This window comes from Pelecanus crispus, chromosome 21 (genome assembly GCF_030463565.1).
Source record: "Pelecanus crispus isolate bPelCri1 chromosome 21, bPelCri1.pri, whole genome shotgun sequence".
Classification (NCBI taxonomy): domain Eukaryota; kingdom Metazoa; phylum Chordata; class Aves; order Pelecaniformes; family Pelecanidae; genus Pelecanus; species Pelecanus crispus.
This window is the reverse complement of record NC_134663.1, coordinates 6,495,954-6,564,322: the sequence shown is the minus strand read 5'-3', so window position 1 is coordinate 6,564,322 and position 68,369 is coordinate 6,495,954. Positions and strand designations below refer to the sequence as shown.

The 68,369-nt window shown below is 57.5% G+C and overlaps 4 protein-coding genes across 6 annotated transcripts; 1 reads left to right on the top strand and 3 right to left on the bottom strand.

Annotated features, from left to right (window-relative positions):
- Window positions 1–14,960: 14,960 nt before the first annotated feature.
- Window positions 14,961–17,642, top strand: LOC104025212 (E3 ubiquitin-protein ligase PHF7). The gene is given in 5 exon segments (XM_075724219.1): window positions 14,961–15,060; window positions 16,166–16,313; window positions 16,545–16,811; window positions 17,031–17,144; window positions 17,285–17,642. Coding segments are annotated over 5 exon segments (987 nt in total).
- Window positions 17,643–21,563: 3,921 nt separating this feature from the next.
- On the bottom strand, window positions 21,564–23,691 carry PPIA (peptidylprolyl isomerase A). The gene is made up of 5 exons (XM_075723911.1): window positions 23,622–23,691; window positions 22,445–22,475; window positions 22,250–22,338; window positions 21,886–22,058; window positions 21,564–21,749 (listed from the first exon to the last, which is right to left on the bottom strand). Exons 1-5 carry the CDS (start codon window positions 23,688–23,690, stop codon window positions 21,614–21,616), a joined length of 498 nt encoding a protein of 165 aa, XP_075580026.1. The 5' UTR covers window position 23,691; the 3' UTR covers window positions 21,564–21,613.
- Window positions 23,692–25,026: 1,335 nt separating this feature from the next.
- Window positions 25,027–30,437, bottom strand: ZMIZ2 (zinc finger MIZ-type containing 2). Its single transcript, XM_075723910.1, is given in 19 exon segments — window positions 25,027–25,134; window positions 25,253–25,471; window positions 25,572–25,655; window positions 25,657–25,748; window positions 25,827–26,071; window positions 26,181–26,249; window positions 26,339–26,406; window positions 26,497–26,654; window positions 26,832–26,937; window positions 27,014–27,224; window positions 27,794–27,938; window positions 28,595–28,766; window positions 28,843–28,908; window positions 29,001–29,174; window positions 29,254–29,508; window positions 29,590–29,782; window positions 29,869–30,071; window positions 30,175–30,289; window positions 30,388–30,437. Coding segments are annotated over 19 exon segments (2,733 nt in total).
- Window positions 30,438–32,783: 2,346 nt separating this feature from the next.
- Window positions 32,784–67,691, bottom strand: OGDH (oxoglutarate dehydrogenase). 3 transcript variants are annotated; one of them, XM_075724035.1, is made up of 24 exons: window positions 67,652–67,691; window positions 64,162–64,410; window positions 57,104–57,292; window positions 51,112–51,214; window positions 46,925–46,969; window positions 44,480–44,595; window positions 43,119–43,273; window positions 42,546–42,692; window positions 41,973–42,063; window positions 40,807–40,986; window positions 39,573–39,701; window positions 38,879–39,058; window positions 38,373–38,525; window positions 37,568–37,670; window positions 37,221–37,349; window positions 36,155–36,305; window positions 35,932–36,059; window positions 35,668–35,846; window positions 35,412–35,483; window positions 34,739–34,861; window positions 34,094–34,166; window positions 33,312–33,475; window positions 33,066–33,220; window positions 32,784–32,977 (listed from the first exon to the last, which is right to left on the bottom strand). In XM_075724035.1, exons 2-24 carry the CDS (start codon window positions 64,381–64,383, stop codon window positions 32,857–32,859), a joined length of 3,108 nt encoding a protein of 1,035 aa, XP_075580150.1. In that variant the 5' UTR covers window positions 64,384–64,410; window positions 67,652–67,691; the 3' UTR covers window positions 32,784–32,856. The 3 variants fall into 3 exon arrangements, with proteins under 3 accessions (XP_075580150.1, XP_075580152.1, XP_075580151.1); XM_075724037.1 differs by lacking the exons at window positions 46,925–46,969; window positions 51,112–51,214 and adding an exon at window positions 51,342–51,432; XM_075724036.1 differs by lacking the exon at window positions 46,925–46,969.
- Window positions 67,692–68,369: the final 678 nt, after the last annotated feature.

The window sequence follows — 68,369 nt, the reverse complement described above, 5'->3', positions numbered from 1 at the left end:
GCCCCAGCTTGTTCTTTTTTTCCCCCACAGTGCAGACCCAGAATCAGGGGGTTTGGGGTATTTTTGTGCGGTGGCGGCAGCTCCTGCTCCATGTGTGTGGCCCCACAGGGGAAAGTCCCCACTTGGGAGAATCAGTTTACACTTAGATATCTACACACATTCATATATTCAGGGAATATATATGTTTTTTATATATCTTTTCTATTTACACTTATGTAAATCTAAACAAATATATTATGTTTACACTTTTATATATTTACACATACATCTATTGTCTTGTTGCTGATGAAAATTACAGCCACGAAAGAGGAGGGAAACAGAAGAGAAGAAAAAGGAGATGTCAGGCAGCAACAGAGGTCTACAGGTTACTGTCAGTCAACACTGGACTCTAAAAAAAACAAACAAGCCACAACACCACACAAAACACAAAACAACCCAAACAAACAAACAAAAATAAAAACGAAACCCTGAAACCCCCCAAACATCAAAACCCAACACACAAAAACCAAGCAACAAACCAAAACCATGACGACGTATCTTTTTTTCTTTCGGAGCTCCTCCCTGTCTCACCGTGCTGTCTTGTCAGAGCACAAAGCGCAGGCGATCTGTATCCCAATGACATCTGCACGTGACAAATACATGTTCTGAAGTAGCCCAGATCTCTACAACTGCTATCATCATTGTGGTTTTAATAACCATAATTCAGTTTTATTGACTGATGCGTTTGTGAGGACGCTAATTAACTTTTAAACATAGCCTCTCCTGGGGCGGGGGGAACCCAAATGTCTTGGAGACTGAAAAAAAAAATGACAGTTCAGAGCTCCCAACCACGAGGGAGCAGCGAGGAAATTCATGAAAGTGAAGACAAACAGCAGCAACATTAAGCAAAATTTGGCTTCAATTCTGATCATGTACTTAAGAGACTCTCCAAGTCTACACCTCAATCCTATGAATGACCAGTCCTTTTTTGGAAGGGCAAACTTTTTTTACTTCAAAGTCCTAGATCGAAGGTTCCATAGAACAGAATGCGGATTGAGCCACAGGACAACATGCCACCAACATTCTAATGAAAGCAAACAAAGAAACAAAAAAAAAATCACACCAAAATCAAGTTTAAGCATCGGTTTCCATCACGTGACATTCGTTACACTTCTACTGGCATCTAGCTGCTCAAAAATTAACTACACCGACACCACATGCTACTAAAGATTTAGCGATGCACAGAAAAATAAAAGGCTATTTCCAACTTGCCCATAAAACTAGTATGAACAAACAGAAGAGAAACACTTGACCCTAACAAAAGTTACAGGCAGCTCTCAACTAATCCCAGATGAAAGTTTGTTCTTTTACCTGAAAGGAAAACATTCGTGACTCCCAAGGGACTGATGCAGGAACGAGGCATGCTCCAGTAACTGCAATTTTTCATCAGCTTTTCGGCACTGGCAGCGGATTTGCCTTTTCTCTCGGTTTGACGTGGAGTATCTGTAGCATCCTCGAGCTCACAAAGGTTTCTCAGCCCGACTCGTGCCGAGAGCGGCAGAGGCTGCCCAGCCCCAGCGAGGAGCAGCCAGGATGGGATGGGGCTGCCTCTGCTCACCCAGGCCGGGCAGGAGCTTGGCCCCAAAACCCCTCAACGACCCCGCTGCAACATTTGTCCCAGGGCCGCTTCCGCCCCCGCCAGCCCTGCAGAGAGATGGAGCAAGAAACAGTTGCGTCTGTGAGCAGGACAGAGGGGGAGAGAGAGACATGGGAGGGAGTGGAGGAGAGGAAGAAGAAAGGAAGGACAAAGACAGTGACAGAGAGAAAGAAACATTGGGGCAGAAGGAGAGACAAAGAAAAAAAGGCAGACAGGAAGAAAGTAGGAGATGGGGAGGGTGGGGAAGAAGGACAAGGAGCAGGACACAGCTTGTCAGAGAAAGACAGGGAGCAAGACAAGGTGATCCAGAGAGAAAAAAAGGGAGGCAAAAGAAGAAAGAGGAGAAAGTGAAAGACAGGCAAAAATTAGAACCAGGAAGAAGGACAGAGACAAAGGGAAAAAGGCCTAGGATGGGTAGGGGGGCGGGGGGCAGGGAACCGGCACTGGGCTGCAGGACAGAGATGGAAAAATTAAACACAGAGACACAGGGAGCACGACAGAATGACAGAGAGAGAAAAAAAGGGACGGAGAGCAGGACAGCATTGGAGGGAAAAACACAACTGTGATGAGCAGTGGGACATAGAGAGATGGGGATGCAAAAAGAGAGAAAGGAAAGAAGGGACAGCCAGCTGGACAGGGGGACACAGTTAGAAAGAATGGAAGAGGGAATGGGGCAGAGGGAAAGAAAGACAGAAAAGACAGTGAAAGGAAGCAGGGCAGAGGGACAGCAAGAGGAAAAAAAGAAAGGGACAGAGCGCTGGACAGAGATGGAGAAAAAAGCAGCAGGGACAGAGGACAAGGCGCAGAAAGAGTGACAGGGAGCAGGGCAGACGGGAGGGGGAAAATAAAACAGGGCAGCAGCAGGATGGAGATGGAGGAAAAAAACACTGGGACAGTCAACAGGACAGAGACGAATGTGAATACGGGCAGGGAGTGGGACAAAGGAAGACAGCGAGAAACGACAGGATAGGAAGCGAGACAGAGCGGCAGACAAGAATAATGACAATAAGAGAGAGAGAAAGACAAAGACCTTGAGAAGCACAGGGGGTTGGAGAAAGAAAGAGAGGTATTAGGAGCCCTGCAGAGAGACAGAGGACAACAAAAACTAGGGCAGGAAGTAGACTGTGAGCTACAGAATGAAAAAAAACAGTGACAGTGAGCAAGACAAAGGGATAGAGGGAGAAAGAAGGAAGGAGGGAGATAGGAAGGCAGGGACACAGAGCAGCACTGTCCTGGTTTTGGCTGGGATAGAGTTAATTTTCTTCCTAGCAGCAGGCATAGTGCTGTGTTTTGGATTTCGTAGGAGAAGAATGTTGATAACACGCTGATGGTTTAGTTGTTGCTAAGTACTGCTTATGCCAGTCAAGGACTTTTTCAGCTTCCCATGCTCTGCCAGGCGCACAAGAAACTGGGAGGGGGCACAGCCAGAATAGTTGATCCAAACTGACCAAGGGGCTATTCCATACCATGTGACGTCATGCTCAGTATAGAAACTGGGGGGGTTGGCCAGGGAGCAGCGATTGCTGCTCGGGAACCGTCGGGGTATCGGTCAGCGGGTGGTGAGCAATTGCATTGTGCATCACTTGCTTTGTATATCATTATCATACTGTTACTATTAGCATTACTATTTTACTTTATTTCAACTATTAAACTGTTCTTATCTCACCCCAGGAGTGCTTCTCACTCTTACTCCTCCGATTCTCTCCCCCATCCCATCAGGGTAGGGGCAGTGAGCGAGCAGCTGTGTGGTGCTGAGCTGCTGACTGGGGCTGAACCCCGACAAGCACGTACAGGCACAGAGGAAAAGGACGCTAGGGAACAGGTCAGAGCAATTGTAGGGAAAAGGGATAGATGCAGATCAGGACAAAGAGATGGAAAAGGAAAAAACCACAATGGTTGCTGGACAGAGAATGAAGAAAACCAGGGAGAGGGAGCAGGAGAGAAGAACAGAGAGGCAAGGAGAGGTAAAGGGACTGGGATGCACAAAAGGGGAGACAGGGCCCAGGACCCACCGCAGCTCTCGCGCTCAACGCTGCCAGGAGAATTTGCCAGTTCAGATGCTTCCTTCTCCTTCTCTCCTCCCTTCCTCTTCTGTAACTCCGGTGGCTCGGCTGTGCTCCACCTAAGAGGATACACAGGTCTCTTACAGCTCTCACGAGACACGGCTGCCCAGACACATTGCCTCACTCGCTCGTGTGCTCTGCAACTACAAAGAAGGATCCTTCCTCACCCAGAGGCACAGGCGCTCTCTTGCCTGCAGCAGGAGGCAGCTGCCGGCTGCACCCTCTTTCTTTTATTCTTCAGCTGCTTTACCTTTCTCTGCCCTCGCCAGCTTCAGCTGCAGCAGCTCTCCTCCACAGCCAGCAAGCACTCCACCATCTCCTTTTGCCCCCACACCACTAGGAGAGCGAGGCCAGGCACAGACAACCCCCACCAGCCTGAAGCTGGGGCAGTCAACGGCATCTCCAGGGGAGGAACGGGCAACCGTGTCCTCAGCGCAGCCACTGGGAGGGGGAAAGAGCAACCAGTGGCCATTATTACCACAGCCTGCCCCCCGCCACAGCCCCTCCTTATGCAGGGGCTTCTGCAGACACTGCTCCTTCCCTGCACTGCTGCTATCGGTACCGCATTAAGGGAGAATCCAGCGCGTTCGAGGGCCAGCTTCCAGCCTTCACGACAGGGCTTGGGGGTGATCTAGGGCTACAGGACAGGCTTCGGGGCAGGTGCTGGAGCTGGGGGCAGCTGCATGGGCTCAGCGGGCCCGGGGGGGGCTCAGGGGGAGCCCTGGCGAGTTGGGGACGTGCCCGCCGTCTGCGCCAGCGGCATGTCCTCCTCCTTCCCTCCTACCGCCGCTCTCTCTCGGGGAACTCCCCGGGGCTGCCCCGACCCCGCTCGCCCCCAGCTGCCCGGCAGCCTGCCGCAGCGGCAGCTTTGAAGCTTCCCCTCCCGCCACCCCCGGGTGCCCGGCGGGCAGCAGACACCCCTGCACCCACCAAAGGGGCTCGCTCACATCACATCATCGCCGCTGCTCCTGGCCCTCACCCGCCACCGGCAATCGCGCCCGCCGCGCCGCCATGCCGCTCCCGACCACCGCGCATGCGCCGGACACCGACGGCGCGCCGGAGGGGCCAGACCCGGCGCGCGAACGCCGGGACGCAGCACCGCGATTGGGCCGTCAGGCTGCCGCGTGACTGGGCCGTGCCGCGAAAACTACAGCTCCCGGCATGCCCCGCGCAGGCAACATGGCCGACCGCAAGCCCCTTTCCCAGCACCGCAGCTGCCGGCACGCCGCGAGAGGCAGCCGGCCCCGCTCTCTCCCTTGCGGGGACGCCGCCGTTCCCCCCGCCGAGCCCTCGGCGCAGCCCGCGCTCCTCAGGCAGCGCCCTTCCCCTCTGTCCCGCTCCCTTTAGGTAGCTCCGGGGACCCTCGGGGCCCAGCCTCCCCTCTTGCGCGTCCCGGTCCCTTTACCTCTCCTCGCCTCTGCTCTTCTCTCCTGCTCCCTCTGTTTTTTTTTCATCCTCTTTCTCTGTCCTGCAACCATCGTGGTTTTTCCCTTTTCAATCTCTTTGTCCTGATCTGCATCTATCCCTTTTTCCCCACAATTGCTCTGACCTGTTCCCTAGCGTTTTTTTTTTTTTTTTCCCCCTTCTTTCCAGAGAAGAAAAGGAGAGGTCAGGCAGCAACAGAGCCCTGCAGGCTGCCACCAGTCAACATCGCACTCTAAAACAAACTAAACCAACCCCCCCCCAAACAGGGCTCCGGCTTTGCCTTGCTGCCATACAGCCCCAACATCTATCGCACACTCAGTTGCATTTCTCATCCAAGCCCACCTACAAAATTACAAACATCTGGGGACTTCTCCCACACCAAAGACACCAGCACTAAAACCTCTTGCTGGCCCTCACCATCCCTTGGCAGTGCTTTCACAGCACCACAAGTACTGTGTTTTTTATCCAGCACCCAGTCTTCAACTTAGCTTTCAGAGGGCCTGGAGTCTGAATCCATCCTTGAGAAGAAAAGCCACACTCAGCTCACAGGATTGATCCTGTAGTCGCCAGGGCCCTCTTCATCATCTGCAAAGAAAAAAAAAACCACCACACACCAAAAGAGAACAAACCCAAACCAAAAACCCATCCATAGACAAGTCCACCAGCAGTCAGCATTGCATCTCTCAATACTGACCTTGCCCGCAACATCCCCCACCTCGGGCACGCCAGGACAGTCCCGCTCGCCTGCTCCGTGCCGGTTCCACACTCGGACACTGTTGCTGTCATCGCTTGAGGCACCTAGGATACCAAGAGAGACAAAATTACCGTTCTGCTTGTGAGAAAGAAAAAAGATCACTGGCCACATGCTCTTCCTCTCTGCTACTCAGCTCACCTCAAACGCTCATCCAGTTCCAAACACAGCTCCCACACGATCTGCAAATTCAGAGGCAAACACTTCAACTGACTTGCAACGTAACGCTTCGCTATAGACCCCAGCCAGGCTCACCTGCTCAAACCGCTCGTCAGCGTGCGGTGTCCCACCTCCCAGCCTGTGCAGCACCTGCAAAAGCCCAAGCGAAGCAGCACACGCTGAGGTAATGCCCAAAACGGGAGCCTGCCCGCACCGATTCCCACCCCACGCCGCCTCACCTTTGCCGTTTGCCTGCGCTCCCTCTGCTGTTGTCAGGGTGCCGCGTTCACGCTTGCGCACCACCTGTAAGGCCCAAACAACACGGGCGGATTGTAACGCCAACCAGCAATACAGCCCCTCAGAAAGAGCCACCGCTTCAGCCCGCCCATCACCGCTCACCTTGCCCGAGACAGCCCCGGCGCCCGTATCCCACGTCACTCCTCCCTTTGGGCCTTCAAATAAAAACCAAACCACACACACCACTAATCAAGCAACACGGAGAGTGCAGCCAGAGAGCCGCCAGCCAGGCATCCCCCAGCGCCATGCACCAACCCGCCCTCCCGCAGCGCTCCGCTCTCCTGCGTCTCCCTTCGGAGCGCCACGCCTCACCCTGCGGGAGCGCGGCCCAACGCATCATCCGCATCCAGAGCCATGCCCGGCCGCCCCGGCGCCCGCGAGGCCGCCCCGGCGCCCGCGAGGGCCCATTTAGGAACAGCGCGAGGCCGAGCAGGGCCTGCCATTACAGCAGGGAACTTGAGGAGAGGGGTTCTTGGGGGTCTCGGTGGCACTTTGGGGTGGGGTTTTTTGATTGGGTTTTTTTTTCTTTTCTTCCCTTTCTTTCTGGCTTGAAAATGGGGGGTTAGGGAAATAAAGAGAAAAATTGAAAAATAGGGAGAGTGAGGTAAAACAGATAAAGAAAGAAATTTAAAAAAAACAAAAGGCGCTAAAGGCAGGCAAGAAGTAATTAAAAGAAACGACAACATAATAAAGACTGGGAAGGGGATAAAAGTAGAAAATGTCAAAAAGTAACAGGGATTAGGGAAATAAATGTCAAAAATTAAAAAGAAGCGATGGCAAACTAAAAAGGGAGACCTAGAAAGAAAATCTAAAAGGTGATGGCACAGAAGAAAGAAGAAATAGCTAAAAAATAAAGACAGTGAACAGGATAACAGTACGCATAGGAAAAAAAAACTTAAAAAGCAACGATCATTAGGGAACTAAAGGAAAAAATTCTGAAATAGAGAAAGCAAACTAAACCAGAAGTAGAAAGTAAATTTAAAAAGCAATGGGACTAAGGAAAGACAAGAAGTAAATTTAAAAAAAATAAAGACAGCCACAAAAAGACAGCAAATGAGGGGAAAAAGGTGAGAGAAAATTTTAAGAGCAGCAGTGATTAAGGAAACAAGGAAAAAATGTTTTAAAAGCATCAGTGAACTAAAACAGAGATGTAGAAAGACAATTTAAAAAGCGAAGGCACTAAGCAAAGAGAATAAATAATTAAAAAATAAAGACAGGGAATGGGATAAATGTAGAAAACTTAAATAGTCATGGGGAGTAGGACAATAAAGAAAAAAATTTCAAAACAGGGACAGCAAACTAAAAACATGTAGGAAGAAAATTGAAAAAACAATGTAGTAATGTAGACAAGAAATAATAAAAAACTAAAGTCAGTGAACAGAATAAAAGTAGACAGAAAACTTTAAAAGCAATGGTGATTAAAGAAATAAGGAAAAATAAATAGTGATGGTGAAATAAAACGACATAGAAATAAAATTTAAGAAGTGAGGGCACTAAAGAAGGACAAGGAATAATTAAAACAAATACAGCAAAATAAAGACAGCAAATGGGATAAAAGGGGACAGGAAACTTTAAAAACACTAGTGATTAAGGAAATAAGGAAACAATTTAAAAATAGAAACAGCAGACTAGAACAGAGATGTAGAAACAGAACTTTAAAAGCAAGGGCACTGAGGAAAAGCAAAGATATAATTAAAAAATAAAGACAGGGAACAGGGTAAAAGTAAAAAACCTTAAGTAGCAACGGGGAGTAGGGCAATAGAGAGAAAAAAATTAAAACCGGGACAGTGAACTAAAACAGAGACATAGAAGGAAAATTTAAAGAGCAAAGGCACTAGTAAAGACAAGAAATGATGAAAAAAATAAAGACAGTGAACAAAAGTAGACAGAAAGTTTTAGGAGCAAATAGGATTAAGGAAATAAGGAAAAAATTAATAAATAGCAACAGCAAACTAAGACAAATAAAATTTAAGAAGTGAGGACACTAAGGAAAGACAAGTAAGAATTAAAAATAAAGACAAAGGGAAAAAAGTAGACATAGAAAGAAAATTTAAAAAGCGATGGGGTATTAGGGAAATAAAAGGGAAAATTAAAAATAGGGACAGCAAACTAAAAGAGGTCAAGAAAGAAAATTAGAAATTTTTTAAAATGTAAACCACATGGAAATATAATCTAAAAAGTGACAGGGTACACAACACACAGGAATTAAAATATGGATAGGGAGCTTGATAAAAGTAGACACAGAATGAAAATTGAAAAAGCAACAGGGTTCAGGACAGACAGGAAAAAACTTTAAAAATAAAGACAGTGAATTGGTTAAAGTAGACAGAAAGTTTTAAAGGCAACTGGGTAAAGGACAAGCAGGAAAAAAATTTAATGGGGACAGAAAACTGGATAAAAGTTGACTTAGAAAATGTAAAAAGCAAAGGCATTAAAGAAAGACAAGAAAAAAATTTAAAAATAAGCATAGGGCGATAGAGACATAGGAAGAAAATTATAAAAGCAGAGGCATTAAGGAAAGACAAGAGGAAGTTACAAAATAGGAATAGGGAGAAAAAGAGACAGGAAGAAAATGTCAGAAGCAACAGACAAGAAACAAAAGAGAGTGAATTGGTTAAATAGACATGGAAAGAAAATTTTTAAAGCAATGGGGTACAGGATAGACAGGAACACAAAAAAATAGGGACAGCAAAGTAGATAAACTTTGACATAGAAAATTTAAAATGCAATGGCTTTAAGGAAAGACAAGAATAAACCAAAAAATAGGAATGGTAGAAAAATAGACACACACATAAAAGTAAATTTAAAAGGCAACAGGGTACACAACACAGGAAAGAATTAAAAAAATACAGATAGGGAGCTTGGTAAAAGTAGACATGGAAAGAAAATTGAAGATGTGACAGGGCACAGGACAGATGGGAGAGAATTAGAAAATAAAGTCAGTGAATGGATAAAAGTAGCCATAGAAACAAAAATTTAAATTGACAGAGTATAGTACAGACAGGAAAAAGTTAAAGAAGGACAGGAAACCAAATAAATGGAGACATAGAAAGAAAATTTTTAAAGCAACTGGGTACAGGACAGAAAGGGAGGAATTAAAAAATAGGGACAGGGAATTGGATAGAGGGAGACATAGAAAGAAATTTTTAAAAGCAACAGGCTACAAGAAACACAGGCAAGAATTTAAAAAAATCAAAACAGGAATGAGAATAGAAGGAAACATTAAAAGAAAATGTAAAAAGTGTGAGAGGGTATACAGAAGAAAGAGGAATTAAAATTTAGGAAAAGGGAGCCAGATAAAAGGAATTATTGGAAGATAAATTTAACAGCAATGGTGTACAAGAAATATAGGGAAGAATTAAAAAAAAAAAATCAAGAAAGGGAGCTGGATGGAGGGATACATAGAAGGAATTTTGAAAAGCAACTGAGTACAAGAAACATAGGCAAGAATTAAAGCATGGGACAGGGAGATGGATAGAGGACAACGTAGACAGGAAATTTAAGCTACGATCAGGTACAAGAAACACAGGAATATTTAAAAAAACAGGGACGGGGAGATGGATAGAAGGAACCATAGAAAGAAAACGTGTAAAGCAATGGGGTGCAGGACAGAGGGAGGAAGTGAAAAATAGGGGCAGGGCACCAGAGAAAGGGAAACGTAGAAATTCAAATGTGACGGGGTACAGAAAGCACAGGAAAGCGTTAAAAAACAGGGATTGGGAGCCACAAAGAGGGAAACATAGGGGAAGAAATGAACAGGTGAAGCGGTGCAGGGCAGAGCTGGCAGAAGCGTCACAAGTTTTTGGGAGCCAGACCAGTAGGTGGGCTGGCAGAGAGGGAGACAGAGGCGGGTACGGGCAGGGAGGCGTGCAGAGATCTGGGGAAGGGGGCACAGACAGACCGGGACGCACACGAGAGAACACGCGACTCGCCGTGGCTCCTGGCACCGGCAGGAGGCTTTCGTGGCCCCAAAGCTCTTCTCTCCACCTCAGGGGCGGATGCTGCCGCCTCCACCACGAGGCTTCCCGGCGGCTCGCACGTGCGGCCGATGGAGGCACCGAGCTCCCGGCAGCGCATGCTGGCGGTGCGCTCCAGCGGGGATGGCTCGGACGGACCCTTCCTTGCTGCGGGCACTGGCTGTGCCTTGCTGCAGGCACCTAGCCCGCAGGGCCCCCTTGGATTGCCTCCTTGGACGGTTCCCCTTCATCAACTGCCTCGGGCAGGTGCGCCTGGACAGACCCTGCCCTGGCCAAGGGGAAGCATTAAAAAATAGGGACAGCGAGACGGATAGAGGGAGACAGAAAACTTAAAAAGCAACAGGGTACAGGATGGATAGGAAAATACTAAGAAATAATGACAGGGAGACGGATAGGGGGATACATAGAAAGACAAAGTAGAAAGCAGAGGGTACAGGAAACACAGGAAAGACTTAAAATAGGGACAGGTGGAACAGAGGGAGAAATAGAAAATTCAAGAAGTGACAGGGTACAACTCACACAGGCGAGAATTAAAACATAAGGCCAGGGAGCTGGCAAGAGAGAGATATGTATAAAGAAAATTTTAAAACCTACAGGCTAAAGGGAAGAGTGAGAAGAAATACAAAAATAGGAAAAGGGAGCCAAATAGAGGGAGGCATAGAAAGAAAGTTTGAAAAGCAGTGCGGTACAGAGCAAAGGGAGGTGCTAAAGAATAGGCTCAGGGAGCCAGATAGGGGGAGATACAGAAATGAAATTTTATAAGTAATAGAGTGCAAGGCAGTGCAGAAAAACTAAAAAATAGGGAGAAGGAGCCAGTTAGAGACACACATAGAAAAAGTTTAAGAGCCAATGGGGTACTGGGCAGAGCTGGCAGAGGAATAACAAGTTTTGGGGAGCCATACCGGTAGGTAGATGGGCAGCGAGGGAGACGGAGGCAGGCAGGCAGGCATCTGGAGAAGAGCGGCAGAAATGGGCCAGGATGCAGAGGAGAGGACGTGTGACTCGCCACAGCTCCTGGTGCCGGCAGGAGACCTTCTTCGGTCTCCAAGACCCAGAGAGAAGTCCCGATGCTTCTCTCTCTGCCTCTGCCCTTTCCTCCTCTGCAGGACCGCCTGCCTGACCCTCACCCATCCAGTAGCACGCAGCGAACACCTCGATGCTCCTCATCCGCAAGACTTGCTCAATATGTGGCAGCTTAGATCAACGGAGGCACCAAGCTCCCCGCACTGCATGCTGGCATCTGCTCTGTTGGGAATGGTTCAGAGGGATCCTTCCTCACCGCAGGGACTGGCTGTTCCTTGCTGGAGGCACCTACCTGTGGGATTCCCTCCTCAGCCCCTTCCCCTTCATCAGCTTCCTCCAGCAGGTGTGCCCAGGCAGCCCCCGTTGTAGCCAGAGCCCCGTCGCACAGAGGGGTGGGCCGCATCCTCAGCCTCACTGGCTGCACCTGGGGCAGCCCCAGGTACGGCCCCACCGGAGGCCATTGGAAACAGGTGCTGTTGCCAAAGCCTGTGGCACTCCAGCCCCTCCCCTGCACCTGGCCCCAGCTCCCTGCCCAGGGGCTGCACACACATCCGGGGGCACAGAGAACGCAGGAAAAGTTTATTAATGCACGTAAGAAATCCCAGAAGTGAGTTGGCTGCAATGCTCAGTGCCCAAACGCAGCAAGAAAGAGGCATAAAGGACAGAGGGACATAGAGATGTGGGATGCCACGAATAAGGGGGCAGGGGGGACGGACAGGACAACCGCATAGCCGAAGGAGACCGGAGAGATTGCACAAAAAAATCAGGGACAGAGAGATGGAGAAAGACGTAAGATGGGTGGGGGACATGAGAGAGGCAGAAGGGACAAGCAAGACAAGACAGAGACCAGACAAAAGACATGAAACAATTTTAGCATGATAGGGGAAAAGAAACATAGGCAAGAACTACAAAAATAGGAACAGGGAGCCAGATAAAGGTACACGTAGAAATAAAACTGCAAAAAAGCGACAGGGTAGAGGACAGAGGGAAGAAATCAGAACAAGAGACAGGGAGATGGATAGACATAGACAAAAATTTTTCAAAGCAATAGGATACAAAAATCATACACAAGAATTAAAAAAACCCAAAAGATACGCAGAGCCCCATAGAGGGAGATGTAGGAAGAAAACCTGAAAAGGGACAGGGTACAACAAACACTGGCAAGAAGTTAAAATCAGGTCAGGGAGACAGAGAGGGGAAGGTAGCAAAAAAGTTTAAAAAGCGACTGGGCTTAAGAAATATATGCAAGAATTTAAAAAGATAGGGACAGGGAGCTAAAAAGGAAGTTTCAAAAGCCATGGGGTACAAGAAACGTAGGCAAGAATTAAAAAATAGGGACAGGGAGCCTGATAAAAAAGCTGAGGTGGGTTGGCCTCGAACGGCTGCCAGGTGCCCACCGAGCCGCTCTATCGCTCCCTCTCCTCGACAAGACGGAGACAGAAAATAGAACAAAAAAGCTTGTAGGTCGAGATAAGAACAGAGAGATCGCTCACAGATTACTACCACAGGCAAAACAAATTCAACTCAGGGATATTAATTTAATTTATTGTCAATCAAAATCGGACTAGGTTAGTTACAAATAAGAACAAATCTAAGTGTTCAAAAAATGGGTAGATGTGGCACTTGGGGACATGGTTCAGTCTAGTCTACCCTTGACTGGTTTAGAGTAGAATTGGTGGTGTAGGCTAATGGTTGGACTGGGTGATCTTAACGGTCTTTTCCAACCTAAACGATTCTATGATTCTATGATTCTATAAAGAAATACCTTCCACCCACCCCGCTCTTTTGTCCTTGTCTTCACTCGCGACTTCTCTACATCCTACCCCCGAGCAATGAGGGGGACAGGGAGTGGGGGCTGCGGTCAGTTGCAGCTCCGGGCGTGCTCCGGGGAACCAGCATCAAAGACCGGAAGCCCCGTGCCAGAGGACAGGGTGTTACATGCTGATTGGCATTCCTGTGAGTAAAAAACTTGGGATTCGGAGTAGTAAGACTTCAATGGCTTCATGAGCTAATGGGTATTGCTTGAGTGAAGGTGGGGGACCCTCTTCAGTTTGTAGGATAATCAGTTTTGCGGATTTTAGGAGTCCTACTTCAGCCATTAAAGACAAAAGTAGATATACTATTGCATCTGTTCCTTTCTCTTGCCATCCTGGAGCATGTTTGGAAAAATATTTGCAAATGTCAGGAGCGGCTTGGTCAACAAAAAGTGAAGTAATAATGATCCATTTTCAAGATTGTCCCCTCCCATACACTCTCACTTGTTTAGCTAATTGAGCTTAGAAATTTTAGTTTGTTGTTTTTCATCCTGCTCACTCCAGGGATTCTAGAAGTCCGTCTCTACAGTGTCTCAAGGTGTTCCTCCCTGCTTCTGTGCTATGATCCCATCTGGGCTCGGCTCTTGGCCCATGGTCTTCTCCCAGCAGCTTCTGCAGCCCATCTTTGATTGTGCTCCTGGATTCATATATGCGCATCCAGGGCAGACACCGATTCAAATAATTGTTGGACGTCTGCCCAAGTTGGATCGTATGTTCTGAGGATACTCCAAATGGTCTAGATGACCTTTTCTGGGTCATCTCTGAGCCTGGGCATCTGTTGTTGCTATAACACTAAATGGTTAGGGCTAAAAGGAACACGAACTGTTCCAAGAGCCAGCTGTCTGGGAACCTGCCAGGGTCCTATTGCAGCTTGTTTCAGAGGAGCCCTTCAGTGCTCAGCGCTGCACCGACCCCCATGCTCGGCCCTGGCTTTGTCCCCACGCTCAGAGCCGTACCCCTCCACCACACTTGGCACCCTTCCCATGCCATTGCCAGTGCTGTCCCCATCCCTGTGCTCAGCGGTGGCCCTGGCCCCATGCTTGGCCCCAGCGTCCACACTCTGTGCAAGCCCTGACCCTCAGCTTGGGCCTGGATGCCCATTCGGTGAGGTCCCCAGCCCCATGCTCAGCACCACCCCTGTCCCATGCCGGCATGGTTTAACCCCGGCAGGCAGCTAAGCCCCACACAGCTGCTCGCTCACTCTCCCCTGCAGTGGGATAGGGTAGAGAATTGGGTAAAAATGCAAAACCTCATGGGTGGAGATAAAGGCAGTTTGCTAAGGACAACAAAACAAAACAACGAAAATAAGTGATGCAAAAAACCAGAGTTGCTCACCACCAGCTGACCGATGCTAGCCACCCGGGAGTGACAACAGCTTGCAATTTTAATGCTGCACTGACATCACGGGGTATGGGATATCCCTTTGGTCTGCATCCCCACACAGCTGGCCCCGTTCCCTTTGCTGTGCTCGCCACTTTAGGCGTGCCTGCAATCGACACAGCCCCTGCCAACACACGGAAGGCTGCCTTTCACAGAATCCCAGAACGGTTTTGGTTGGAGGGCACCTCTGGAGACCGCCCAGTCCAAGCGCCTGCTCAAGCAGGGTCCCTCGGAGCAGGCTGCCCAGGCCCTTACCCAGCCAGGCTGCGCCCGTCCCCCAGCCTGGACACTCCGCAGCCTCTCTGGGCGACCGGCGCCAGCACTGCGGCCCCGTGCGGGTGCAAGAGCAGCTGCCCCCCCGACTCGGTGACGAGACGGCCGTGCCACAATGGGGTGGCAGGCAGCCGAAGGCGCCCCTGCCCATATTGGGGGCACATGCAGACGGGCGGTGGCGATGTCACAGTGGCCACTGTGACCCATCACCACGGCCCGGATAAAGGGCTGCTGAGCTCCAGCCGTGCATCAGTGCGACCTGGTGAGGTGAGGGGAAGGCTGGGGAGGAAGGGGCTTGCCCAGGGCTGCCGAGGGAGGAGGGGAGCCTCACACCTTGGGGCTCTGGGGCCTGAGCTGCAAGTTCACCGTGTCCCACGACTCCCTCAGTGTTGGCAGAGGAGCGTACGGAGGAGAAACCCCGGCACTGCTGGGGCAGAGGCTCTCCAAGCGCTTGCTGTCGACGTGCACCATATTCGCAATGAAGCAGCAGGATCCCGACTCAAGGGAGCAAGGTGAGAGCAAAGTGTCCCTCCCCACAGCTCCCCGCGGCTGGCAGAGCGGTTGTCGGGGCCGTCTACGTGCAGCCAAGACCGGTGGCAGGGGAAGGCGGGGGCTCCCCAGCCGCCCCGGGGCAGGCTCCCTCCTCCCCTCAGCAAGCAGGGCCCAGGCTGCGCTGCGGGCGCCTGTTGGGGCACCTGTGCCTGCCATGCCCCCCTCTTGTCCACAGGCGCCAGCCCTGCCCTTCAGCCAGCTAGGCAGGGACAGAGCAGGGCCTTGGGGGCCATCCCGTAGGGCCACTTCCCCCAGCCCCGCAGAGGTGCCCGTTCCCAGCAGCATGTGCTCTGTCCCCTCCAGCATGCATGCTGTGTCGCCGGGCAGAGGCTGACCCGGGTATCTGTGGGTGCAAAAGAGAGAAGAAAGGGCTCTGTGCCCACACGTATTGCCTGGTAAGTTCTCCTGGGGCTCCCTCCGGCTTTCTGCCAGGCACAGTCCCTTCCTTGCAGATCTGAAAAGCTCCCGGCCTTCTCTGCTCTGCAGTTTCTTGCCAGCGGGCTTTTTCCACAAGAGAGCAGGAATGGGTTTCTCATTGCGGACACCAAGCGCGCAATCCAGGAGGCAGCCCGGAGGGTGAGGACCTGGCAAGAGCCGGGAGGTTTGCACCAGGAGGGGCTTGCGGGAGCTCCGCCTGGACCCCGGGAAAGAAATCCCAGCCCTTCCACCAGCTCTGGGACAAACGCCTGCTCCCAGCAGCTCCACAGAGGCTCCGGCACAGGCAAAAGCCTCGTGCGCCAGGCAGATCCGCGGGCTGTGAGCCAGCTGTGCCCGCAGCCTGCGCCCTGCCTGGAGGCCCTGAGCCTGCCGCTGAGCGGGGCTGCTGCGCTCTTTCCAGCGCTGCTTCATTTGCGGCGAGACGGGTGCCACCATCACCTGCCAGGAGAAGGGGTGCGACCGCAGCTTCCATCTCCCCTGCGCCTCAGAGGGTGAATGTGTCACCCAGTTCTTCGGGCTGTACAGGTAAGGGCTGCCAGGCCTCGTGCAGGAGCCTCCCTGTCTTCAAGCCGCCTCCTGCCAGCAAGTGAAGAATACTTCCACAGAGATAGTTCCCAGCAGCCTGCCACAGCCAGAGCCAGAGTCCTGGTAGGGTCTGGGGCTCCTTCACAGCTGCTCTGCCCTCCTCGCCATTGACGGCGAAGGACTCGGCTCTTCTCACCTCACCTCGCCCCACGCCTTCCATCTACCCCCCAGGTCCTTTTGCTGGGAGCACCGCCCCGAGCAGGCAGTGCAGGCCAGTCCAGAGCAGAACAGCACCTGCATCATCTGCCTGGACCCCGTGGAGGACAAAAAGTCCTACCGCACCATGGTGTGCCCCGCATGCCAACACGCCTGGTTCCACCGGAGCTGCATCCAGAAACAGGCTATCCACGCTGGCGTCTGCTTCCGCTGCTTGCATTGCCAAAACAAACATCAGTTTGTGATGGAAATGCTCACCATGGGGATTCGAGTCTCCAAGAGGTTGGTTTTTCTCTTCCCAACTCACAAAATGTCAGGCGCAAGCGCAGTGCCCATCCAGGGACTGCCCTGACAGGCCTGGCCTTCTCCTGTCCCCTGACTCCTGTCCTCTGCTTCATGGAGGAGCTGGGAACAGGGTGGAGGCGGAAGAGCAGGGATGGCCTGGATCTGCCTGATGCTGGGGCAGCAGGGGCTCAACACTTTCCCTTCCTTCTCCGGCAGACAACCATCATGGGAGAGTGACCAAGCCTTCGGACTGATATATCAGCGGCACGTCCACTGCAATGCCAGCAGGTGCCTTTGTCTGAGAGGCAGGGAGCAGGCAGAGCAAGAGGGGTAAGTTGCCAGAGCAGCAATCTAGGGCTCTGCATGGGATCTCTGTCTCCCCAAGTGCTCAGGGAGGAAGGACAAAGAACAAGGGTTCCCTTGTTTGCGTCACTTTGTCCTCACAACCAGCAACCTGTTTGCTTCCCCAGGTCCTGGCAACTGCTCCTGTGCAGCTCCTGCGCTGCCAGAGGCATCCACCGACGCTGCTCTTACCTGAGGAACAGCGCAACCAGCTGGGAGTGCGACTGCTGCGCTGGCCTGGGCGCTGGTAAGAGGCGAAGCACCCGGGTGCCCCCGCACTGGGGCCTGGTAGCAGGGGCTTAGGGTGGGCTTGGCTCCGGGAGAGCTGTGGGCACCACGATGGCCTCTCCTGCCCCAGGGCTGGGTGGCCGTGCTGCTGACCTTCCTGCCTCCCCTCACAGCCTCCAGGGACAATTCAGAGCTTGCCAGCCCCAGCACTGCCAGCCAGGCAGCATCGGGGCTGCCCCATGCCTGCCCAGTGCCTGAAAGAAGCAGCCGCTCCAGCCACCCAGGGCCAGTCTGGATGCAACACCGCTCATGGTTACAATGGCAGGCACAAAAGCCGTACAGCCAGCTTGGAAAACAGCCTGGGACCAGCCGTGTGCCAGCCCCAAGCGCGGAGCCCAGCAGACCCAGCACTGCCTGGCAGGCGGCGGCGGGGCCGTCCCTTGGTGCTCTGGTGCTCAAGAGCAGCAGCCGCTCCAGCCACCTGGGGCCAGACCGGATCCGACACCGCTCACGGTTGCAGCGTTGGGCACAAAAACCATACAGCCGGCCTGGAAGACGCTGCTGACCGGTCACGCTCCAGCCCCGAGCGCTGGCCCCTGTCCCCCAGCACAATAAAGTTGGCTGCTCGTCTCATCTGCAGTGGGAGATCCCACGCTCATTTGTCAGACATCCTCCTCTGCCTTTCTGGAGGGGCAGCGTTAGGGGATGGGACTGGGGGGTTGTCTTCTCCCCCAGGCTTGGCAGCATCTTCCCCAGACCTTCCTCCCTGCGGGCTGGCCTTGGCCGACTGCCCAGCACCTTGGCCGTGTGCGTCAGGCCTTGCTGGCCCCGGGCGGCTGCTGTTCAGCCTTGCTCCGGAGCAGCGCTTTCCCCTGCCGCCCCGCAGTGGGATGTTCGCACACGCACCCCCCCCGAGCCCCATCTGCACCCGCGCTCTCTGCCCCTTCCCCACCCCCCTGCAACAGATCTCCGCCGCCCTCCCGGGCGCTTCCTGCCCCAGCCTTGCCCAGGGCGCCCTGGCACGTCCCGGGGCGCGGCAGTAGCGCGGTCGGGCTGCCGCCGGACTCGGGCCGCCCCGGGCTCCCTGCTCCGGCCCCGTTCCCTGTCCTGGCCCTGTGGGCAGGCCAGGGCCCGGGGCTGCCCCAGCTGCTGTGGCATGGCCACGCTGCGCTCCCTGGCTCGTTGTCTGAGCAGCTCGGCCACCCGGCTGGCCACCCTTGAGTAGAGCGGGGGTGCCACCCTCAGGCGTTTTCCGTTCGCCGTGTTTGAGGCGAGATCGTGTCCCTCACGCTCAGAGCGCTTCAGGGGAGCACACAGCATGCTGCCTGCTCTGCCCTGGCAGGAAATGATGTGTTGCTCTTTGTAGTTTAGTTGCCTTATTCCTTCTTGGTGGAAAAGGAGCTGGGGGTGCTGGTCGACAGCCGGCTGAACATGAGCCAGCAGTGTGCCCAGGTGGCCAAGAAGGCCAACAGCATCCTGGCTTGTGTCAGGAATAGTGTGGCCAGCAGGAGCAGGGAGGTGATTGTTCCCCTGTACTCCACACTGGTGAGGCCGCACCTGGAATCCTGTGTCCAGTTTTGGGCCCCTCGGCACAAGGAGGACATTGGGGTGCTGGAGCGTGTCCAGAGCAGGGCAGCAGAGCTGGGGAAGGGTCTGGAGCACAGGGCTGGTGGGGAGCGGCTGAGGGAGCTGGGGGTGTTCAGCCTGGAGAAGAGGAGGCTGAGGGGAGACCTGATCGCTCTGCAGCTCCTGGCAGGAGGGGGCAGGGAGGGGGTGTTGGGCTCTTCTCCCACGTAGTTAGCGATAGGAGGAGAGGAAATGGGCTCAAGCTGCGCCAGGGGAGGTTTAGGTTGGAAATTAGGAAAAATGTCTTTACGGAAAGGGTGGTCAAGCATTGGAACAGGCTGCCCAGAGAGGCGGTGGAGTCCCCATCCCTGGAAGTGTTCAAAAAACGGGCAGATGTGGCACTTCGGGACATGGTTTAGTCTGGTCTACCCTTGATTGGCTTAGAGTAGACTTGGTAGTGTAGGTTAATGGTTGGACTGGATGATCTTAAAGGGCTTTTCCAACCTAAACGATTCTATGATTCTATGATTCTTCTGAACCTCTGATGCAGAGCGCTGGGGGCCATTGACCAAGGCTGATTTTTGCATTGTTTTGCTTGGCAGAGCTGCAGGAGGTGAGCCGGGCAGCGCTGCTGCTTGCTGGGGTCGGCGTGGAGGAAAGAGGCCTTAGGAAACACCTTCCCGAGTCCCGCAAAAGCACAAGAGGTTCTTCTGCCAGTGGAGCTGCTGGTCAGCGGTGTGTCCCTCATTGCTCTAGACCCGCGGCCCACGCAGGTGATGGGGTTGTCGCAAACACAGATTTGTGAATCCTGCTGATTATGTTAGTTTGTTGTGAATGAGTGACTTTACACAGTTTGATTGAGTAGCAGCTTAGAATTTACTTGTGGCAAATCACAGGCGTTGACTGTGATATTTTAATAGCACTCAATCATCAGTGATTAACAAAGTGATTAGACAAAACTGATCAAAACAGTGACTTAGTTACAGGTCTGAAGATGGCGAGGTTCGCTCTACTACTGCAAGAAGTGCATAAAGGGAAATTAAGTTACACTGAGCTGGAATGATTCACAGAGAGATCGTGGATGCAGGGTATAAGGCGGACCCTCCCATTCGGTCACGAGGTTCAGAATAGACCCCCTTGCTTTCTAAACTCCTTTTCAGAGAGGAGTTGTTACCATAAAAGCCGGTTGCAAGAACTCTCTAAGACTTATTTTTTGAGTTTTAGAATGCAGGCATTCTTTATATAGCGCTGGGTGCACGGGGGATACTTCCACCTAACGTGCACGCCAGGTTACTTAACTACAAAGATTATATACAATTAAGATACGCATATTCATTACATTTCCAAGAAATGAGTATCATATTCATATTATCTCTTGGAACTCATTAACATATGTAAATGTCCTTCACGCATGCATACTTATGTCCATTGGTGGTCTTTCGGGGTCCTCGGTAGTCTTCCTCACGGGGGGGGAGCCTTACTGTGGCCCTTCAGTACTTAAAGGGGGCTTATGAGAAAGATGGAGACACACTTTTTAGCATGGCCTGTAGCAAAAGGACAAGGGGTAATGGTTTTAAACTAAGAGGGGAGATTCAGAATAAGGAAGAATTTTTTTACACTGAGAGTGGTGAAACATTCAAGGTCAGGCTGGACAGGGCTCTGAGCAACCTGATCCAGTTGAGGATGTCCCTGCTCTTGGGGGGCGGACTGGATGACCTCTAAAGGTCCCTTCCAACCCAAACCATCCCATGATTCTATGAAGACCCCAGGTGCAAATCGCACACCCACCACCTCAGGCCCCCACACCCACAGTGCCAGGACTGAAAGCTGTTGCTGGTCCTCACCTTCCCCTGGCTGCACTTCCACAGCCCCACAAAGAGCGGGGCTCTGCGCCTGCTCCAAGCCCCTGAGCCTCCACCCTCATCAGAGCCCAGCTCCAAAATGGATGCCACCACACAGCGCAGGGGGGTACAGGGTGGTGCAGCCAGGGGTGTTCAGCTTCAGGTGTAGGCATTGGGGTGTAGCTCCCAGCACAGGCAGGGGTGCAGCTCCCTGGGCAGGGGGTGCAGGCCCTGTGGGTGCACCCCACAGAGGGAGCAGGGGGCCAGGCCCTGCCTTGCCGGGTCCACAGGGTGCTGGAGTCTACCCCCACCCACCCCAGCACCCTCAGACACGGATTGTCCTGGAGCAGGGGACCCTTGAACTGGGAGTACCAACCACCCCAAACAGAGCTGGGCACCCCCAAACTGGGACCACTGCCCCCCAGCTGTGAAGGCCCCCCCAGTTTGCAGCACTGCAGCCCCCAAGGATCAACTCTGAGCCAGGGCCAGCTGCCTGCACCTGTTCACTCTGGACCCTACTGATGACCCAGTGTAGGCACAGTGCAGGGGTCCTCGTGTCCCACCCCCCCAGCACCCCTCCTTCCTCCTCCACCAGCCCCACACACCAGCCACCCCAGTAAGGGGGAGAGAAAGGGGCCACTGTGGTTTAATTTGTTTTATTTAGACTCATAAAGGTAACTGCGGCCCAGATGGACCGTGCACATGGGGCTGAGACCCAGTAGAAACGCAGCAGTAACTCAGGAGCGGGGTGGGGCGGGGTGAGCCGCAGCGGGGCATGGCACCCGGGCTGCTGAAGGAATGGTCAGTTGTTAAGAGAAGGGTTTATGAGAGCTGCCCGCAGTCGGTAATGGTAATCTTCTTGCTTGTTTTGCCATCTTTGGAGCCACAGCGCTCCATGGCCTCCACCACGTTCATCCCCTCCTTGACATGGCCAAAGACGACATGCTTGCCATCCAACCTGCAGGAGAAGCACTGGTCACGGCTGGTGCCTGCTGTCCCCACGCAGGGACCTCGGCACCAGGCCCAGCATGTCACCTCCCCGCTGGGGTGGGTGCCGGGGACCCCCGAGCTCACTCCCGCAGCCCCCGACTCACCACTCGGTCTTGGCAGTGCAGATGAAGAACTGGGAACCATTCGTGTTGGGGCCAGCGTTGGCCATGGACAGGATGCCAGGGCCCGTGTGCTTCAGAATGAAGTTCTCATCGGGGAACTTCTCCCCGTAGATGGATTTGCCGCCAGTGCCGTTGTGGCGCGTGAAGTCACCACCCTGCGGTAAAACGGCGATTCAGGTCACGGGTGCAGGAGAAGACTCTCAAACCAGGCAGTGGCCCTGCAGAGGCTGCAGGCAGGAGGCAGAGCCACCTTTCCACCCCAAATCTGCCAGCATCCAACTCCAAAACCCACCCAAGTGCCAGATCCCCTCACCCGCCCACCTCTCTGCTGCAGAGCACCACACACCTGGCACATGAACCCAGGAATGATTCTGTGGAAACAGGACCCCTTGTAGCCGAATCCCTTCTCACCAGTGCTCAGGGCACGGAAGTTTTCTGCAAAAGACGACGAAAACCACCGTGAATATCTCATTTTGTCCAGAGCTAGGGAGACCACTGGGGTTTGGTGCAGCCGCACCGTGGCCAGCACCACTTTACCAACCTGCTGTCTTGGGGACCTTGTCTGCAAACAGCTGCAAAGAGAGGAGAGGCTGTTAGTCAGGTTGGGGTGAAGACCGGCTGCCCCCCCCGGGGGCACCCCCAGCCTGCAGGGATCCCTCCCTTGCTGCTCAGAGCCCAGGGACCCCCTCTGGGAGGTAGATCCTGGCCATGACTGCAGCTGCAGAGCAATCCCCACCTCACGCTTTCATCTGGAGGCATCTGGAAACTCTGAACTAACAGACATGGCATCCAAACGAGTTTAAATATGCCGCATGGCTCATCCGCAGGGCAGATGCACATTCGTTCCGCCAGCTTGGATTAAATTAAAAACCCATTTGACTCGAGCCTTCCCAGGCAGAGCGTACGCCGCCTCCCAATTACTCTAGGAGGATTCCGGGCAGCCAGCAGCCATCTGCACAGCAAGGCGCTGCCAGGCAGGGAGCGTGCTCCCCGCGGGCTCTGCGACAGCCGCAGCGATTCCTGGAGCGCGGTCGGCGGCCGTACCGGAGATGCTTCACACCCCCGGCCGCCCGCTTCACGGGGCGATAAATGCTTGGCTGTCGCAGCGACAATCCCGCGGCGATCGGGTTGCCGCCGCTCTTGCTCCCCGCCGGCCTTCCCGGATCCGGGAGCACAACGGGCGCCCTGGGAGCATCTCCCGGAGCCGGGGCTGCGGCTCGCCCCGGTGCACCGGGCGCTGCTGCCGCCCGCCGAGGGGCGGCCCCGTCCCAGGGGGACGGGGACAAAATGGCGGCACGGGCAGCCGCGGCCCCGATCCTGCAGCAGAGGGGAAGCCGCCGAGCCCCCCACTGCGGGCGGGAGCGGAGCCTCCCGGCGAGGCAGGGCAGCCCGGCGGCGAGGCCGGGGCGGCCCGGGGCTGCGGGGCGGGAGGCGCCGGGCAGCGGCACGCCCTGGGCTGGCACCGCCGCCTCCCAGGCGAGCCCCGCCGCCCCGCCGGGTCCTTTGTTCCCTCCCGGCCGCTGCCGGGGCACCGCTCCGCTCCGCTCCCCTCCCCCCCCGCACCGAGCGCGGGAGCCACGTGGAGGCGGCGCGAGCCCCCGCCGCCCCCCGCCCGCGCAGGCGCGAGGCCCCCCGCCCCTCCCCCCCTCCCCGGCAACCGCCCCGGCGAGGAAATGGCGGCGCTGCCGCCCCCCCGCCTCAGCACCCCCCCCCCCCACCTCGAAGGTGACGCGGCCCAGGGGCTCGCCGTTGGCGGCGATGTCGAAGAAGACGACGGGGTTGGCCATGGCGGGGCGGGAACGGGGCGGCGGCGGCGAGGGCTCGGTGCGGCGGGCGCGGCGCAGCAGAAGGAGAGGGGCTGCCCGCCGCCCCTTATATAGGGCTAGGCACGGCCCGCCCCCCCCGCCGCGCCGGCCAACGGCAGCGGGCGTTGTGGCGGAGCGGCGTGGCGGAGAGCCAATCGGCGACGCCGCGTTTGAAAGGGGGGAGGGGAAGGGGAAAAAAGGCGGGGGCGGGGGGCGCGCGGGCCCGGCGGCCGGGCAGGGCGGGGCGCGCATGCGCGGTGCTGCGGGGGGGGGGGGGGGGGGGGGGGGGGATGGGGCCGGTGTGGGGCCGGGGCCGGGGCCGGGGCCGGGGCCGGGGCCGGGCGGTGCGGGCCGGGGCGCCGAGCCGAGCCTGAAAGGCGTGTGGCGGGGCGGGGCGGGGCGGGGGCCGCAGGATGGGAGGTGCGGGGCCGGGCCGGGCCGGGCCGGGCCGGGCCGCAGCGTGGGGCAGGGCCGCCGTGCGGAGCAGGCCCGGGGCAGGGCGGGGGCCCGGCGGTGCGGGTCCGGGGGCGGCTGCGGGCTCTATCCGGGGCGCCGTGCCCCGGGCTGGGGGGCGGCCGGGCCCGTGCAGCCCCGCGCAGCAGCCGGGCCCCGCTCCCGCTCCCGCTCCGCCGCAGAGCCCCCCCGGCCCGGTTGGGCACCGCCGCCCACGCTGCCCGCGGTTAATGATTGACGGCGGCGGGCACGGCTCAGCGCCCAGCCTGGCCGCAGCCGCCCCGGGGAAGGCAGCGGGGCCCGCCCAGCCGCCCGCTCGGGACCCCCTGCCCGGGGCGCGGGGCAGCCCCACAGCGGGGCGACAAAGGACCGGGGGGGGGGCACGCAGGGAGAGCGCCTTGCCCAGCGATGCGAGCGAGCCCTGCCGAAACGAAATCCTTTAATAGCCAGCGATAAAGGAGACGGTACAGGGAGCTCGACGGTGGGGGGGCCGTGGGGCAGCTGGGGGGCTGAGCCCCACGCCCCACAGCCGGGCGCGTATGTTACAGGGGGAAGCAGCGTATGCACATTTATACAGGGGGCGCGGGCCCGCCCCGCAGCAACGCACTTGCCTTTAAATAGAGGTTGGGGGGTTTCGGGGAGGGGGGGCAGTAGTGTTTCTACACTATGTACAGCCTTGTGCTTCTGGGGGGGGGGGGGGGGGGCTGAGCCCGTCCGTCTGTCCATCCCATCATGTCCCTTTAAGGGAAGCCCCCTTCCTGGAGGGGGTCCCAGCTCTGCGGCAGGCAGGGGCACGCCAGCGCTGCCCCCTTGGCCTCGTGGTGGGGTGGGGGGGGTGGGGGGTCCGTTGGGGGGTAAGAATGGCTCAGTTGTTCTCGAAGAGGGAGAGGAGGTCGTCGTTGCTGCTGCTGGGGAGGTCGGGGGGGCCCAGGTAGGAGAGCAGCTCGTCAGGGTTCGTCAGCTCGGGCAGGAGCTGGGGGCGGCAGCGTGTGACGACCGGCCCCCCCCCCAACTCCTCCCCACCCACCCTGCAGCAGCCGGGGTCCCAAATCAGCACCGGGACCCCCAGCCGCCCCCCCCGGGCTACTCACGTCCAGGGCAGGCTCCGACCCGTCGCCCGTCCCAGCCATGCCGGGTGCGGGGGGAAAGGCGAGGTCGGCGGCGTGCGCCGTGCCGGGGGGTCCCAGGGGGGGCCGTGCCGGCGCACTCCGGTGGTGCAGCGGCTGTGCCGGCTGGCCGCCCGGGGCCGGGTTGTGCAGCCCCGGTTGCACCGGGGGGTGGGATGCCTCCATCCGCCCCGGCGGGGGCAGCTGCGGGGGCAAGAGTGCGGCGGTGAGACCCTCTCTCCACTGGGACCCCATGGGGAGAAGTAGGGGCCGGGTAGAGCCCCCCACCCACAGCCCAGCTGACCTGTGTGGGGAGAGGGGGCGCAGGGGGCTTCTCGGGGGCCAGGAGGCCACCAGGGATGTCGGACTGGTAGGAGATGGGGGGGGGGTCCCGGCGCAAAGTCGTTCAGCGTAGGCGTGCCAGGGGCGCCAGGGGGTGGGAATGGCTCTGGGAAGCCGCCGGGTCCCGGAAAGCTGGAACCTGCAGGAGGAAGGAAAGTGATCGGGTGGCAGGGAGGACGACGCGGACGGGGCCCGTCCCCCGCAGGTCCCCCCGTACCCGGGGCACCGTAGTCGGCGGCAGCACCCGCCGGCGGTGGCGGCAGTGCTGGGAAGGGCGTGGAGCCGGGCCCCAGGGCTGCGATCATCTCCATGATGTTGGGCAGCACCATGTGCGTGGGGCTGAGGGTCCGGCACCGCTTCAGCACCGGTCCCTCCGGCTCCTCCTTGACATGGACGTCTGGTTTGACCGGAACAGGTTTCCAGCTGCAGGTCGGGTCGATGGTGATCTCCTCATGCTCCGAGCTGGGGGCGGCAGGACGGGCGGCAGGGCTTAGGCTGGGGGGCATTGGCCGCATGGTCCCCCGGGGGTGGCACGGTGCCGGCCAGGGACGGATGGAGCGGGGACACTTACTTCTGGATGTAGATCAGGATGCCCAGCATGTACTGGTCCACCTCCAGCCCCTCCAGCAGGGCTGTCTTACTGTGGGCAGGGAGAGGCAGGGTGAGGGCAGGGAAACCCCCACCACAGGCAGGGAAACGGGGGCATGGCCCCACTGGGCCCCCACTCACTTGCAGACAGGACACCGCCACGTCCCCCTCTCGCAGTTGAGCTGCAGGTAGGACTCCAGGTCGAAGCACTGCAGGGGAGAGCGGCGGCTGAGCTGGCGGGGCGGGGGCAGGACACAGGGTGGGGGACACCCCCCAGCACCCTGCCACCACCCCCCCACCTGTATGTGCCGGCAGTCGTGGCCCCTGGCTGGGAGCTGGATCCTCCGGAAGGTGATGGGACACTTGAGGGACACCTTGATGGCCGTTTGCTCCACGCCGTCCTCGCCATTGGGCCCCGGGGTCCCCGGGATGGTCCCACTGCTGAAGTTGCGCTTGACTGCGGAGGGGGGAGCGGGAGGGGTGTGTGTGAGGGGCACCAAGGGCCGGAACTGGGATGCCGGGATGGGGTGGCATCGTGGTGGCATCAAGGTGTGGTGCCCCATCACCCCCGCCACGCTGCAGGCCCCCATCCCGCAGGACCCGGCGGGCCGGGGTTGCTGGCTGCAGCACTCACTTTTGGTGATGCAGTGCTCGGCGGGGAGCAGGCGCTTCTTGATGAGACCCTGCAGCACCGAGCGCACCGAGGGCCGGTGCACCAGCTGCAGGACGAAGAGGTGGGACTGCAGAGAGACGGGGGGGCTGAGCCGTGGCCCAGCCACCATCCCCCCTGCCCCCGGGACCCCCCCGGCGACTCACGCAGCAGCAGGCAGTGACGGTGATCTGGATGGTGTTCCTGCCGGGCTGGCAGACGTGCTTCAGGTAGAGCGGCTTGTGGGATGTCTTGTTGTCGCCGCGCTCGATGGTGAGCGGCGTGGCGTTGACACTGACCTGCACGGAGGCCGGCCAGTTGGTGTTCATCTGCCGGTCCTCGTGGTGGTAGCACTTGAACTGCAGCTCCAGGTCAGGCCTGGCGGGGCGGGCAGGGGTGTGGGCAGGTGTGCGGGCAGGGGGTGTGCCCCCACGTGAGCCACCGCACTGATACCGCCATGCCATTCAGCACCGCGCTGTGCCAAGCCACGCTACGTACCGTTGCGTCATAACGGCGCTGTGCCAAGCCACGCCAGGTACCAGCACGCCGCACAGCGCCGTGCCGTGCCAAGCCACGCCACGCACCACCGCGCCATACAGCACCATGCTGTGCCAAGCCACGGCACGTACTGCCACGCCGCACAGCGCCGTGCTGTGCCGAGGCGTGCTGGGTAGCGCTAAACCATACAGCACCGTGCTGCGCTGAACGGCACCGCGTACCGTAACACAGTACCGCGCCGAGCCACGCCGCACAGCACCACGTGGCGACAAGCCACGCCGCGTAGCACCACACCACGCTGTGCCGCACGGCGTGCCGTGCAGCGCCAGGCCAAGCAGCACCGTATGACGGCGTGCAGCGTCACGCTGTGCCACGCGGCGCCATGCGCGGCACCGTACCACGCTCTACCACGCCGTGCCGCACGGCCCCCTGCCCCCCACCGCCCCCACCTCATCATGAGAGTCTTGTAGACGGAGTCACGGAGCTGGAAGACGTGGTTGCTGACGGCCAGGTTGTGCTGCAGGCGGAAGGGCTCCAGCACCACGCCGTCCCGCACCGGGAAGGTCAGCCGCAGCTCCTCCCCGGGGGCCGGCCCTGCCAGGGACCCCCGCGGTCAGCAGGGACCCCCGCGCCCCACCCTGGCCCCGCCCACCAGCTGACCCCACCCTGCAGGAAGCCCTGCCCCACAAAGAGGCCCCTCCCACCACAGGTAGCCCCGCCCCATGCAGGAAGCCCCTCCCACCACAGGTAGCCCCCGCCCCATGCAGGAAGCTCCTCCCACTGGCAGAGGCCCCTCCCACTCAGGGCACCCCACCCTAAGCAGAAAGCCCCTCCCACTCAGAGACCCCACCCCTACATGAGGCCCCTCCCGCTATGCCAGAGGCCCCGCCCACTTCAGGATGCCCCACCCCCATGCAAGAAGCCCCTCCCATCAAAGCAACCACACTCTGAAACCCCGCCCACTGAGCCACACCCTCTTCACAAAGCCCCTCCCACTCCTCATAGTCCCGCCCCTTCACATGAAGCCCCTCCCACTGCCTCACTCTGCCCTCTCATTGGGCAGTGCCCTCGAGCTCCCCCCACCCCCCCCGCTGTGGCCACGCCCCCCGTGCTGCAGCCCCTCCCTTTTCCTGCGTCCTCCCCACAGCACCCGGCCTTTAAAGGGGCAATGGCCACCCGGCTGGCAAAGTGGGGCCACCGGGGGGGTCTCTGCGATGTGCCGCCCCCCCATCCCCCGCGGGGGCACCTACCCGAGGGGGACGGGTGCAGGGAGGTGACGCTGGGCTTCATGTCCGGCAGGAAGGGCGACTTGACGTCCTGACCCGGGGATGCATAGGGGGGGATGCCGCTGCCCGGCGTCATGGGCGGCGTGGGGTTCCCAGCCAGCGGCGAGCTGGGGTACCCCGGCAGCGACCGGCCCGGCTGCGGAGGCACCGCACACCCTCAGCACCCGGCCGGGCCGGCATTGCCCCCCACCCCGCCCGGCGCCGGGACTCACCCCGTTGACGGCCGCCTGGCTGTAGGTGCTGAAACCGGCGCTCTGCCCGTTGAACTGGTCAGCAGGCTGCAGGAGGAGGAAGGTCCCTGGGGATTGGCACCGGGGGGCTGGCAGATACCCGGCCCGCCCACCCCGTGCCCGCCGTTCCCCTCCGGTACCTTGTAATAGGGTCCGGCGTTGCCCGAGGCAGAGAGGTACTGGCCCATGCCCTGCTGCAGCCTGTGGCCGGGGTAGGAGGGGGACGGAGCGGAGGGCTGGGGGGCGCTGGGGGCGTACTGGGCACCGGCCGCAGCGTACTGCCCGCCCTGGAGGTACTGCTGCGCCGGGTATCCCTGCGGGGCCGGGGGGGTCAGCACCAGCAGCGGGGGGCAGTCCCGGCACGCCGCGGCCCCCCCCAGCGCGGATGCTCACCTCGTTGGAGTACGCCCGCTTGAGGCCCTGGCGGGGCAGCTGCTGGCTTGGGGGGGGGCCGGGGTAGGCGTGCTGGGGCATCCGCTGCCCACCGTACAAGGGGCCGGCGCCAGGCGCCCGTGCGGGGCTCATGTTCACGGGGGAGACGCCGGACGGAGCCATGACGGCCGCCATGCCAGCTGGGCTCATGCCGGCAGGGGCGCGGGGTCCGGCGTGGGGCAGGAACTGGCTGCTGAAGGGCTGCCCTGTGCCCATCTGCAGCAGGGAGAGAGGGGAGTCACGGCGGGGGCGGTGGCGGCTGCTGGCTTCCCAGCTCTGCCGCGTCCGGGCTCTTACCGCGCCGTACTGGCTCAGCTCCTGGCTCTGCTTCTCCTGCAGCGCCGCCACCGTTGCCGTAGCCGTGGCCGTGGCTGTGGCGGCGGCGGCGGCCACGGCGGCAGCAGCAGCTGCCTGGGTGAAGTCGGCAGGGGGACGGCCGGCGTGCGAGGGGAGCCCCATCCCACCGGGGCCACCGGGGCTGCCGGCATAGCTGGAGGACAGAGAAGCGGGGAAGGGGCACGTGGTGGTCCCGCGGTGGGGCGTGTGCCAGGATGGGGGGCGCAGGGCCGGCCTTACCTAGCGGCGAAGCCCGGCCCACCGGGGTAGGTGCTGCGGCCATAGACGCCCGGCTGTACGTAGCCCTTCCCGGGCGCTCCCTCGGCAAAGGGCTGCTGCGGCAGGAACGGCGGTGAGCTCACGCCTGAGGCAGTGCCGGCCATGCCAGGCAGCAGCGGGGTGCTGGAGCTGCTCCCCCCGGGGCCCATGGGGCTGCCGAAAACCTAGGGGGTGCCGGCGGGGGGGTGGGCAGCGGGTCAGGCAGGGGGCAGCCGTGCCCGTTTGCGGTGGGGTCCCCGGGGTGGGGGGTGAGGGTGCAGCGGGTACCTGGCTCTGGGAGGTGTTGCTGACACCCCAGACGGTGGTTACCACGGAGAGGGATCCCGCCGGCTGATTGGTGCTCGGTTGCCAAGGAACAGCCTCATATGCAAATGAACCATCACTAGAAAGAAAAACAAATTAATTAAGACGAAGGACGGAGGGACGGAGGCCACGGGCTGGGGCAGCAGCGGGTGCAGCCCTGGGGGTGCCGGGGCTCACCCGTGGGGCGTGGGCGGCAGGGAGGGTTTCATGGGGTTCATGGAGTTCATCGGCGGCGGGCGGGCGCAGGCTGGGTCTTCCGAGGCCGCGGTGGGCGCTGCGGGACGGCGTCACCGTCACCGGGGCTGCGGGAGGCAGACGAAACGGCGGGTGAGGGGGCAGCCATCCCCCCCGAGGGGCCGGGGACCCCGCAGGGGAGTCCGAGGCCGGGGAGGGGGGGGTGGCCGGGAGCCTGCAGGGGCCCCCCCCGCCCCCGGCCTCCGGCACCGGGACTTGGCGTCCTGCCCGGGCCTGGCACGGCCAGCTGCCCGGCACGCGCTGCCCCCGGCGCCCCGGCCCCGCGTGGGGTGCGGGGCCCCCGAGGAAGCCCCCTCGCGCCGGCCCACCGCGGCTTCCCGCCCCCCGGGAAATCCCCGCGGGCACAGACCCCCCCCACCGCTGGGTACCGTGGGCTTTCCCCCGCGCCCGCGGGTGGGGGGAACCACGGGGACTTTCCGTGCCGAGACCCGGGGAGGGAGCGGGGGGACGCGGCCGCCCCGGCATCGCCCCCCACAGCCGCCCGGGAGCCGCCGGCGCCGCCCGGGGTATTTCCAGCCCGGCCCGGCAGCGGGGGCGGCCCGCGGGGTCACCGCGGCGCTTTCGGTTCCCTCCGGGCCCCGCGGGAGGGCGGCGGGGACGGGGCCGCCACGGCTCGGGGGGAGGCGGCCGAGCCGGGCCTGCCCCAGCCTCCCGGGAAGTGCCAGCGGCCCGCGCCCCCCCGCCGCCGGTGACAGCCCCCCCCTTTCCCGGGCGGGCCCGGTGGCACCGCGGGGACCGGCCCCGGGGCTGCCCCCCCCCCCCCGTTGCCATGGCAACCGCCGCCCCGGGGCACGGCGGGGGGGGGGGGGGGGGGCGCGGGGCCATTTTCAGCCGCGGCGCGGGGCTGCGCGCGGGGACCCGCCCGGTGCGACGCTGCCCGCGCCCGCCCCCGCCCCTGCCCGGCGCTGCCCGGCGCTGCCCGCACTCACCGTCGCGAGCGGCCCAAAATGGCCCTGGCGGCGCCGGGCGCGCGCGGCTGCGCGGAAGCTGCGCGGGATTTTCAGCCCGCGCGCGGCCCCGGCTCCATGGCGGCGGCGGCGGCGGCGGGGGGGCGTGGCGGGGCGCGCGGGGGCGGGGCGGGGCGGGGCCGAGCCGAGCCGAACCGGGCCGGGCCGAGCCGAGCCGAGCCCGCGCCGCCGCCGCCGCCGCGCACAATGGGGCCGCGAGCTCATCAGTATGCACGGGGCGCCCCGCCCCGCCCCGCCAGGCGCGGGCAGCCGAGCACCGAGCGGGGAGCGGCGCGGCGCGGGCCGCGTGTGACCGCGCGTGTGACAGCCCGCGCGTGAGCGGCCGTGACGCAGCGCGTGCAAGGCGACGGGGCGCGCGTGTGGCAGCGCGGCAGGCGCCGGTGGCCGCGCGCGACGCCGTGGGGACGCGCGCGCGTGCGCGAGCCGGGGCTGCGACAGCGGGGCCGCGCGCCCCGCTTCGAGAGGCGGCACACGCGTGTGCGCTGCGTGTGCGCTGCATGTGCGCCGTGTGTGCGCCGTGTGTGCGCCCTGGCTCCCGGCACCCTGCTTCGAGAGGCTGCACACGCGTGTGCGCTGCGTGTGCGCCGCGTGTGCGCTGTATGTGCGCCCTGGCTCCTGGCACCCCGCTTCGAGAAGCTGCACACGCGTGTGCGCTGCGTGTGCGCCCTGGTTCCCAGCACGCCGCTTCGAGAGGCTGCGCACACGTGTGTGCCGCGTGTGCACCGCATGTGCGCCGCACGCCCGCCCTGGCTCCCGGCACCCCGCGGCAGGAGGACGCACGTGGGCCGTGCGGCCGTGCTGTTTGCTGGAGAAGCCAAAAGCGAGCCCCAGCCGGGGTCACCCCCACGCCCCGCTCCCACCCAGGACCCCCCACGGGAGGGCCCGGCCCACGGCGCTGGCCCAGCGGCAGCGGGGGTGCGAGGCCGCGGTGCCGGTGCAGGCGGAGGGGGACGGCGCTCCCCAGGGACGGGCAAACCGCGCCACGGGTGCCCGGGAAGCTGGCAGGGCGGAGGGGACCCTGGGGCGGGGGGCCAGCACCCCCAGACCTGCGTGGGCCCTGTCTCGCTCCCCCGAGGCAGCGGCTGCAGGGGCAAGTGCCACACGGGACTGGGAGGAGCGGGGAGGCGGTCGCGCCCACTGCACTGGACGCCCCCGGCAAAGAGCACCGGGGCCCAGCCCCTCGTGGGGGGCGCGGGGGGCTGGGGGTCTCACCCGCGTGGTGGCAGGGGGGCAGCTCCTGGCCCCTCTCGCCCGCCGGGGCGGCTGCAGCAGCGCCGGCCCCAGCGCGAGCCGCACAAGGACTCCAGGCGCCGGCGTGGGGTTTTACAAGGTCTGTAGTTAAGGGGGGGGGGGAAGGCGAGTGAGGGACAGACAGATGGACAGACAGATGGACGGGAGCATGCTGCTGCCGCCGGGCTGGCGCTTAGGCCAGGTCCTTGAAGGCGTCGAGGTTGAAGGCCGTGTCGAGGAGCCGCTGCAGCTCCGTCAGGTGGGTTTTCTTGTTGCCGGTGGCAGGGGCAGCCGCCGGCTCCCGCCCTGCATACCTGTGGGGGAGAAGGCAGGGGGTGAGAGGGGGCCTGCACCCCCCAGACCCCCCCCCCCGGCATCACAGCCACCCCCCCGAGTCCCTACCAGACGGGCTTGGCGCGGTTGATGGTGGTGCGGAGCCGGGGTTTGACATAGTCATAGTAGCCCTGGTTCTTGTGCTCCTCCTGGCACCACACCAGCTCAGCGGCTGGGTACTTCTCGGCTTCCCGCTGGAGGAGGTCGAAGGGGAATGGGGAGAGCTGCGGGGGACATGGAGCGGTGTCACAGCGGTGTCACGGGGGCCACGGCACCCCCAGCCCGCAGGCTCAGAGGCGGCCAGACCCTGCTCACCTGCTCCACCCTGGTGATGGCCACATCGGCCTCCATCTGCCGGGCCTTGCGCTCGCGGGTCAGGTCGTAGTAGACCTTGCCGGTGCAGAACAGCACCCGCTTCACCTGCTCGGGGCTCTGGGCCGCAGGGCCGCCATCGGGGATGACGCGGAGGAAGTGGGTGCCTGCCAAGAGGGAGGACGGCACCGTCACCCGCAGCAGCCTGGGACACCGCGCCAGCGGCTGCCTGCACCCGCATCCCGTGCCAGCCCCTCCTGGGACCCCAGCCTGGGCAGGCAAACCGGAGAGGCAGAGCCAGACCAGCTGGTACTGGGTCTGGCTCCCAGTACAAACCATCGCGGCTCTGTGCAACTCAGGGCTGCCAAACCCTGGCTGCGCTGCTCCAGCGGGAAGCAGCTGCCAATGGAGGAAGCACGACGGCAAAGCCCGGAAAGCCGAGTCACGTCTCCCCAGCTCGGCACTAACGAAGGGTGGCTCCAATTTGCTGGGTAGATGGCCACAGCCGGCACGCCCTGGCCACGGCAGGGGCAAGCACACCGCGCCGGCACCGGAGGGGAGCGGGGAGGGAGGAAGGCGGCCCATGTGCCAGGCCAGCGCAGATGTCCCCACACGGGCTGTCTGCGATGCCCCGATGCCGGTGGCATCAGCCTCGCTCGGCCGCTCTTCGGCACGGGGCGGCTGCTGCCAGGTGGACTTTACCCGAGATGGCCGGCTCCTGCCCTTCACCCTTCATCCCGCAGACCAGCGCAGGGGGGGAACAGACACCTCTGCGCTGCTCGTACCTGGCAGCATGTCGTCAAAGCTGGAGCGGGCTTCGGGGTGGCGCAGCAGCGACTTCGGAGTGAAGATAATCAGCTGGAGGCGGGAGAAGAGGCAGAGCAAAACTGTCAGCCTCACCAGAAGCACCCCCTGCAAGCAAAGGCCGGAGCGCCGACCTGCGTGTCCTGCCTGCCCTCCCCTGCCCGAGCACAGGTGCAGCTGCCAGAGATTTGCTCCTCGCTCGGCTGCCATGCTCTGCCAGCTTGGACACTGTTTCCTGACAGTACCCGGCTTTCCCAGTCTGCGTTTCCCCTGGGAAAGAGGCCGAGATGCTGCCAGGGACCTGCCTGCCCCACGGCCAGAGCTGAAGGCAAGCAGCTGTACCGTGTTATTCACCGATGCCCGTCGGCTCCAACATCTCTTGATCTCCCTGCAGAGCGCAGGAAGGGGTTGCAGCCACCCCAGCCTGCACAAGCCGCCCAGCAGCACGTCACGTACCAAACCAACCCCGAGCACCAAGAGGTCCTTGGCCCAGGCAGAGGCAAACTGCCCGTGTTTGCTGCTGAGGTGCGAGAACAAGCCCTCCCCGAGTCCCGTCCCCAGGCTTGGAAGGGACGTGGAGCTGCCCTGCCTTGGCACCGAGCCGGCGCAGAGCTGCCGGCACTGACCGGTTTGCGGAAGGGCAGGAGGATCTGGCGCCGGAGGACATGGAAGAAGTTGGCCGGAGTGGAGCAGTTCACGACGATCCAGTTGCAGTCGTAGAGCTGGCGCACGTCGAAGTCATCCAGTTTCTGCCTCGGCGAGCGCGGTCGACAGGGTTTCAAGAAACACAAGGTGCCTCTTGGCCTCGCAGCTCCGGCAGCGGGGAGAAGAGTGGCACCCAGCCCTCCCTCTCTCCTCTCCCCCTCCGGAGCACATGGAGACCCACGGAGACTGGGGAGAGGCTGCTCTGGGAGGATGACCCCCTCGCTTCTCTCCCATCCTTCAGGATTCGAGCTGGGCTTCGCCATGGCAAGCCACCTTGGGGCAGCCACAGGGGTGGCCAGCAGCCGCCTCCCAAGCTGCTTTTGGGGACACCTCTGCCTCACACTGCGCAGCAGCCCCAGGGGCAGTGGAGGTGTAGCCTAGGCACTGGGTTCAGCCCCTTTCCCCAGACCCTCCCGGCTGCAGCACCAGCCCAGGGCGTCCCACGCCTCCTGCTACTGGCTCCGTGACACCCGCCCTGACCGCAGCGCCATGCTGAGCCCACCCAGGCGCTATCACCCCCCTCCCCATTTCAAGGCAGCAGTTGGATCCAGGACACAGGAGGGCCGGGCTGAGCTCAGCGCGGCCACCACTCACCGGGAAGACGTCGGGATCGTCGTTGCACATCTGCAAGAATCGCTCCGGGCGGGCGGAGGAGTGCTCAGGACCCTGCAGGGACCAAGCAGGGGGGAGTGAGGGGGGGAGAGCTGGGACAAGGCCGGCATGAGAAGCCGGTGCCGGGCACGGCCACGCCGCAAGCAGTGCTACCCACCACCGCTGCCCTCAGCTCTGCTTCTAGTGCCAGCCAGGCAAAGGGCACCCGTGGGTGCCTGTGAGCTGGGGGGGTCCTTACCATGCCCTCCATGCCATGGGGAAGCAGCAGGACGATGCCGTTCTGCCTGACCCACTTGGCCTGCCCGGGACAGATGAACTGGTCGATTATGCACTGAGCAGTGTTGTGGAAGTCCCCGAATTGGGCTTCCCAAAGAACCAGGGCATTGGGGCTTGCCATGGCGAAGCCCAGCTCGAATCCTGAAGGATGGGAGAGAAGCGAGGGGGTTATCCTCCCAGAGCAGCCTCACCCCCCGCGGCGGCAGGCGCAGACCTCCTTGCTCACCAAGGACGCCGTACTCCGACAGAGAGCTGTTGCAGACGGTGTAAGGAGCCTGGTTGGGCCAGAGGTGGTTCATGGGGATACAGGTCCTCTTGTCCACATTCTGATCGTGCAGGACATGGTGGCGATGGCTGGAACAGGGGAAAGCATTACTCCATCGTCACCCTTTGGGTCCCTTCTGGAATGGCTGGAATCGCCTTTACGGCCATGAAAAGCACGGCTTTACCTGAATGTCCCCCTCTCAACATCCTGGCCACTCAGGCGGATGTGGATCCCCTCTTTGAGCAGGGAGCCGAATGCCATGTACTCTGCCAGGGCCCAGTCCACCGTCCGGTTCTTCACCATCTCCCCACGGGTTTTCAGAATACGGCTTAAACCTGCCAGGGCAGAAGCTGGTTTGTAGCTGGTGCAGAAGGGAGCTCCAGCAACACTGTGTCTGTCCCACAACCTGCCGATGGACTGACAGACTGCAAATGCCCAGGGGCAGAGGAATGAAGCCACCTCTGCTGGAGGGATGAACCAGGGATGAGGAATCAGGACTGCAGGGAGGGAGTAGCTCTGAAGAAGAGCTACTCCTCAGTTCACTTCCCTTAACCGCAGCTCCTTTGTGAACTAATTCTTGTAGACTCACAGAAGGGTTTGGGTTGGGAGGGACTTTCAAGGGCCAACTAGTCCAACCCCCCTGCCAGGAGCAGGGACATCTTTCACTAGACCAGGTTGCTCAAAGCCCCATCCAACCTGACCCTGAACACTTCCACTGGTGGGGCATCCACAGCTTCTCTGGGCAACCTGTCCCAGTGTAGCACCACCATCCTTATGTCCAATCTAAACCTACCCTCTCCTTCAGTTTAAAACCGCTGCCCCTTGTCCTGTCACTACAGGCCCTGGTAAAAAGTCTCTCTCTGTCTTTCTCATAAGCCCCCTTTATATACTGAAAGGCCACAGTCAGGTCTCCCCGGAGCCTTCTGTTCTCCAGACTGAACGCCCCCAGATCTCTCAGCCTTTCTGTACAGGAGAGCTGTTCCATCCCTGGGATCATTTTCGTGGCCTCCTCTGGACCCTCTCCAACAGGTCCATGTCTGTCTTGTGCTGGGGACCCCAGAGCTGACGCAGTGCTCCAGGTGGGGTCTCAGGAGAGCAGAGTAGAGGGGGACAATCCTTTCCCTCGACCTGCTGGCCACACATATCGAAGCACTGTAACAGGTCTCTTCCTTCCAGGCTACGTTCCAGCCCTATCCCACATCTTCTCTGGAACAAACGCCCAGTCTGGCATAGGTTCCGCAAGCCCTTACCTCCATGGATAGTGAAATCCTCCACCGGCACCGAGCTGGCCACTTGACCGATGTGCGTCAAGTCCTCTTCATTCAGACCGGTGGAAGGGCAGGTCATGCTCCGGGGCTGGCCATCCAGAGTGAAGAAACCTGCAGGAGGAGGAGCAGTCCACTATGTTGTGGGAGCCATGCCCAGCTCTGTGTGAAGAGCTCAGGTCACGGACACCCTCAAGCAAGGGTGGGGATGCTGGGAGCAGAGAACACCACCCCACCTCCCCACCAGCGTGGTTTACTAGAAAATAGCTGCCACGGCTCTAGAGAAGCCAGGCTCTTTGCTAGGGACCTCCAAAACGTTGCTAGTGACTTACCAGGCCAGGGTGAGTCCAGCCAGTGCTTGATGTGCAAGATCTTTTCGTCCTTGGATCTCGCATGGGCCTCCTCACAGATCTTATCGTACTTGGCAATTTCCTCCTAAAAGGTAGAACCAGGAAGTGGAAAAGCATTAGCGAGGGGTCTCCAAACAAGGGTGCCAAGCCTGGGGGCCTTGGTGCGAGCTTGCAAACGTGCTGGAGGGCACAGCTGGTCCCCACAGCAGGGGAGCCCCAGGGCTGCGCAGCTCAGCCTTAGAGAGCAGAGCTGCTGCTGGAGGCCCCCGTCCCCCAAGGGACAGCTCTGCTGCCATCCCAACCGGCAACACGCATTCAACCCTAAAGATGCTACAAAGTGGTACCAGGGCAAGGAAGAGCTGGCAGAGCTGCTGCTGCACTTGCTGCCAGGGTGGGAGAATGGGGGGCAGGGGACCTGCCCCAGATATCCCCAGGCCACAGCGAGCCCGAGTGCTGCAGAGACCAACTCTCCTGTGGGTCCCAGGCGTGCTGCAGTGGCCCAGCGCCATGTGGTCTGCACTGCACCGATCACGGGGCAGTCCTTGAACTAGATGTTCCTGTGCTGTTCAGAGCTGGCACAGTCCAAGGACGAGCCTTGGCTCCTAACCCCACTGCTGCCAGGTCTGCAGCGCTCACCCAACCCTAGCACAGCTCTGCCACCTTTAGGCGACAAGCACAAGCAGAAACAGGCCCCCTCGCATCGTTCACACTCAGGACTGAACCAAACAAGCAGTTTTCCCTGGAGATGCCACCCACAGTTTTCCTCCCAGGCCCCAAGGGACAGTACCTCATACTCAGGCTGATTTACCACCCCCTGGGAAATCAGCAGCTCTGCGTATTTCTGCAGCACCGGCTTCTGTTTCCGGATCTGTTTGTACATCAGGGGTTGCGTGAACATGGGTTCGTCCATCTCATTGTGACCATTGCGCCTGTAACAAACCTGCCGGGAGGCGAAAGAGCCTTTGAAACCAGCTGCTTGCAACCCACAGCTCCGAAAGCAGTCGGAAGTACCTGTGCTAGGAAGGGTCTGAAACAGCCCAGGAGGGACCCAAGCGTTTCCCCCCCAATGCGGGAGGCGAGGGCAGGCTCCATACAGGCAGTGTTGCCTCTCCAAGTGCTATTACAGCCTCATTGCCTCGCTTTACGCCACCTCCTCCCTCCCCTCATGTCAAAAAGGCCAGACAAGTCCTGAAGAGAAACCTCAGCTTTGAGAAAATACACCCCGAGAGGTATCGACGAGCACCCACAGCAGAGCCACAGCTTTAGGATAAAGCCTCGTGGCACATTTCTTACCAAATCCACCACCACATCCTTATGGAAGGTGCTTCGCCACTCTGCTGCCACATTGCACACGTAGACAACGGCCTCCGGGTCGTCCGCATTGACATGGAAAATGGGCGCGTTCACCACGCGGGCAACATCGGTCGGGTACGGGGAGGAGCGGGCCATCCGAGGGTCTGTTGTGAAGCCAATCTGTAGCAGGTGAGAGGGAACAGGACCAGCACAGTGGTAAGGATTTGGAAAGCAGCACACGCAGCTTTGAGGGCAGCTCGGCTTCTGCGGCTGAGCTGGGAGTTTCCCCATGGCTGCGCTGCTCAGCCATAGCACAACCTGCCTGTCCTGGGCACCACAGCATGTCCCGGTCCCTGCGCCTGTGCTGTCATCCCGTGGCACCCACAGGTCCCTGTGAAAGGGGCTGGTCCCAGTGAAATATCTCTGGTTTATGCAGGGGCAGAATGGAGCAGCCCTGCGTGATCTCGCACGCTGAGCATCAGGTTGCACCACCTCTGCACCAGGCTAGACTCAAAAGCTGCTACTGTTGAGCAGCTGGGTATAAAGTACCCCCTGCTCACCCCAGGATTATGGGTCATGCCAGGAACACTGGCTGGGAAACAGCTACTGCCTGCTGCCAGCTACCATCCAGACCCAAGGCTGGAGAGGCTGGTCTGTGAGGGGCCCCCGTGGATGCAGGGGAGTTGCTCCTCACCTGGTTGTTCACCACAACGTGCACAGTGCCATGGGTGGTGTAGGAGGGCAGGTCGCTCAAGTGGAATGTCTCGTACACGATGCCCTGCCCAGCGAAAGCAGCGTCTCCGTGCAGGAGGATGGACATCACCTGGGAGACATGAAGCCACGGTGGTCAGCAGGGGCTCTGCGGGGATGGCAGGCAGGGACAGACACCAGGGAAGGGCCCAAGGCTCATCCCCACGAGCCTTCGGCATCCCAGAAGGGACACAGAACAGCTCGTCAATGCATCCGACGCTTTCTTTCTCAGGGGATTGGAGTGGAGCCGGCCATGGTTGGCACAACTGCCAGGGAGAAGGCTGGAGCCACCAGTTCTCCCCCCGAGCAAGGGTGGCACACGCGGGGCGCCTCGATCAGGCAGCAGGATGGCACCCGGTGCACAGCGGCTGGGAGGAGAGTCCCATTCCCAAACACACGTGTCCCAAAGCAAAGCCTTTTTCTAACTAGGGGAAGATGAGAAAAATGCCCCTTTCCCCCACGCTTTCACCCCAGAAGACCTTTGGGCAGGAGCCAGGCCGGGAGCTCGCTCCAGCTTTGGTGACGTTATTTTGCTATCATACCCAGGGGCTGGCTGAGGATGCCGCCTGTCAGACGAGGACAAAGTTTGTCTATTTATATCCAGCCCTTGGGGTGTAGGAGGAAGGGAAGCACTTTCAATCTCACCCTTCCACTTCTTGGTGTTGGAGACAGGTCTGTGATGAATCAGACCGCAATAAACTCCCCACCACAGACCGTTCCCTGCCTGCTCTCCCACCTGGGTGCGGAGAGCTGCCTCCTGCCACCGGCTCCAGCTTTCCCAGCCCCAGGAATGGTTATCCCTGGTCACATCAAGATCCTTCAGCTTGAGGCTCCTACTACCGAGCCCCCCGAGCTGTAATGCTTGGGTTGGCTTTTGGGAGCGCTCCTCACTTCCCTGCTTTCCAACCAGGGATTTGGGCATCTGCTGCTGCCCGCAGCCTGGCCGAGACGGTCATTCAGAGACAGAGAAAGCAGCAATGGGAGCCCGGGCTGGGTGAGCCCCTACTGAAGTTATCCCCAAAGACAGTGGGGAAGGATGGGGGAGCAAAGTCAGGGTGACAGCGGGGTGATGGCAGGGGAAGGGGCATGGCAAATGAAAACCATCTGGGTTTCCTCACTTTCCCACCAGCCCCATCCAGCCCGGGCCACTTCACTGCAGGCATCTCAGCACCACTCACCTTCTTCCCTTCTGTGTCCCCACAGTAAAACTGCTCTGCTTTAGTCTTGCCTTGAACAACGGGATCAGCTGCTTCCAAGTGAGAAGGATTTGCCACCAAGGAAAGGGTGATGTTCCTGTCGGTGACGCGGTTAATCCGCCGGTGGTACATTCCCAGGTGGTACTTCACGTCACCGGAGCCCTGACGGAGGGGAGAGGAGAGAAGAGTCACCCCAGGAACGTGAGCGGCTTTTGGGTCATGGAAGAAGACCTGAGGCAAGGCAGCCCTGACCCCAGGTGCTGGGAAAAGGGGGCATTTTCCAGAGGCACTGGCAGAAAGCAGCAGGCACCCACTTTAGGAGCTGACCTGGCATTCAGCAAAGCAAAAGTAGCCTGTTCCAGGTACCAAACTGCCAACAAACCTCAGACACACATCAAGCCTATCTAGGTAAGGACATAGGTGCAGGGGAAGGAGCAAGTGTGGTGGGTTTGGGGGAGACACTGGAAAACAGAGTTGGAGTAATGCTCGCCCAAGTTCTGCCTGCACTGCCACAGTACAGCCATCCCTGGCATCGCTCGCAAAACGCCGCAGTTCCCAGTTGGGGCACCAACGCCCCAGGCTGCTGCCTTCTCACCTCAAAACCCCACCTGAAGGGCGTGACAGGATAAAGCCAGCCCAGCCCAGCTTTCCAAAAGCCAAATCATCCTGGCTTATGATGCTGGAAGCTTTGAAGCACGAGTGCATCGCAGTGACAGAGCCTGCGGCACAAGCAATTCGAGCCTTGGGACTTTTGGAGCTGCTTTAGGGCCCCATACGGGGACCAGGGGCTGCTGCAAGGGCACAAGCCAACCTCTGCTCCTGGTCGCCTTCCCCTCACCTCATCATTCACCCCAAGCCTGTTTCACGCCCATGGAGAGCCACTGACCACCCAGCCTGCGCTGGAGACATCAGCAGTGGCCACAGCACTCCCTGGGACAGGCAAGGTGTCCCAAGACAAGCACTGGCACCGACACGAAGGCTTCAGTCACACGAGCGTGCATGCAACGTGGAAATCCTTGCAACACCAATGCCACCGAGTGACACCACAAGCAGTGGCAGAATCCAGCTCACGCTGCACGGCCACAGCCTTCGGGGACCGCATGCGGACAGGCGACAGCAACCTGCTACAGGCAGAGGAGACGACTCACCTCATCAGCAGCCTCCAGCTTGGAGTCGAACTGGCAGAAGATCTGCTCCAGCTCTTTCCTGATCACATTGGCAAGAACATTCAGGCGTCCCCTGCAAAAGCAAGACCATGGTTGGCAACCAGCAGCGCCAGCCTGGCATCAAGTGCCGACAGTGACCTGCCACCCCCCTGTCACACAGAGGTGTGCGACAACTCCAGCGACGGCTGTAGGGTCAGCCGGGGAGGGGGCTCTACAGTTCATCTGAGAAGAAGACTGCAGAACCCTCAGCCCAGGGATGGACTGGCCGCTGCCGCATCCTGACAGCTGCCCCAGAACGGGCAGGCCAAATCCTGCTCTGGGATTCAAGCTCCGCTGCTTGAGCCACCACCCCTCTCCAGATGAATTTACAAATGAACTGAAGCTGAAAACGTGATGAGCAGAGAGCAGCCAAGGCCTAAGCTCTCCAGCTAAGGTTCACCACCCCCTGAGACCATTTAGGTGATGGCAGGAACCAGTGTGCCCTCCGCTACTGAACCCCGTCAGCATCCCCCTCCTCTGCATCCCAAGCACTGCTGCGAAGGGAGGCAGGGTTACCTGTGGGGCATCCCCATGATAACATAATCCACTCCCTTCTCACTCGACTTATCAATAATGGTCTTTAAGGCTGGGATCAGCACTTCGCAGCCCTCCAGACCAAAACGCTTCTCCGAAGACCATTTCCGATGGAGGAACTCCTCAAACCTGGAAGGCAAAGGGAGAGAGGGATCAGTGCCAGGGCTACAGCTGAGGGCAGAAACCAGAGAAAGGATGGGGACCGCACCGAGGGAGCCACAGCACCCAGTGATGCTTAAGCAGGCGTCATGCAGCAGCCTGACAGCCTTCCCGGTCACCCTGGTCTCCCACAGAGCCCGGCTGGCTGCTCCCCCACCACACACCCCACGTGCTGCACTTAAACCTTATTTTTAGACCTTTTCTTTCAGGATCATGCTTTCAGGCTCTTTGCCAGCACCTGAGCCTGCCAGCCCAGCAGCTCAGTGGCGTCACCCTGCTGATTAAGCTGACTGCGACAGATGATGTCAAGATGTGACTCAGGCGGTGACCACGTCCCTCCGGCTGGGAGCAAACTACCCCATGCAGCAAGGGAAGGTGAAGACCCCCCCGGGGTACCTGGTAGAACGGACCAGCCTGGCCAGCAGCGTGCGTTTCTCTTCGTTGGTGAACTGCATGATGCCCGGGGTCTCAAACTTCTGCCGGATCCACTGGCACTGCTCCAGGTCGTTGATAAACATGAACTCCACGCCGATGTGCTGGCAGTACGCCATCTGCCCCGATGGGAGAAGAAGGGCCATGAGACAACAGCCAGGGCTTTAACACCTCCTCACCCCCCGCAAAGACAGGCACGTGCAGCATCTTATCAGACCACGGGGCCAGGGACTTTCATTCCCCTCTTTAACCTTTCAGCAAGACAAAGAGCCCTCCGGCACCAGCAGAGACACAAACCCTCCTGCCTGGCAGCCGCACTGCGCTGCCTGAACACCAGCAAGTGCCGCCTGCAACGGCAGCCTGGGGGACCCAGGAGCAGCGCCCGGCAGCCAGCACTGTGCCAGCCCCGTTTTGGAAGGCTGGTTTGAGCCATTTTCCTGGGAAAAGGGATGCTGCAGGGGACGTCCTGGGATGCTGTGGGGCAGCTCAGACCCTACACATGACCCAACATCAAAATGTTTAATTCCCTTTCCCCAAGGGGCCCAGGATCAGGCCCTCAAGTCCTTTACATCCACCTCGGAGGTGAGATTTGCCCTCTCGGTGGCATCAGCTGTGACCAGGTCCACAACCCCACTTCATATGGCGGGGAGAGAATCAGCAAAACAACCCCCCCCAAAAAATAAGGAGCCCATTCTTGCAGCTTATCCAAGATGTTGACGCAGCTTTGCTTCTCCCAAGGTCAACCTATCTCGGCAGAGACCATCTGAGAAGCCTGCAGCCTGCCTCTAGGAGCCGTCTGTGCTCTCAGACTGGGTAGAGCAGGGTATGAAATTTGGCAGTAGAGAGGAACTGGCTGCAAGAGCCGGAAGCCCCAGTCCCAGGTTGGAGCTGCTCCTGCCCTGAGACCCTCCAAGGGGCCACCATGCAGGGCAGCAGCACTGCTGCAGTGCACGGAGCAGGGTATCGCCTGCTTCCAGCCTGCTCCTGTGCTTTCCCAGCACTGTTTGCTGCTTTAAACTGGAAAATGGAGCTGCAAAGGTTTCCAGAAATGTAGTATTTAGTTGCCTGGGGTTTGCTCCACGTTGGGTAGACCAAATGTGTTGCCCCAAGGCAACATGAAGCTGGAGGTGGTCAGAGATGACTAGGTAACATGGGGCGGCTGCTACAAGTGGAGCAAGCACCGAGGAGCCGCTCCCAACCTGAAAAGCTTAAAATCTGCAGGCTGGCCCAGGCTGCAAGCAGCGATAAGGCCTCCAAAAAGCAACTGCTCTGCCCCTGTCCCAGGCTGCAAACGGGTCTCACAGAGCCCTCCCTGCCCTCCTCACCTCCAGCCGACGGATGATTTCTCGGAGTGGAAGAGCTGATTCATTTCCACCGATGAAAGTGGTTGTGGGCAAGTGGAAGACCTTGTCGAGGTCAGATTCATCCAGCCCGTAAAAGCCTGCAGGATTTTTCATGGGTGGGACAAGCAAAAGCAAGAGAGAGAAGGAAGGAAGGGGAACGGGGGGACACCGTCACACAGGGACCGGGTGCATTTGGGAGAGGTGGGGAAGGGACAAAAAAAAGCAGCATAAAACCAAAAATAAGCATGAAGGAGGTTTATATGGATAAAAACCAAGCCGTAATTAAACAAAAAGACATTAAGCACAGAACAACAAGGTTATTACGAAAAGTAACACAGGAAACGAAACACCAAGCAATATATATACGCATGTAAATCGGTAATTAAAAAAATCCAGGGTGAGAGTCAGGAAGTTTGTAGCCCCAAGAACACAAAAAATACACCACAAATTATAACAGAGGGGAGAGAAAAGAAACAGAGGAATTGAGGAGTCACCGAGCACAATAGAGGTGTCACCACATGGTGGCAAGTGAAAATGAAGAGTCAAGGCAGAGAAGGAAACAGTTAAAACAGACAAACCCCAAAGAGGGAGAGAAAGAGAAGCAAGAGAGAGAAAACAGCATCAGGGCTCTGCGATGGACTCTCCTGAATAGCTCAGCCCGGGAGCGGGGCAGCCAACCAGCCCCTCGGGGGTTTTGCTGCCCAGATACCCCCTCACCCAATTAACAGCCTTTTAATTAGGGGTTTAGCCTAGCTCTGCTCAGCAAACCACCTCCTTTCTGGGGCTGGCACCTCGTGGTTAGTAGGCGGCTCCTACGTACGGCACGCGGGGCTGTGGGGAGCTGGGTGCGCCTGGAGAAGGTGCCGAGCAGGGCTCAGAGCCAAACGTCAGGTTTCAGAGCCGCAGGTGAGCCCCGCCGCCGCCTGCTGCTGTTACAGCACGGGCAGGTCCTGCAGCAGCTCCACAGTACCCCAGAACATCAGAGCTGCCTCGGTGCCCGCTGAAGCTCATGGTTGTCTTTGGGGAAACTGAGGCACGGAGGAGGAGGAGGGACAACTCGCTGAACCGATGCAGCAAGGCAGAAGCAGAGCTGGGAAGGGGACTGGGGAGTCCCAAGACCCTTTTGAAGCCGGAGCTTGGCTGGAAGGAGGGTGGATGAGTGGAGCTGCCCACTCCCAACAAGGCCAGGTTTCAAGGTGTTTTCTGGCCCAGGGCAGGAGCCACAGAGGAGGCAGAGTTACCCCCACTCCTCCCGGCTCCCTCCAAACCATGCCAACGCCTCAGCTGGGGTCTCTCTGGCAGGGCATGGGGAATGCCACCCCTTAAATGCTGCAGGGCAGCATAACCCACCTTCCTCCAGGCAAAGGGAGGCAAAAATTGGCCCCTGCAGAGCTGGCCCTCCTTGAACTTAATCTTCAAAGAGTCTATCCCTTGCCCTCTGGTCAGGAACGGAGGATGAGCTGGAGACAGCGCTGGCCACAGCTCATCCCTGTGCAGCCTCAAGGACAGCGCTTGCCAGAAGCGGGGAACACCCACAGCAAGCCCAGAGCCAAGGTCTTCCTGGTTGCCGCTGCCGTCCATCCCCTCCTCTGCCCACATCACCCCCCTGGACGCTGCTAATCCCAGGGGAAGGAATTAAGCCAGATCCACTGGAGCCGTGCCTGGGAGCGCTTAACGCTAGCAGGAGCTGAGGGCTTGGCCCCATGTCTCCAGGACTTCTCTGTGGTTCCTATCCAAACAGAAGTCACGGAGAGAGGCGGCATTAGTACGGAGCATCCCAGATAAGCTGCTAGTTGGAGGTTTCAGGGAAGCCTCGGTAATTTGCTGTGGCTCCCAGCCCCCACAGCACAGGGCTTCGGCTCGCTCTGTCATGCCGGTTTGAAGACTCAGGCACACTTTGGGGGGTATCAGATTTTACAAGGAGTTTTCAGGGCTCTAAGCATCTCTGCTTCTGCTTTGCTGCAACCTGCCAGCTTTTTTGACAGTGCTGAGTATTTATAGGCAGCAATACCATCAGATGCGGGGAAGGCTACAGATGAGCTGCCAAATTTTCACCGGGACAGAACCAGGGCAGAGTCAGGAGAAGACAGCTTGGATTTTTAGGAGACTCAAACCAATCAGGGATATTGAGGCCTCGTAAAATTAATGTTCACAACAAAACATGTACTCTAGCAAGCTAGGCATGCAAACACACAGTATGGAAAAGGCTAGCGAGGCTCTACACTGGGAATCTCTACAGGTGAAGCATCACTAACCAAGTGCCTACATTGAGACTTCTAGTGGGACAAATGAAAAATAAACACGTTACAAAACTCAAGAGTGGTGCAAGATGGGGGGGACCACTTTACCGGCTTGGTTCATGCCCAGAATAACCTATTCAAAGAGAGTCCTGCACTCCAGAGGGTTAAAGGCTCATTAATTGCATACCTCCTACTGTTAACACTCTCAGCCGCTCCTTGAACACTGCGAGATCTGGGGTGGGCAGGGAAAGGGGTGCAGAAAGGGAGAAGATAGAGAGACGCAGTCAAAGTTAGTAAAAAAAAAAACCTGGAACCGTGAAAACTAGTCATGGAAAGCACAAGTCAAAAAAATACAGGATTTAAAATACAGTCAAAAACCATCAGAGGCAAAAGGGTTGGGATGGAGGATGACTACCAACTAGGCAGAAAAGAAATCCCGGTGGAAAGTCTGGTGAGAGGAGGGAGGAGCAGGGAGGGGAGCGGGGAGGCATCAGACACTGGGGAGCAGTTGAGCTGCATGGTTTGAGATGTCCTCTTGCGTGCACACCTCAGACAGGAAAGGGAGACCACCCAGCACGGTGCCTTCACCTGCTACAGCCAAAAGGCATCCTTCCGTCAGGCTGCATCAAGGGGAGCGTTATCCTCTGGCAGAGCAGGGAGCTGCCTCCCACCGACATCTGCTCCCAGAGGCTTTTGCTCTGCTCCTTTGCTACCGGGAGGATTTCAAGGTCACTCCCAAGGAGGCGTCACTGCTGCCTACACACAGGCAGGAGGGAGGCAGGAGGGGGATCGGGGTGTTAACGAGCAGGCTGTTAATGAGGAAGACCAACGGCGAGGCAGGCACGCGCAACACGGTCATTTCTCAAGCGTGCTCGGCGCAGGCGGGAGTACCGGGATACCGTGCCGGATGCAGGCAGGGCTGCCGGAGTGGCAGGCACCATGCATCGCCAGAGCTGCGTTCCGTGGCTAGGTTAGGTGACCTGAGTGCCTCAATCTCACCTGGGTTACCAGAAAGGCTTTGGAAAAGCTTCTCTTTTTGGTCAATGGGGAAAAATCATATGTTTAGGTGAGAAGTTTGGTTAGCAAGGTCTCAAACTGGGGAAAGGGGAGGTGGCAGCCCATCTCCTCGCAGGGGCTCGCCTGGCTCGTCCCAAGCTGGAGGACGATTTCCACCAATTCCCCTGGGCAAGAGGCAGGAGCAGCTGCCTTCCATGGAGAGACAGACAGACAGACAGACGGACACTCAGACACACACCAACTTCCACGCACCACATGGATTTCAGCGTGCTAAGGTATTATTTCCTTGGACAGGTCACATCAAGTTCCTGCAGTCATCTTGTCCTTGTTTTACACCACTTACCATGTCAGATTAGCTCCAGTAGAAGACCAGGATGAGATTATTTTGTTTTTTAAAAAGAAAAGACAAGAGAAAGAGGAATTTGGTGGCTCCAGCCCCACCACTCATCAGACTGAGTACCCCCAGGCGGGCTTTCCCTGCCTGGCATTTTCTCCAAAGCTCACACCGCTTAATCCGAAGACAGCTTCCAAACCAGACACCAACCAGTTGCTAAACAAAAGGCAATTGAGAAGAAAGATCAATTTCCAAGATTAACCATGCAATTCCTTTGAATTACAGCACTGCCCGGCCACAGTTTAAGCTGTTGGCAGCAGATCTTGCACCACAAAAGCTGACCTTTAAGGATTTCACTGTTCAGAAAGAGGAAACAAGATTGTTTCCAAGTTTCAAAACCACTCCTGTTATTAACTGCTCTGTCAAGTGTTAAGAAATACTCTTTCAAAGCAAAAAAAGACAGCAGGATCTCCTTAGAAATTGGCTTTCTCTGCCACAAGCAGGCAATACCCGATCTTAGGCTCGGCCAGAGCTCTGCCCACGCTCTGCACCAGCGCTGCTCTCCTCCCCTCTTGCTGAGCGCTGTTTGCAAGCTATGCTCGCCAAGTTGTATTTTAAGATCGACCAGATGAGGTTTTCCAGGATGAGGATACCAGGGGAAAGTCTATTCAGTATAAGTAATACTTACAGCAAGATAATAAAGCCTCCTTTGATTAGACACAGCCATTTGAGTCTGGGGTCCTACCATGGGACATAACCCCAACATGCGCTAGCGGCTGATACCAGCACAGCTTGTTCCCAGAACTCGTTATTTCCTATGGATTAATGGATTCCTGGTAATTAAATCAACACCAGGAACTGCAATGACAGACACTTTAGTATGAAAGCCACAAAGAAACAGAAATTAAACTTAACGCCTGGCTCAGACATGGAGATCGCAGGCTGAGATTCTCTTCCAGCTGATGCCTATGGACCAGCCGTGCCTGAACACTTTCCACCGCAGTGAGCAGGGCTGGGTCACGCTGCTGGGCTCATGACCGCTCACCCTGGGGGAGCAGGAAAAATGGCACTTATACTGCTTTACCCAGATTCTGGTACAGCTGAGACAATGCTGTCAGCCCAGCTCTACAGCTGGGGCTCCAAGGGAGGACCTGTTCTTGGACCGCTTAGGGCTCTTGGGCTTTTCTGCCTCTGAAGCAAGGACACCACTGGAGCACGCCTTGCTTCAGAGGAACCACACGGCCAAAGCAGAAGAAAAGCCTCTGAACTGGCTCTCCCCATTGAAGCAGTCCCGTAAGTTCAATGTCCAAGTGGAAACCAGTAAGGAGCAGTGTTCCTTAAGGGTCCGTACTGGGACCAATACAGTTTAGTATCTTCATCGATGGCATGGATAGTGGGATCAAGGGCACCCTCAGCCAGGTTGCGGGTGACACCAAGCTGAGTGGTGCGGTTGATACGCTGGAGGGAAGGGATGCCATCCAGAGGGACCTGGACAGGCTTGAGCAGTGGGCCCATGTGAAGTTCATGACATCCAACAAGGTCAAGTGCAAGGGTCAGGGCAATCCCCAGTCCCAGCACAGACTGGGGGATGGATGGATGGATGGATGGATGGATGGATGCTCCCCTGCTGCTCTGCTTCAGGAGGACCATAGCGCCCACAGCAGAGGCCAAAACCCCTGAGCTAGAAAAGGCTTTCCTTAACCCTTCCTCTCCCCAGCCCCTGGGAGTGGCTTCAAAGTCAACTAAAAAAGCCTCCCCGCTCCCATCACAGTGCCGAATACGAGTACTTGTGTCCACTCCTGAGCGTGGGTTCATGGCCATCATCTCCCCACCTCTTCCCATCACAACCTCCCAGGCACAGGGCTTGCTCCAACCCAGAGCCGGCCAGCTCCTGAGGCACAGCCAGGGCTTGGTCCTCTGGACAAGCGCGTCAGAAGTCCAGACCTGGGGATGAAGCAGCTTCCCCATCATCCAGCGAGCTGGGACAACCAAAACCTAACCCTTCCCTACCACTCCCAGTACACATAATCCTGTATGAAGGTCCAGCAGGTCCAGGGCTGGTGTCCCTGTGCTGGCAGCTGAACAAGGAATCAAGATCATTTACATGCACCATATGCTCTGATCGGCTGTTTCAGTTGTGCAAGGTTAGTAATCATTACTGCTGCTCTACTCTAAGTTAGAAGCATGCCTCTCGAGCGTTCATAGTGCCAGGGTAACAACCCTTGGAAAGCACCAGCAAGGAGAAAGAGCTCAGCACTGCGACCTCGTTCCAGCTAGAAAAATGCCAGCGTACTACAGAGATCAAATCTAAAGCACGTTGAGAGGTGCTGAGTTTAAGCACTTTCAGATTAGGATTTCAAGTCCTAGGCACCACACACACTTCTGTGCAACACTCATGCATCTTTCGCTCGAAGGCATTGGGATTTCCACCTCTCTACTCGGATGGGAACGCATCCCAAAGCTTCCTTGTTATGATCACTGGCAGGGACTCATAGCTCAGTCTTGGAAAAGGGGGCAGTTAAGGGATTTACAGATGCTGCAGCAAGCTGGGAGCGAAGGAGGGCATGGCATCGTCACAGGGGCACACCAAGAGGCGCTTCCCAGCCCTGCAGAGGCAAAGCCAGCCCACTGACCCCAGCTCTCCGGTCCGCCAAGAGCGGCAAGAGGAGCTGAGGGAACAGACCTCCAGCTCTCACCAACACAAAACCTCTCTGCTTTGCATTTCCAGAAGGTGCAATTGCTTCCACCCCTGGATGAGCGAGTTCAATGACATAATTAAGTGGCACTGGTTGGAGGAGAAACGTGAGCCGAGCAATAAGGTTTTGACACGAGACCCATTCGCCATGACAGCCAGAGGGGGGCAGAACTGCTCCACAGCAGCTGGTCGACTATAAATTTAGAGTGATCATTACTAAGGAAACTTAAGACCTTTCCCCCCTTACTGGTGAAGCAATCTACCTACAAAGCTGTGAAAGAGAGAGGAGCTCAAGCAATGCAGCACTAACTGCTCTCAAAGCCCTCACCCAGTTTGTCTGTGGATGTGATAATATCGGCTGGAAGGGAGGAGTCCAGATCTGCATCCAAGATGCCCAGTGGGTCGAGTTGTGCTACATGATGCCCTCGAATCTATGAAATGGGCCAGGAATAGAAAGGAGAACAGGTACCAAGAGGGAGAGGGGAAAGGGAGAAAAACAAGAGGGGAGGGGTAAAAAAGTTAAATTACATTAGAATTAATTTGCAGAGTAATTCTCACCGACGTTTGGAGAAACAGTTACTGGCGCATCGTCAAAATTTACACAACTAATGCCGAGAGGATCAAGCTTTGCAATGTGATGACCCCTGACCTGGAAGCAACAACACAGATTAGTCATTAAAACAAGTTAATTGAACAGACATTCCTTAAAAAAAAAAAAAACCAAAACCAAAAACCCAACCCACAAGTCATGCACAGTTTCCCTCTTTACATTTTCTGCAGAGCCACCCCAATTTCTGGCTGCAATTAAAGCCTGGAGAAGTTAGGTTTACTTTCAACGATAGCATGTAGGTGTGAGTGCCACTCTGCTCTGCCTGAAGCCAGGCTTCGGCGGGGCGGACAGGGGGAAGCTGATCTCCTTCACAGCAGAGACCTTCCAGAATTGAGGTGCGAGGGTCTCCCACCGCTTGCCTAGTGTCCAACCCAAGCACCCCCTGTCTACGGGTGCAATAACTCCACACCGATGGTTTCCTCCTAAGCATCGTATCAAATGAAGAGGGAATTTTCCAGATTTTGGCAGATCTAGGTGCTCTCCTGCCAATGTGGTAGCGAAAAAGCATTGCCACCAGCAGCAGTAGCTCCTGAAAGGCAAAGGAAGGTGTCTGAGGAACATCTGTCTGTCTGTGCTATTAGAGGTCAGCAGCTCACAGCATCCTTTCGGAGAGAGGAGCCTAGAGTAGCACTTGGAGCACTGATGTTGCTCTTCAGGGAAGGGGTAGGCACAGAAATACCAAAGAGCTTTGGCACCAAGAGAGCCCCGACGGCTCCTGGTGGTGGTAGTCAGGCCGGGAGTCACCACGCTGGGTTTGAATCTGCATCAGGAGCCACAGAGAATAACGAGAGGTAATGAGGAGTTTTGCTTTTCGCCTTCACAGGAGGAGGTGTCCACAGACAGACTTCACCACATCTCGCTGGGCACACTCAATTCATCTCAGCAGCCAGCACTCTCCAACTGGCAAGCCATGGTTTATTTCTTGACAGCTCCTGCTCTCGAAACTTCAGGCTCAGCTACACTGGGAGCGGGGCAGGAAACACTACTGCCATGATACGGGGTGCGGTGCCTTCTTTGCACTGTGAAAACAATACTCCTGGCCATCAAATCTGTCAGAAAAATCACTCGTATACGAGGGGATTACTAAACCTCTTGTACAAACCAGATACTGATCTGACCTTATTTACCAGAAAAGCATTCCTATTCAGAGTATCCCAAGGGGATTTTAGGAAAGGATTTTTGTGGTTTTACCAGCCAAAGAGCCTGAAATCAGTCATCGACGTTAAGGCAAACTGCTAAGAAAGCAGTGATCCCCCCCTCTACGCTCTCTGCAGGGCCAGATGATGACGTGCCCGAGCACTGGTGGCCACACGGAAAGCTCTTCTTCTGGGCCAGCTTTGTCTGGGAACTATTTGCTTGTCCATCCTGCAACGAAGTGTGGGGGCTAGCCCATCATTTAGCAGTCGGCAGGACGCAAGCTCACCACGCTGTTCCCCACAGCCAGGATGCACTCACCGGGACCAGGAGACCACCTTCTCCAGCAAATAGCTTTGAGCTGGGGGCGCCCGTGGCTTTGAGGTCAGCTCAGCAGTTTGCAGGTATGGGGCAAATCCTCAAATCGGTGTGGGAGCAAGGAGAAGGTCGGAGAAGGTCTTTTCCCCCATAGGAGCTGTGCTGCTTGTTATTTTCCACGTGCAACGCAAGCCAGGCAGATCTTTTTCCCCCAACCCAGAACAAAACCACAGCAAGTATCTGCAGGCAGCATCACACTCACAGGCCCTGATCCTCATGGGGGACTTCAACCACATCAACGGACATCTGCTGGAAAAGCGGCACAGGGAACTGCGAGCAGTCCAGGAAACTACTGGAGTGCACTGAGGACAAATTCCTAATAGAGATGATGGAGAGCCCGACCAGAGGAGAGGCACTGCTGGACCTGTTGCTCACTAATGTGGAAGAACTTATCGGAGAGGTCAAGACTGGAGGTAGCCTGGGCTGGATCAATCATACCCTGGTCAAATTCTCAGTCTTGAGGGGTACAGGACGGGTAAAAAGTAGAGTCAGGAAAACCCCAGAAAGACAAACTTCAGGCTTCTTAGGGTGCTAGTGCATGGGGTCCCTTGGGAAACTGCCCTCAGAGGCAAAGGAGCGAATGAGAGCTGGGAGATATTTAAAGACATTTTTCTTAGGGCACAAGAGCTCTCAATCCCAATGTGCAAGAAGTCATGCAGGGGAGGCAGGAGGTCAGCTTGGCTAAGTCAAGACCTCTTAGCCAAACTCAAACACAAAACCAAAATGCATAGGCGGTGGAGGCAGGGATACACATCCTGGGGAGATGATAGGGATGTGGCCCGGGAGTGCAGGGAGGGCATCAGGAAAGCCAAGACACAGCTGGAGCTGAACTTGGCTAGGGATGTGAAAAATAACAAGAAGGGTTTCTTCAGGTACATAGGACAACAAAAGAAGATGAAAGAAACTGCACCTTCCCCCCGTAACGAGCAAAACAGAAGACCTGGCTACAATTGACATGGAGGAGGCTGAGGCACTCAACAACATTTTTGCCTTGGTCTTCACCAGCAAATGTTCTAGCCACGTTGCCCAACTCACAGAATCCAAAGGCAGGGACTGGGAGAACAAAGTACCACCCACCGTAGGAGAAGATCAGGTTCAAGACCATCTAAGGAACCTGAACATGCCCAAGTCCATGAGACCTGATGAGATGCATCCAAGGGTCCCAAGGGAACTGGCAGATGAAGTTGCTAAGCCACTATTCATCATATTTGAAAAGTTGTGGCAGACTGGTGAAGTTCCCAGTGACTGGAAAAGGGGAAACATAACCCCCATTTTTAAAAAGGGAAAAAAGGAAGACCCAGGAAACTACAGGCTGCTCAGTCTCACCTCTGTGCCCAGCAAGATCATGGAGCAGATCCTCCTGGAAAGTATGCTAAGACACGTGGAAAATAGAGAGGCGATTGGTGACAGCCAACATGGCTTCACTAAGGGCAAATTGTGCCTGACAAACTTGGTGGCCTTCTACAACGGGGTTACAGCATTGGTGGATAAGGGAAGAGAGACTGATGGCATCTACCTGGACTTGTGCAAAGCATTTGACACTGTCCTGCATGACATCCTTGTCTCTAAAATGGAGAGACATGGATTTGACAGCTGGATCACTCGGTGGATAAGGAATTGGCTGGATGGTCATGCTCAAAGACTTGCAGTCAACAACTCGATGTCCGGGTGGAGAACAGTGATGAGCCATGTCCCGCAGGGGTCCGCACTGGGACCAGTATTATTTAACATCTTTGTCGGGGACATAGCGCGATGGAGTGCACCCTCAGCAAGTTTGCAGATGACACCGAGCTGAGTGGCGTGGTTGGTACTCTAGAGGGAAGAGATGCCATCCAGAGGGACTGTGACAGGCTAGAGAGGTGGGCCTGTGTGAACCTCATAAAGTTCTACAAGGCCAAGTGCAAGGTCCTGCACATGGGTCGTGGCAATCCCAAACACGGATATAGGCTGGGCAACGAGTGGATCGAGAGCAGCCCTGCGGAGAAGGACTTGGGAGTACTGGTGGATGAAAAGCTGGACATGAGCTGGCAATGTGCATTCGCAGCACAGAAAGCCGACCGTATCCTGGGCTGCATCAAAAGCAGCGTGGCCAGCAGGTCGAGGGAGGGGATTCTGCCCCTCTGCTCTATTCTGGTGAGACCCCACCCGGAGCACTGCATCAGCTCTGCAGTCCTCAGCACAGGAAAGACATGGACCTGTTGGAGCAGGTCCAGAGGAGGCCACGAAAATGATCCCGGGGATGGAACAGCTCTCCTGTACACTGAGAGAGTTGGTGTTGTTCAGCCTGGAGAAGAAAAGGCTCCAGGAAGACCTTATTGCAGCCTTTCAGTACTTAAAGGGGGCTTATAAGAAATATGGGGGCAGACTTTTTAGTAGGGCCTGTAGCGATAGGACAAGGGGTAATGGCTTTAAACTGAAAGAGGGTAGATTTAGATTAGATATTAGGAAGAAATTCTTTACTGTGAGGGTGGTGAGGCACTGGCACAGGTTGCCCTTAGGAGTTGTGGATGCCTCCTCCCTGGAAGCGTTCAAGGCCAGGTTGGAAGGGGCTTTGAGCAACCTGATCTAGTGGAAGGTGTCCCTGACTGTGGCAGCGGGGTTGGAACTAGATGACCTTTAAGGTCCCTTCCAACCCAAACCATTTTGTGATTCAAAAATAAATAATGACTCGGACATGCAACCACAGCCACTAAGAAGTCATCGTTGATGCCACAGCAGAGCAGGGTCACTGCTCACCTATAACTACAGGGACAATCCAGCATGATTCAATTAAGAAATTAATTGCCTGGTGTTTTAAGTAGGTTACCCATCACAAGCAGGGTTTCCTTTTACATTCCTACTCTTTTGTACCTCCCATACACTGTGCTGAACTTCCCCACCTGCACACTCCACTGCAGCTACAGCCCTACAGAGATACCAAAGTAGGAAGGGAGGTGGATTTCTCACTGCAGACAGCTTAGAAAAATACATCCAAGAGCAATCACCTCCTGGCGCTGCCATTCAGAGACTGAGGAAGCGACAGGAATGCAGAAGAGGTTATGGATTTTGTGTTCAAATTGCTGACTTGGAGCTGCTGCCTCCAACTACGTCAGTCACCACTTGTTTGGACTTGGCATCTGCCCTCTTGTTCCACCAGCAAGAGCTGCACAGTCTGTAGAAATGACTTGCCAGGATCCGCCCAAGTCGGAGAGAGCTGGCAGGGTGCCCACCTCCCATGAAATCAGCCACGAGGGAAGACACAGGTCCTCACAAACATGTCCCACCTTCCCCTTCTTAAGCAAAAGCAGGGCAGCGCCCCAGCGTTGACGTCAGCATCTCAGCTGCGGAGGTGGGCAGGGCAGGGGCACTTCCTTCAAGCCAGGGAGCAGGGTCAAGGTTGGGCAGACCTTTGGACTTGCCCAGTGCTGCAGTTCTTGCCTTAACCTGTGGCCTTGTACGTTGGATTTTCCCCATACCTTAGCAGGAACATGACCCGCAGCGGGTTCTTTTTTGCAGGAACAGGTGAGAAGACCATGGTCACACCTCCACGGCAGCTGGGTTTGTTCACTTCTCACCACAGCCCCGATTAAAGCCCCCATACTTGACAAACCAGAGTACAACCAAAGGTGAAAGGATGACACAGACGTAGAAACACATTTAAATGTTCTCTCCAGTTAAAATATTGGCTACAGGATGTTTCGTTCCTGCTCGAAACTTGTTTCTCCTGACAGGATAACTTTGGCAGCATTGGTCTGAGTTGCAGCCCAGTGGCACCACAGCCCTCTTCCAGGTCGCAAATCACAAGGAAATGTTTCCTGAACTTTTATTTTAGGACCTCAGAAGTTTTCTCAGCAACATGGGGGAAACAGGATGGGTGTCCCCCACCACTGCTGAGCGTGGCAGGAGCCCACAGCACAGGAGCATCATTCCAGAAGCCAGCAAACCACCCTGCATGGAAAAGACCTCCCCCTCCCTGCCACCACAATTGCTGTTTGGGTGACAATAACTTTAATCTTCCTATTGTCCAGCAAAGCATCAGCTGAGCCTCTGCCCCAACAGATCAGCAGCTGCTGTTAAAACCCAGGCAGCCCAGCATGCATCCTGCATGCTCTCCATGCAAAACACGTGCATCAACCGCACTGACTCCAGCCCACCTCAGCCACTGCATGCCCCTCTGCAGAGGACACGCTCCTCCCCGGCGCAAAGCCCGTCTCCTTACCTGATACGCCCTGATCAGAGATTGCACTGCGAGATGGTCCTCCACCAGTTTATCTACATTGGGCTGTGCTTGAACCAGGAACTGGGCTTGGGACAGTGTGGAAAGGCTGGTACTCAGTGGAGGGGGGCTTTGGTAAGCGGTGCCTGGAGCAGCTCCGGCATTGGCGTTGCGAAAGAAGATGTCCCATGACTAGACAAAAGGAAAGAAAAGAGGCGACAGGGTCATTACCCGCGACCCAAACACCTCCTCGCTTGAGGTTACTGGGGTCTCAGCTCTATTGCCACAGCAGGGAGTAAAATCCTCCAGGGACAGAGCTGCATCCTCCCCTGTGCCCCAGCTCCATGCAGCCGCTGCCGAAGGCACCCACCTGCCTTGGACAGGAGAGCACCAAAGCTCTCCCACTATTCCAGTTACACCATTATCCTACTTCCCATCCATCTGGATTGTTTCTTTTGGCAGGAGACCATCCCCAAAGTCCCCCCTCCCTCGGCAGCAGCGCTCAGGACAGGACACGGGTGACACCCCTTGCCCAGCTCGGCTCTCAAAACCGCTACTCTGAGCAATGAGCCCCAGCCTGGTTTCAGGCTCTTGTTTCCTTCTCTCCAGGGCAGGAGACTGCCCTCCAAATACCCACAATATTTTCTGAAAAATATTTTTTCCCTGTAATCAAATACACCTCTTCCTCTTTTCCGTGGTCCAAATGGCCTGAGACCCTAGTCCCAGTGTAAGCCATGTTGTCCAGCCCTCAGCCAGCAATGGCTTTTTTCTTTTTCTGCCCCCTCTTCAATTTTTCCCCATTCTTTCAGCAACACCGACGCCAGCGCTATGTGGACACCGCCATGCCAGCTCTCCCGTGCCCTTAGCAAGGCAGATATCACCTCTGCTCCTGTTCCACTCTGCAGATGGGCATTTCTAGTTTTTAAGAAAACAAAACAACCCCCCCCCCAAAAAAACCTCGACAGACTTGGTGTAACTTTGCGGTACTTATCCAGCACTGCCTGAAGAGCCCAGAAGCGTCCCAGGCCAAACCCAAGTTAATATGTCTACCTGGAGAGGCAGCAATGGGCCCGGGGAAGGGGAGAGACCAGCAGAGCGAAGCCCAAGCCACGTCCTCCTGTCACTCTCACACCCCTGCCTGCTTCCCGCACGTCACTGAGCGACAGCAAAGGACGAGGGCAAGGCAGAGAGACGTCTGCGTGCCTGTGCATACCCGAGACGCCAGCTAGAGCAAACAAATCCCATCAGATCTGCACACTGGTGTCAGCCCAATGGTCTCTCCACCAGCCAGGAGCGAGAGCCCGGCGCTCAGCACCCTACATGCCCCTGAACTTCGGGGCTGCGGAGAGCACCAAACCCGACCTTGGTGATGCAGAGACAGGTGAAGTGCTGCCCAGCCGACCCCAGCGTGTTTAAACCAAGTCAAAAACAGCCATGAGAGCAGCTCCAGCGGTGGTTTGGGGCAGAAAAAGCAGCTTTGGCACCCTGGTAGTAGGGTGGAGGGGACTGAAAAGCTGACCTCTGCCAGAGGAGCACCAGCTTTCCCCCTTCCCTGGAGCTCCTCCGGCTGCAGCGCCCATCACATGCCCCAGGAAGCTATTTCCAGCCCGGATTTACCGAGACGCCCCATCACACGGCTGCGCAAGATGACTAAATTTAGAAACAGGTCACGCTGAAGGAACATAAATAAAATCTGGAACAATTTGGTACCGTAAATGATAAACAATAGCTACCCCAAAGGAAGGGGGAGGGAGCAAAAACAGAAAACTCCCGATCCAGTTCCGATTGCTCTCTGCTAAAGGAAATTTCAGTAGGAAAAGAGAGAAGCTGAAGGGAGAAGCTGAAAAGGGAGAGCTGCTTTTTGTATGATCCTTACTCCTGGCCACTGGCAAGAGCAGCCCAAAGCCCTTCCCTTCCCCAGGCTCACAGAGCTCAGGGGTGCCCCAGAAGCCATCGGCTCCTGTGAGCAGGAGGGACGAGCACCCTGGGATGGGCTTCGTGCACTTGGGATGGGGAGGAATCTGGCTGGCTGCTTTGCTCGGTGGTTTAAGGCTGTTTAATGTACTGGAAAATAAAGATGGGCAAGAGAAAGGGAGCATCTGCTAGCCCAGGGAGGGGGCTGGCAGCGGTGCTAGGGAGACAGGGACAGAGCCAGGAGGCAGAGGGGTTGCCTTTATGACCTCCTCCCTTCTGACATTCCACAATATTAACCTGTTGGAGATGCAATTTGCTTCTGTTTTGAAAGAAAAAGTTCATTTTAAGCTCTCCAAACAAGGTGTGGCACCAGCTTGGTCAGCTCAGGCACTTTCACTAAATGCTTTATTGCCCAACATAATTACAGAGTATTTCAGGCTAGCTGGCTGCAGGCTTTGTCCCTGCTGAAGGCTGTGGCCCTGATAAGCGCTGTAAAAACATCAGCTTTCAAGTTCCTGATGTGGTTTCACATTCGAGGGTGTTTGAGGGCCACCCCGGGGGTTTCTGGTAACCTATGGAGGTGCCTCTGGAGCTCACGTATCCTGTCGGAGAGGCTGAACAGCCCCATCAGCTTTATCGCGGGAAGGAGGACTTTGCCTTAATCCAGCACTTGTCAAAGGTAACAGCAGTAATAAAGTTCATCAGGTTATTCCCCTCCGACCTTCTCCATGCCCACGGCAGCCCTGCAAGCCCTCCTCTGGCTCTTACACCCTATATATATATATAGGGTATAATATATATGTTGGGTATGAGAGAGCTCAGATTCACCTCATTTTTACCAAGAGGGCTCAAAGGCAGTATCTCCCCGCTCCTAGGTGTGCAGGCAGCCCCCCAGTCTCGGCACACTAAATGCTCTCAACCCCAGGTCCCTGCTGCGACGGTCCCAGAGCCACGCATCCCCCCACAGCCATAGCACAAGGTGTTAGCCCGGACCGGCTTTCCCGGTGCTCCTCTGTGCTGGCAAAATGGGACCGGAGGGCCAGCTGACTGCAGCAAGCCTGGGTAGTTCAGGCTTTAGAGGGATTCTGAGCTCCGCTCTGAGAGCGGAGCTCACTGCAGGCTTCTCTGTTGAGAACAGCCCCAAAACCAGCTCACCAAGTGAAAAGAGCATCTTTCACTTCACTTAGACTCGCTTCCTGGAGAAGGAACCCACAGGTCCCAGCCTCTGCCACAGAGCCAGCTTGGAGGTCAGGCACGCATGGCAAGGGGAGAGGGGTGACACGTCCCACCCGCCACAGGGAACCTCAAATTGGGCTGGGGCTGCTCCAGGCTGGGAGGTGCACGAGGGAGGCACAGCCTCTACCTCCAGCTCAGGCTGCGTCCCTGTTCCTTCTCCTGCCACGGACTCCAGGGGACAGAAAGCACCAACCAGACCTGCTCCGCATGCTTGGCAAGCCAGGCAGCACCTCCTGCTTTAGCAGGGAGGAAGTATATTCAGAGTTTAAGGCTGGAAGAGAAGGAGCCTGAACCAAACTTATGGCAGGTAACCTTTGCTGAGCGCAGGGGGTCGAGCAGCGATCAATCAGTTTGTGCTCTGCACATCGCCTTGTCCCTTATCAACATAAATGAGGAAGGACCTTCAATTCTCCAGGGTGCTTGCTTTTGAAGATGGGGGATGAAACCCAAGCGTTTCAAACTCCCAAGCGAGACTCCTACCAAATTCAATCTGGGCCCTTCTTTGCGAGCATGACTGCAAAGGACGCAGCCAAAGGCATCTCCCAGGGCCAGGCATGGGGCTCCAGCCTTGCTGAAGACTGAGGGTTCCTGACACCACGTCAGCGAAGCTGGGGTTACACAGCGTGCTCTACACGCGCTGTGGTCACAGAACCACTGGTATATTAAGAAGTCCATGTTAAAGACTGTTTGATGTACATTCGTACCAGGAGAGCTGTATTGCTTTACACCAGTTCAACCCAAACACAGGGGCTGCTGTTTAGGAAGGCCAAACTTGTCGCAGATGTATGACCGCAGGCATCATCTACCTGTAGTCAAAGCTCTCTGGCTACCTGCCCTGGTCCTGGGGAGATGGCAGGGGCTGTGCCGAGCATTGCTAGCAGCCAGCACCATACCCAGGCTGGAGAGCTGCTCAGCCCCGCAGGGCAAGAGCAGGGCATCCCCGCTCCCTTGGGAAGCGGTCCCAGGAACAAGCAGCACTGACCCTGCGGCAGCCCACCGGCACTGCCCCCCCCGCACCCTCGCCTCTGCTTTCCCCAGCTCTGCTCTTATTTGCTCATCAGGCTCAGAAACTGGAGTTCAGCTGAAGGACTGCACGCAGAAAAAAGCCTAAAATAGCTTGTTTTGTTTTAAGTCTTCCCTACTCTAAACAAACACTTAAGTATTTTCTGCAGTTTAAACCACCAGTGTCTGCATGGAGGAAGTAAATTCATTTTGCTCAGCCAGGACAGTTGTGCCAGCTGGAGTTCTCGTAGGTTTTTGGCGACAACAGCAAAGAAACCCTAGCTCTTCCCTAGCTGAAGGTCTCGCCCTCACCAGCAAACAGCAGCGCGGCGAGGCGCAGCCGGTCTCTGCTCTGTGCAGGGAACAGATAAGCCGCAGGCAGGTCCCTGTGACAGCCCAGCTGGTTTGGGGAACTCCATCCTCAGATCTGACCCTACGTCTAATGGGATGGATGCCAACGCTTATCAGGGACGGGCGTGACACGTTCCACAGTCGCGCTGGAGGGGACACAGGCTGACGGGGACCACTCGCGAGCCGAGATCAGGGACAGCCACAACCCCGATCCCACTGCAGCAGCTCAGTGTCCCAGTGGCGACAAGGTGAGCCATGAAAAAGTGCAGAGAGGAGAAAAGGGCAAAACTCGGAGCTGGGAAGGGATCTTGGTAAAGGGGTCACTGGAACGAGGTGGGATCCACCCAGGAGAGATGAGTCGAGTATGAGGGTCAAGTGCATCAGGCAGCAACAGCAAAGTCCATGCCAAACCTCAGGTATCAACCCTACCAGAAGTTTTGGGACCTGGAGCTGGTATTCACAGGATCACAGAATGGTTTGGGTTGGAAGGGACCTTCAAAGATCATCTAGCCCAACCCCCCTGGTCCAACCCCCTTTCTGCCAAGCAGGACACCAGTTTGATTTTGGTTAAAACATAGCCTGTAAGACTTGCTTTTTACATTACTAATGTCAGGTTCGCTTCCTGGCGATAAGACCCCGTTTCATTTCACACTGATTTTCCTACCGCCACAAACCATGCCCAGCCACGCTGGAGGCAAAAATCATAGGTCAACTCCTGCACTGCTCTCTAAGCACTTAAAAGTACTTCAAAGGACATTGATTTCCAGGGATGACTAATACACACTTGCAATTCTTCATCAGAAACATTGGACTGGGGGCCTTGAGAGGTGGCGGGAGCTCCACCCTTGCAGGTGCTCAAAACTTGACCACACAAGGCCCCAAGTGACTTGGTCTGGCTGTGAAGCTGGATGCCACCTCCAAGCCGGCCATGCCAAGGCAGAGGCTCCTTCCAACTTAAATTCTCCTCCAATTTCTTCAGCCAAGCACACATGAGGACTCCTGTACAGCACTGCATGCACTGCCTACCTATAGACAAGCTGATGAAGCCATAGGGGCTACATTAAAGAGGAGACAAGACCAGAAGAGATCCAGAGGTCTGGGCTCAGGACCCAAATACACTTCCCAGCCAGCCGCCCCGGTTAATCTTGATGTTTACTCTCACATCTACTCAGAGCAACATTCAAGACTGAGCAGGGTCTGTAGCTCAAAGAGCCGGTATAGAACCACAAAGTCTCTTTGCCAAAGACACAACCGTGCCTGTCACTGGGACAAGCATGGTGTAGCCCTCACTCATTTTTAAATTAGACTACAGCATTTAGATTCATGGCTTTTAACTCAATATCCCGCCTCTGAAGGACTGGGTTGCACCACGTGCATATGCTTAGGTAGCTTTCAAGTCACTATCTGACAAAGGGCACAACCCAAACCAACACACTTTGTGCTTTCTGAGTCTGTATTGCTTGGCTCAGCCACCCGTTTGCCTCGAAAGAAGCGTAAAGTCAACATTGTTTGTGAAAATCCAGCTTTGATCCTACCTTAAGACCTTTACAGTACCCTACAGTGCGTTTTGGATGTGTGGGATCGGTGCCATCAAAAACACAACTCAACGCTGATGCGAGCGTTGGGGCATGAGATCCCTTACTCATCCTTGACTGCTCATTCAACCATCACATCCTGGTTTGCAGACTGCTCATGTGCTACTGAATGAAGAAAATCCCTGCTCTACACCAGCACATGTATGAAACTGTCTTAAAAATCCCCCGGCTAATGCTGAGACTTAAGTCACTAGGGGAACATTTTTGTTGTGAAACACTGTGGATGGGAAAAAGTGCAGCCAGGTTTCAGAAATCCTCTTCCCAGCCGAGCCCTCACCTGCTGGACTCTATGTTAAAGAGCCAGCCTTCTCCTCGCTGGAGGAGCTTCAGTAATTCAGATCAAGACAGACCTCTGCGCATACTGCCCACGGCTGGGTTGCTTTCCCAATTTTAAGTTCGGGAGCAGCTGGTGGGAATTCCTCTGGCCACCAGACCCAGTCTCCCTCCCCAGGCTGCAGATCAGCAGCCTGGCTTTATGCACACAAGCTCAGAGTCAAGCTTAGCTACAGTCCGTCTATCCCAACGTGTAACACCACCCGTGCCTGAAGCAAAAAGGAAACCAGTCAAGGTGTGGAGAATGCCCTCCCTGCCTCCCCCCATCCTCCACTCCAGAATAAACCCTCCTGATGAGCCATCAGAGCTGGAAAAAATGTAGCATTGGGAGCTCGTTAAAGGTGGTTTCCCAGGAGAAGGCATTCCTTGTATCCGCTCGTGATCCAGGATGCTGCCCGCGTCCCACAAGCCCACGGCATTCCCTCTTGAACAGAGAAACTCCTCTTGGCTCTTTCTCAAGGAATCGCTGGCATCTCTTTTGGGCAAAGCGAGGCAGAAGGACCATCCACAACCATCTGGCCCCTCCAGCTGAATTCAATCCTCCTTGAGACGTGTGCACTTACCTGAACACACTGCTCAGACACACAGAGAGAGAAGCGAAGGTGATATCCTGGTGAGGTTGCTCCTTACCTTATGTACACTTTTGGGATTTTCCAGCCAAGCATAATACATTTCTTCCACGTAGTTTGAACTAGTCCCACTCAAAAAAGGCTCGGCAGCCACCGGCGCGCTGTAGCACCTGATCTGTTGAAACGTCCTGGGTGCTGCCGGCCTGTGTTGGGAAATTGTCTTTACAGTCTGCGAGGCCGTCAACGGCCTCAGCTTTGCCATGCAAGTCCTTAAGTTAAGCATGTTTGTCTTGTCGCCTCACACAAGTTCCTGTTGGGAGAGAAGGGAAAAGTGGATTAGAAATTGTTGCAGGAGAGCACAGAGGAGAGACCACCCCCGCTCCGCTCCCATCAACCCTGAGCACAAAGAAGTGAGCTTAGGATCAGTTTTTAATTCGGATTAATCCACCCACCCTGTCCCACAGCCAAGTCCCTGATGGCTGGGAAATGCAGTTTTTTCTCAAGACGCTTGGCACGGCCGGGTCCGCCTCCCCCATCCCTGCCAGCACGGCACCATCACCTCCCCTGACGTGACGGCAAAAAGCACTGTGTGGTACCCAGTGCCGGCCTCAAACAAGCCACTGCATGTCAAAACCACCCGCACCTTTTTATATCGGCACCTTTGTACAAAATAAGGCATGTTTGATGGTGAAACACAGCCCAGATTAACAGTATAAGGTATCAGGTTCCCCCAATGCTTTCCTCTTTAGTTCCTAGCCGACAACATCTACTCCTTTTCCCATAATAAATCCATAAAGTATGCTTTGATTTCTTTTGATTTTCTGATCCTTCCTCCGAGAATCCTCTTTTTGTTTTAAACAGGAAAATCCTCTCTATGAAACTCAGATTCCAACACAAGCTGGACACTTTGGCCCTTCAACCTCCCATTTGCAGCGACGTAGCTGGTCATATGAGTTTAAAGAAAAAGCACTTCAAAGCACCGTGCCCAGAAGGGTGCTGGAAAAAAACTGTTCCCAGCTGGATTTTAACGCTGAATGTCATGTTTTCCTTCACGTCAAGCTGATCCAGTCTAGCTGGGCACGCTCCTCCAGGTCTGCACAAGCCACAGGAGGATGACTCTCGTCACACTGACCCAGTGTGGAAGCTTTTTCTGTCAGCCTCTCTCCCATGTAGAAGGTCTTGGCTTTGATTTTTGCTGCGTTACTCACCCTGAGACCACTCTGCTTGGCCAAGGTTTTCTTCTCGCCTGTTTGTGTTACGTGCACCAGGATAAAGCTGAGAAGAAACAGTCTACAAGGAAGACCCCTCGCAAAGTAGAGGCACAGTAGTGCAAAGCACTTGGGATGTGGGCTCCAGGACAGACCGCTTCATTGCTTCTCCTTAAAAGCTTAGACCCAAGAAGGCCGAGGCAGTCGAAAGACTCAGAGAGGGGCTCTCCTGTGCCCAGAGAACCCAGAAAAGCAACCCAGAGCCAGCGTGGGACCTCTCAAAGGTCCCCCAGCAATCTCCACCTTGCAGCTCTTGGTGGAGCGCAGCCCCGCACGTCCAGGGAGGCCTGGGGTTAACCACACTCCTTGTTATACACATCCGACCCACAGCCGTAGCCCAAGGGAAAGCGCTGGAGCGAGATCATCTCCGGGGAAGTGCTGGCACTTGGAGCCAGCTCTTCTTGGAGCTGCCCTTTCCACCCAGCTCCTCCCGCAAAAGGCAGGACCCGAGGCTGGAGGTGACCCAACTGGCCAGTTTCCATATCCCCGACCAGTTTAACGAGCAGAAGCCCAATGTCAAAGCAGCTATCGTCCATTCACCAGATTAAAACGAAGTTTCACAGCGGATGGAGAAAAAAAAAAAAAAAAAAAATACACCTTCATTACTGGTGTTTCGTCAACCAGGCTTCCAGATTTGCCTGGCTGAATCTAGTTCTGGCTACTCGGCACGACAGCAGCTATGCTTCCCACCTCAAAACACAAGATTTTGTTCCAAAGAGCCTGAGGAAGACCTGTGATCACTCTAATTCAGCCAAAGTGTTTTACAGATTTCCAGGGGGGAAGAAGGGAAGAGCACTTGTCCTTTCCACCCTGCTTGCTCACTTCTGCCCGCAGTCAAGCCAGAACCGTAACAGGCAAGAAACGGTAGGCAGGTGCAGGACAGCAAGCATAGCAGCACCAGATGTTTTCCCAGCTTACCCTCCTCAGATTTAAGCAGCAAAATACACGCAGATATTTTAGAGAGCCAACTGAATTGAGCGTCGGCACACAGGCACGCACGCGGCGGGGAAAAAGCTTTAGGACGAAAGCGTCGGTGGCAGCTCTGGCTTTGGTGTCCGGTTTCGGCGCTGCCACTCAGCAGCGTCCCGGTGACCTCTCTGGAAAACAGAGGGGGTTAGTGCCAGGGTTTGACCCAAAATGAGCAGAACCAGGCAGTCTTTGAGGGCCTCTCACAGAAAGGGTTGGCTTCCCAAAGACACAGGAGCGCATGCCGTGCTGCAGACCAGGGAAGCTCAGAGCAGGGGTGTTGCAGAGGTAAATCAAAATAGCGCACGACGAGCGGGAGGAAGGACGGAGGAAACCGAGCCCGAGATAACTGATGCAGGGGTCACACACGAACACGAAGCTCACGCACGGCGTTACAACTGAAGAGGGGTTAAGGAGAGGAAGTCCAGGCTTGCTGGCCGGGCCCTCGTGGTGACAGCCGGATCACAACCCAAATTTCACCGAGAGGTCAACCAACAGGAATATTCATAACGGATTAACAGCTGGGACAGGCGAGAGTGTACCACTAAGCAGATTAAGGTACTGAATTTGACCTCTAGCAGCCGGAATCCGTGACACCTGCCCCAGAGGGCCGTTGGTTGGGAATTGCGCTTTGTTGTTGCTGTTGGTTTTTGTTAAAATCGGAGCAAATTCCCCGTTAAAGGAAGCGCCAGGGCCGCGGGCTCCTGGCCCAGCTGCTCCAGCACCAGGCGCCTTCGGGTCGGCGGCAGCCGAGGTCCCCGGGGCAGCCGGCACAGGCGCGGGCCCCTGGGGGGGTGCACCGCCGAGCCCCCCCCGCCCCACCGAGCGCTCCGAGGCCGCCCGGGAGGCCCCGCCGGGCCGGGGCGGGGGATGCAGCCGCCGCGGGGGGCGGGCCGGGGCACCCTGGGCGCGGCCCCGTGCCGGGACGCTGCGGGCGGGGCGGGGGGGCCCGGGGGGGCCCGGGGGTCCCCACGTGCGGGCGGGCGCGGGAAGGGGGCGCGGCCCCCCCCCGCCCGCCGCCCCGACCCCGCTCCGCGCCCGCCAATCGGCGCCCGCCGCCGCCGCCCGGGCTTCGCGCCCCTCGCCGCCTATAGGAGCGGCGTCAGGCGCCGAGCCGCCTTCCCATTGGCCGCGCCGCGCTGCCATTCCAGCGTGGTCCCGCCCCCCCCTCCCCGCCCCGAGGCGCCCGGGCGGCGGCGGCAAGGACACCGGGGAGCGGCCGCGGCCCCCCCCGCCCGGCGCGCCCTCCGCCTCACGGCCCCGGCGCTCGCCCCGGCCCTGCCCCGCCGCCCGGCCCGGCCGCGCCGCGGCACCTACCGGCACCTCCGGCCGCCCCGCTCGTGGCCCCGGCTCTGACAGCGGCCCCCAACCGCCGGCCGCCGCCCCGCCCCGCCCCGTGCGTCACCGCGTCGCCACGCCCCCGCCCGCCGCCACGCCCCGCCCGCGCCCGCCCGGTGCGTCACCGCGTCGCCACGCCCCCGCCCGCCACCCGCGCGTCACCGCGTCGCCACGCCCCCGCCCGCCGCCACGCCCCGCCACGCCCTCTGCGTCACCGCGTCGCCACGCCCCCGCCCGCCGCCACGCCCCCCCCCGCCCGGCCCAGCGCGCCTGCGCCAGCGCCGCCGCGCGCCGGGGGCGGGGGGGGCCTCGCCGCGGCCCGGGGACCCCCGGTGTTGCCCGAGGCTCCCGGCGCTGCCCGCCCTGTGCAGCGGCTCCCGAAGCGCTCGCGGTGCGTCCGGAGAGGAGGCAGGGCCCGATTCCGCAGAGGGGGCGGCGCGGGGGGCTCCCGCGGGCGGGCGCCGCGCTCGGGCGGGCGCAGGACCCCACGGCCCGGGCACACCTGCTCGTGTCCTGAGCTCTGCCTGTGCGGGAGCAGCCTCCCGCTGCTCCGTATCTCACCCGCTTCGGTTTAAAGCTTCGGTGTGATTCCGGTTGACTGCACGTGCCCGGGGCGTGGTCCGTTCAGCCCCCCGTTGGGCCGGTGGTCGCAGTCCCCACCGCGGCCTCGCCGTCCCCTGGCGCTGCCATCTCTGCG

Coding starts and splice junctions, on each gene's coding strand:
- PPIA (XM_075723911.1), bottom strand. CDS start 23,690: ATGGCCAACCCCGTCGTCTTCTTCGACATCGCCGCCAACGGCGAGCCC. Junction 22,476..23,621: donor TGGGCCGCGTCACCTTCGAG/GTGGGGGGGGGG, acceptor CTCTCTTTGCAG/CTGTTTGCAGACAAGGTCCC. Junction 21,750..21,885: donor TGCACTGCCAAGACCGAGTG/GTGAGTCGGGGG, acceptor CTTCTCCTGCAG/GTTGGATGGCAAGCATGTCG.
- OGDH (XM_075724035.1), bottom strand. CDS start 64,383: ATGCTTAACTTAAGGACTTGCATGGCAAAGCTGAGGCCGTTGACGGCC. Junction 57,293..64,161: donor ATCCCAAAAGTGTACATAAG/GTAAGGAGCAAC, acceptor CCTTTTGTCTAG/TCATGGGACATCTTCTTTCG. Junction 43,274..44,479: donor AAATCATCCGTCGGCTGGAG/GTGAGGAGGGCA, acceptor CCATCGGGGCAG/ATGGCGTACTGCCAGCACAT.